The following is a 72,089-nucleotide window of genomic DNA, read 5'->3' on the forward strand; positions in this document are numbered from 1 at the left end:
GTTCTGTCCATCAATAATTGGGTTATTTTTTTCCCCAGGGAGTCAGCTTCACAATACTATGATAAAAGAAGATTATTTTGAGAGGTTGGGCATTTCTCCCTGAAAAGCTTTTAGACCATCCATGTGAATTAGTTTGTCCCAACAATGATGTTTGAGTGTTCAGAGTTGGTCTTGTCAGTTAAAATGTGCTTCCCTGTAAATATGTATTTCAATGGAACTGCTTGTTCACATCAAAGGTACTGAGGTAAATTGTGCAATTGTCACTATTGAAAACGCATTCTATCACCTGCTGTTACCTTTATGCGCAAAGTATAAACACTTGATGCACTTTGAGTTCAGAGAGATTCTACCATGAGATTCTCCTACCAGGTTTCGTGTGTCTCGTGCTGAATAAAGACTTGTTACATCTCCAGTCATAGACTCTGTGTGGCTCATTCAGTCACGACAGTGCATTCTCCCTGTAACTCTGTGGGCTTTATTCGTCTGCTTCCTTTTCTTCTCACATCCCAAATATCTACTGAATTTTTACATTAAGTGTCAACTTTAAATTGCCCCTGGTGTCGCCAGCTGGAATGTGAATCAGTTTGCATTAATGGATGTGCATGAGAAAATAGGTTATGGGGAAATAAGTGTAGGAATGGGATTAATGGAATTGCTTTGAGAGCTGACTATAACTAAATGGGCTAAATAACTTCCTTCTGCCATAAGGAAATACGAGAAACTCCTGTATTTCAGGGATTTCAAGGTCAGTTTGACATTCTAATAACATTATGTATGGATAAATTCATAAATGCAGAATTGATGGGAATTGGGGGGTGTGGTGGATTGGACACATAAGAGATTAGTATGCAAACTTAAAGCACACGGTATTGTGGGTTCAGTATTGATGTGGATAGAGAACTGGCTGGCAGACAGGAAGCAAAGAGTAGGAGTAAACGGGTCCTTTTCAGATTGTTAGGCAGTGACTAGTGGGGTACCGCAAGGCTCAGTGCTGGGACCCCAGCTATTTACAATATATATTAATGATTTGGACGAGGGAATTGAATGCAACATCTTCAAGTTTGCGGATGACACGAAGCTGGGGGGCAGTGTTAGCTGTGAGGAGGATGCTAGGAGGCTGCAACGTGACTTGGATAGGTTAGGTGAGTGGGAAAATGCATGGCAGATGCAGTATAATGCGGATAAATGTGAGGTTATCCACTTTGGTGGCAAGAACAGGAAAGCAGACTATTACCTGAATGGTGGCCGATTAGGAGAAGGGGAGATGCAACGAGACCTGGGTGTCGTGGTACACCAGTCATTGAAAGTAGGCATGCAGGTGCAGCAGGCAGTGAAGAAAGCGAATGGTATGTTGGCATTCATAGCGAGGGAATTTGAGTATAGGAGCAGGGAGGTTCTGGTGCAGTTGTACAGGGCATTGGTGAGACCACACCTGGAGTATTATGTACAGTTTTGGTCTCCTAATCTGAGGAAAGACATTCTTGCCATAGAGGGAGTACAGAGAAGGTTCACCAGATTGATTCCTGGGATGGCAGGACTTTCATATCAAGAAAGACTGGATAGACTCGGCTTGTACTCGCTGGAATTTAGAAGATTGAGGGGGAACGTACAAAATTCTTAAGGGGTTGGACAGGCTAGATGCAGGAAGATTGTTCCCGATGTTGGGGAAGTCCAGAACAAGGGGTCACAGTTTAAGGATAAGGGGGAAGTCTTTTAGGACCGAGATGAGAAAGTTCTTTTTCACACAGAGAGTGGTGAATCTGTGGAATTCTCTGCCACAGAAGGTAGTTGAGGCCAGTTCATTGGCTATATTTAAGAGGGAGTTAGATGTGGCCCTTGTGGCTAAAGGGATCAGGGGGTATGGAGAGAAGGCAGGTACGGGATACTGAGTTGGATGATCAGCCATGATCATATTGAATGGCGGTGCAGGCTCGAAGGGCCGAATGGCCTACTCCTGCACCTATTTTCTATGTTTCTATGTTTCTATATAAAGTACTGAAGTAAATTGGACTGTATTTATGTCCAAATACATAAATACATTTCGTATTTATGTTTGAAACTTTATTTCTTTATCTCTTTAAAAAAAAAGGGACTTGAAGAATTTCTAAACCATAAACCTAGCTGTTCACCAGACATTTTTCAGGTGGTAATTGGCCCAGTAGAGACTTGATTTTGCATGTAGGAAATGTACACATGGGAATTTGCATTCACTTATCCTTTAAACATGCCTAAGACAAACCGTTGGCACTTTGTAGTCATCTGCGTTTTGGGAACATTTGTGGGTTTACCATGGCTTTTTGTACACCACATTTATAGGCTCATATGTTTGTTGGCTTTTTTAGGGTTTTTTGGTTTTACTAAGTTGAAGCTGTCTGTGGTCTTTTTTTTTATCACTACGCTTGGGATTGTGTTGCATTCATTAGTCTTGAGCAGGGTTTCTGCTGCTGGTGTGGTGCTGCAACCTATATTTGAAGCGCAGCTCTGTGGGTGTTAAGCAAGGACTGGAGAGGGCTCAGCTGTAATATCTTCCACAACTGAATAGCTGCTAAACTACACTGTTCTGACTAAACTGTGAAAATTGGCCTCTTGGGTGAAGTACTGCAGTCACCTTTGATATATCATAGTGTGGGAGTTAAAATCTTGGAGGAAAAGTGGCCAGAAAAGATTAGATAAATCTTGTCATACTGATTCCAGCAAGGCAAATGCATTTTTAAACATGGTTTATCTCTCCAGGATGTGGACTGTACTAACAGTCTATCTTGGTTTTAAAGACAAGAATGACTACATAAAGTAGATAAATAATCTCATCAAATTAGTGTTACAATATAATTTAGTCTAATTACTATTTGTGATACTCAGGACCAGCAACACATAATGCAAGAAATATTTTGCAGTTGACGCTGAGTATTTACAGAAATTTGGACTTTGGTTTGTACTCATAAGGTCATGTAATAGTAGCAGAATTAGGCCATTCGGCCCATCATGTCCACTCCGCCATTCAATCATGGCTGATCGATCTCTCCCTCCCAATGCCATTCTCTTGCCTTCTCCCCATAACCCCAAAGAAACCTGTATTAATCAAGAAATACAGGTACTTCCAGCATCTGTAGTTTCTATCTTGTATATAGTTAGAAATATAGACACAGAGAATGGCAGATGCTGTTAAATGCACAAAAGGGCACAAAATGCTATAGTAACAGTGGGTCAGGCAGCATCTCTGGAGAACATGGATAGGCAACAATTCAGGTCGAGACCCTTTTTCAGATTTAGAAATAGCCTGCTTCATCTACTGAGTTAGCTATCTGTTTATTAAGCTGAAAAATTAACAGCATACAATAAACACTTCAAATTAAATGTGAATGATTTGATGTGGAACAACTGGAACAGGAAGAGGATCTGCATGCATTTCCATCCTTTCTCCTATGATTAATGAGCTCTTCCTCCAAGCACAGCAAGACTGTTCACCATATCTCATTTTGACTGCACCTGTACACATTCAGAACATGCCATTGTCTACTGCCTGCCCTCCCACTCTCACACTTGCAATTTCTTCATCTCCTGACGGGCTCCCTCATTAATAGTCAAAGTTCTTAAATGGGGCTCACAATTGCTCACTGCCACAGTGCTTGGAAAAGAAGGTGGCAAGCAACAGAAGAGGGATCTTAAATTGAGAAGCAGTGGGGAATGAGGTTGTCGACATTATGGCACAGCAAAGGTGGGAAAATGGCAACATTGAAGATAGATGAAGAAGAGTCTTTGGCTATTTTCACACAGTCATGTTCTTTGGCCCATTTTTTGACATCATCATGCAGCTATGTACCCTAACCACATTTTTCATAGTTTAGATTAGTTTAGTTTAGTTTAGTTTAGTTTAGTTTAGTTTAGAGATACAGCAGGGAAACAGGCCCACCGAGTCTGCCCTGACCAGCGATCCCTGCACACTTAACCATCCTACACATACTAGGGACAATTTATAATTATACCAAGCCAATTAGCCTACAAACCTGTATGACTTTGGAGTTGGAAGGAAACTGGAGATCCCGGAGAAAACCCATGCAGGTCATGGGGGAACATACAAACTCCATACAGACAAGCACCCACAGTCAGGATCGAACCCGGGCCTCTGGCACTGTAAGGCAGCAACTCGACCGCTGCGCCACCGTGCTGCCCACTGTTTGCGTTCCAATCAAGTCCCTCCTGTCACCTAAGTGCACTACCAGCAATGTAGAGTGACCAGTTCAACTACCAGTAGCACATATTTGATATTCAGTGAACTCAGTACACTCAGCGAAAGTGCAGATGATAACAGGAAGAATGTGTAAATTCCACGCAGCCAACAGCCAAGGGCAGGATTGCACCCAGTTACAGAACATGGGACTTAAAACAGCACAGAACAAGAATAGGCCCCTCGACACACAATATCTGTGGTGAACATGATGCCAAGATCAACTAATCGCATCTGCCTGTGCATGATCCATATCCCTCTATTTCCTGCATATCTGTGCACCTATCTAATAGCTTTTGAAATGCCACTATCATAGATGCTTCTACCACCACACCTGACAACATGTTCCAGGCACCCTCTCCCTTTTTGTAAAGAATTTGCCCCACTCATCTCCTTTAAACTTTGTCCCTCTCACCTTAAAACCATGCCCTCTGATCTTTGGCATTTTCACCTTGGGGAAAAAAGACACTGACTGTCTACCCTATCTATGCCTCTCATAATTTTAAATACTTCTATCAGGTCTCCCCATAACCTTTGGCAGCTTCAATGGACCTATGAGGCAGTGGTACTGTCCACGGCCCCACCATACCTATCCTTCCTTTTCCTACCCTTCCCTTACACACACTCTCCCTCCACACCTCCACACCTTCACTCCCCCCCCCCCACCCCAAATGACTGCCTCAGCTGCAGCAACAAAACTGGGTATTATTCTCCTGCCATGCCATTGTCTTTCTTCACCCTTCCAAATGCTATAGAGGCAATGAACCCTATACAGATAACATTAGAGGAGTCTCCTCAGATTGTTTGATGGGGCACAAACGCGTGGGAGGATATGTAGACACACTGCTGGATAATTCGCATTAGCTTTGTTTCACATGCTCAGCACTTAAATGAGAAATGCTTTCTGTCCATTGGGATTAGCTGATTGTATTGGTCTACCGCAAAGGAAATATATGTCTGTAAAATCGAGGACTATGTTAAATATATGTCTGCAAAAGGAACTGCAGATGCCGGAATCTCGATCAAAACACAAAGTGTGGGAGGAACTCAATGGGTCAAGCAGCGTGTGGAGGGAATGGACAGTTGACGTTTTGGGCGGGGACCCTTCTTTAGGCTGAAAAAGGGTCTTAACATAAAACGTCACCTGTCCATTCTCTCTGCAGATGCTGCAGTCTGAAGAAGTGTCCTGACCCGAAACATCACCTATTCATGTTCTCTAAAGGTGCTGCTTAACCCATTGAGTTACCATACTCCAGCATGTTTGTGTCCTTTTGTGTAAACCAACATTTGCTCGCAGTATCTTGTTTCTACATTTTGCTGCCTTGCTTGCTGAGTTCCCCCAGCATTTTGTGTTTTGTTGTATATCTGTGACTGGCTTGCAGCATTTCTCAAATGCGACACTAAAACCATGCAAGATCTCCAAGTCACTCTCGCTGCATCCCTTCTGATTCGAGAAGCCTGGGATATTGAATGTAAAGTTTAATCAGATCAGGGGTCTTCAACAGTTTGATCTCTCTGAGATCAGGAGAATGTCAGAGCCCCAGGCCAATAACAGCCCTTGAAAAGCTTGATAAGTATTCATTCCAACCTGAACTCTGTGAAAGCCTCTGATATTTTCCATCGGCACTTGGTGTAATCGTAGCTCTGAATGGCTCGATCCTTTAACTTTGAACTATAAGCTTGAATAGCTCTCTGCTCACAATGCTCCATGGAATTCCTTTCATCCTGCACAACATGCAAGATTTAAGCTGCTCAACTATGTTAATAATATTCTATAGCCACATTCTGCTCCCGTGCAATTTAAGCAAAGCAATTGCATTCTTATAGCCATGATTTCTGCATCAGTCATGAAGTACTATTAGCTGACAAAATAAACCAACTTAAAAAAAAGGGTTTGAGGTAGGGTGGGGTGATGGAAATCAAAGCCACCACTGCAGGAGGGAATGAATAGGAATTTGTGCAGTGCAGGCAGATGTGTTTGTCCTCTGGACGAGCAGGAACCAGATGAGGTCAACTATGAACACAGCCAAATGTTTGGGAAGGAACTGCAGATGCTGGTTTACACCAATGGTAGACACAAAATGCTGGAGTAACTCAGCGGGACAGGCAGCATCTCTGGAGAGAATGAATAGGTAACGTTTCAGGTCGACACCCTTGTTCACACTGAGAGTCTGGGAGAGGGAAACTAGAGGTATGAAAAAGTAGCTTTGCTGGTAAATATCAATCAGTTGGACTAAAATGTAGTTAGATTGGTCAGTAAGTTTGAAGACGACATGGAAATTGCTGGAGATGTGGACAATGAAAATGTCTGTCAATCGATATGACAGAACATAGATAATTTGCAGATATGGGTGTAGAGTGTTTTATGCTGAGGATAGAACAATTGGAATGGCTGAGCATGAAGCACGAGCAAAATTGTATTCAATGGAGGAAAACGGAAAAATTGCCCCAGGCTTTTATTAAACACACCTAAGAAGTAGACGCTGTGATGTTGAATTTCTCTCTTTCTGTTTCTGACGGTAGGACATCCTGGGGATAATTTGATGGAAAGCAGTGTCCATGACTCTGTTGGAACAGAATAATAGAAGGGACAGCTAGCTTTTATAAAATGAACTTATGTACTACAACCAGGTTGTTGTAGGATTCCATAACTTCTACTGCATCCAATTCATGCCAGGTTGTTCTTCAGCGACCCACATAGACTGAATGCAAGACTGCTGCTGATGGTAGGTGAAGGCCAAGTATCATTAGCTGATGAGATCTGAAAGTACTTCAGTCTTTTCATTGCACTGAATTGCCGGGCTCCACTTTAGTTTAGACAACAGATATTTATAGTGAAGATAGACACAAAAATGCTGGAGTAACCCAGTGGGACAGGCAGCATCTCTGGATAGAAGGAATAGGTGATGTTTTGGGTCGAGACCCTTCTTCAAGAAGCTGAGTTACTCCAGCATTTTGTGTCTATCTTCGGTTTAAACCAGCATCTGCAGTTCCTTCGTACAATAGATATTTAGTGTCTCCATTTCCTGTTGGTTCCCTGAGTATCCGTCATTATTCTCAGCTGGATGTGTTAAGGATGCAACTTGTTGGCTATTTTTTTGGCATTTAGCAAACATGTGATTTATATTTTCATTATATTACTGTCTCATTCTGAGATGTAAATTGTCCAATTTAATTTTAATCATCCAGCATTTGTGCAGCATGTCATTATCCGTGTTGTGGAATATCTCTTTTTAGATTACACTTATTAAAAAAAGCAATTTTATTTTGTCAAAAACTTTTGCTTGGCTTAAAAAAGTTAATTTTGGTCATAATTTTGCATGGCATGATATACAGGACAACAAATTACAGACAATTAAGCACAAAACAAAATGGCAGATATAGGAAATCTGAAATTCAACAGAAATAAACATCAAGCCCGGCTGCATCAGTGAAGGGAAAAAAAGACATTGCTTCAGGATAATTACCTTTCATCATTCAGGTTCAGGTTCATGATTAAACTGAGATGTTAATTATTTTTGTCTTTCCACAGGTGCTTATTGAGCCAAATATTTTTGGTGTTTTTCTTATTACAGACAATAATAGGGTGCTGTGTTTGTGGAGTTTATATGCTTTCTCTGCAACAACATGGATATCTTCTGGGTGCTGGAGTTCCCTCACACATCCTGAATTGCAATCTACAGCAGCTAATTGACTTGCCAACTGGCAGATCTTAGGATGCCGCAGGCACAGTTATGCAGCATGGGCAGGTGGGTGAGTGCATGTGTTAAGGGTAGACCAATCCTCTTGTATCTGTCAATGTACAAATTCATGACAACATGGAGCTTGGCTTTCAAATGTGTACAAGGGCAGGCATTCTCTGCAATTTGACAAGTGGGTTGTCTCGTTATCAAATACTCAAACAAACTTCTACAGACGTACTGCAGAAAGTATCCTGACCGGTTGCATCAAGGCCCATTATAGCAAATCAAACACACAGGAATACAAGAGGTTGCAAAGAGTGGTGGTCTCAGCCCAGTCCATTGCAGGCACAACCCTTTTCATCACTGGAAGCATTCAAAGCATTCACAGGAGGTACTGCCTCAAGAAGGCGGCATCTATCATCAAAGATCGGCAGCACCCGAGTCATGCCCTCTTCTCATTGCTACCATTGGGCAGGAGGTGTGGAAGCTTGAAGACCCAAGCCAATACTGTGACTTTATGTAAAAAGGGAAATGGGAATAATCCAGGAAATCGTAAGCTGCACATCACTGGGGGAGGGAACCTCCTGGAGAGGTTTCTTCGGATTCTTCATATTTAGAAGAAAGAGTTCATTAGGGATGGTTAGCATAGTTTTGTGGAGGGGGAGTGAGCAGGTCATATCTTACAAACTTGACTGAGCCTTTGCGAAGGTGAAAGGTGTGATTGATATGGGTAGAGCAGTGGGTGTTGGCAGCATGGGCATTTGACTAATTCACAGTAGGGTGATCCATGATTCACAGCGACTTGGGAGTTTGGATTTAGAACTGGTTTACCCCTTGAGGAAAACAAGAACGGAGAAGATTGTTGAAACTGTGAAACAATTTCTTCAGCTCCAGACACTCGAAATTTGAGATGCAACTTGCACAGGATCATGTTCTGATTTTCTTTTTGTTGAATACATTGAATAGTCTTTGTTTCAATCCTTCTTAGATCCCCTCCGTGAACTGTGGCGCAACTGATGGAGCTGCTGCCTCACAGCGCCAGAGACCCGGTTTCGATCCTGACCCTAGGTGCTGCCTGGGTGGGGTTTGCATGTTCTCCCTGTGATCACATGGGTTTGTTCCGGATGCTCTTGTTTCAATAGACAATAGACAACAGGTGCAGGAGTAGGCCATTCAGCCCTTCGAGCCAGCACCACCATTCACTGTGATCATGATTGATCATCCACAATCAGTACCCCGTTCCTGCCTTCTCCCATATCCCTTGACTCCACTATCTTTAAGAGCTCTATCTAACTCTCTCTTGAAAGCATCCAGAGAATTGGCCTCCACTGCCTTCTGAGGCAGAGAATTCCACAGATTCACAACTATCTGGATGAAAAAGTTGTTCCTCATCTCCATTTTAAATGGCCTACCCCTTATTCTTAAACTGTGACCCCTGGTTCTGGACTTCCCCAACATCGGAAAATTGTTTCCTGCGTGTCTAATCCCTTAATAATCTTATATGTTTCACTATGATCCCCTCTCATCCTTCTAAATTCCAGTGTATACAAGCCTAGTCGCTCCAGTCTTTCAACATACGACAGTCCCGCCATTCCGGGAATTAACCTAGTGAACCTACGCTGCAGGCACCCTCAATAACAAGAAATTCCTTCCTCAAATTTGGAGAGCAAAACTGCACACAATACTCCAGATGTGGTCTCACCAGGGCCCTGTACAACTACAGAAGGACCTCTTTGCTCCTATACTCAACTCCTCTTGCTATGAAGGCCAACATGCCATTAACTTTCTTCACTGCCTGCTGTACCTGCATGCTGACTTTCAGTGACTGATGTACAAGGACACCCAGATCTCGTTGTACTTCCCCTTTTGCTAATTTGACACCGTTGAGATAATAATCTGCCTTCCTGCTTGCCACATTTATCCACATTAAACTTCATCTGCCATGCATCTGCCCACTCACCCATCCTGTCCAAGTCACCCTGCATCCTCACAGTATCATCCTCACAATTCACACTGCCACCCAACTTTGTGTCATCTCCAAATTTGCTTATGTTACTTTTAATCTCTTCATCTAAATTATTAATGTATTGTATACTTTATGTTGACCCGTTAATCCCTACTCTTTGTTTACTGTCTGCCAACCAATTTTCTATCCATGTCAGTACCCAATACCATGTGCTCTAATTTTGCCCACTAATCTCCATTATATCGGACCTTATCAAAGGCTTTCTGAAAGTCCAGGTACACTACATCCACTGGCTCTCCTTGTCCATTTTCCTAGTTACATCCTCAAAAAATTCCAGATTAGTCAAGCATGATATTCTCTTTTGTAAATTCATGCTGACTCAGAACGATCCTGTTACTGTTATCCAAATGTGCTGCTATTTCATCTTTTATAATTGACTCCAGCATTTTCCCCACCACCGATGTCAGTTTAACTGGTCTATAATTCCCTGTTTTCTCTCTCCCTCCTTTCTTAAAAAGTGGAATAACATTAGCTACCTTTCAATCCACAGGAACTGATCCTGAATCTATAGAACATTGGAAAATGATCACCAATGCATCTACGATTTCTAGAGCCACTTCCTTAAGTACCCTGGGATGCAGACCATCAGGCCCTGGGGATTTATCAGCCTTCAGTCCCATCAGTATACCCAACACCATTTCCTGCCTAATGTGAATTTCCTTCTGTTCCTCTGTCACCATAGATCCCTAATACATCTGTGAGATTGTTTGTGTCTTCCTTAGTGAAGACAGATCCAAAGTACAGGTTCAACTCGTCTGCCATTTCCTTGTTCCCCATAATAAATTCACCTGTTTCTGTCTTCAAGGGACCCACATTTGTCTTAACTATTTTTTTCCTCTTCACATACCTAGAGATGCTTTTACCATCCTCCTTTATATTCTTGGCTAATTTACCTTCGTACCTCATCTTTTCTCCCCATATTGCCTTTTTTGTTATCTTCTGTTGCTCTTTAAACGTTTCCCAATCCTCTGGCTTCCCACTCATCTTTACTATGTTATACTTCTTCTCTTTTATTTTTATACTGTCCTTGACTTCCCTTGTCAGCCAAGCTCGCCTCTGACTCCCCTTAGAATCTTTCTTCCTCTTTGGAATGAAGTGATCCTGCACCTTCTGAATTATTCCCAGAAATACCTGCCATTGTTGTTCCACCGTCTTCCCTGCTAGGATCTCTTTCCAGTCAACTTTGGCCAGCTCCTCCCTCATGCCTCCATAGTCCCCTTTGCTTAACTTCTGATTTTCCCTTCTCCCTCTCAAATTGTAGATTAAAACTTGTCATATTATGGTCACTAACTCCCAATGGCTCCTTTACCTTGAGTTCCCTCATCAAATCCAATTCATCACACAACACTAAATCCAGAATTGCCTTCTCCCTGGTAGGCTCCAGTGCAAGCTGTTCTAAGAATCCATCTCGGAGGCACTCCACAAACTCCCTTTACCAACCTGATTTTCACAGTCTATCTGCATGTTGAAATCTCCCATACCCACCGTAGCATTACCTTTGCTACATGCCAATTTTAACTCTTGATTCAATTTGCACCCTATATCCAGGATACTGTTTGGGGGCCTGTAGGTAACTCACATTAGTCACCCACCTTCGCTCTTCCTGTATCCTTGGTGTGACAACCTCACTGAAGGTCCTGTCCAGGAAACTCTTGCTTTCCCAGATGGCCCTGAGGTCATCCAGCTGCTTCTCCAGTTCCCCAACATGTTCATTCAGGAGCTGCACCTGGACACAATTTCTGCAGGTGTAGTTTCCTGAAGCACCAATGGTGTCCCTGACTTCCCACATCCTGCAGAAACACACTATACCAACTTGCCTGCCATTTCTTCAGTGGGCAAAACTCACAAATCACTCATTTCGATCAAGTGTAGCCTCCTTGCCTCAGCCTCCTCGCCAAGACTCTCGAGCCAAAGAATCACACTTTACTCACCAAGGCAAGACTCTCAAGCCAAAGACTCACACTTTACTCACCAAGGCACTTCACCTCGATAAGGCCTTGGTCAAAGTCAAAGTCAAAGTCAACTTTATTGTCAATTTCCAGTTAGTTTACACAGACAGAAAATCGAAATACCGTTTCCCACAATCCCGAGGAATAAAGTGCATTAAATTAAGTTAAAATTAAAAAGGCACAGCAAACAACAATCAATATAAAATATAGTCACTTCAATGAAAAAAAGATGAAGATGAATATATTACAATTAAAAATAATGAACAGTAGTGCAAAGCCTGTCCATAGCAGCGTTAAAAAAAGTGTCTGGTGCTGGATGTGCGTGTGTGTGGGGTGTTAAAGTCCAGGTCCAATGGGGGCAGGGGAGAGAGAAGGGAGGGAGGGGAGAGAGTTCAGCATCCTGACAGCCTGGTGGAAAAAACTGTTCTTTAGTCGGGTGGTGCTCGACCTCAGGCTGCGAAACCTTCTCCCTGAAGGCAGGAGGGTGAAGAGGCTGTTGGAGGGGTGGGAGGGGTTACCCACAATGCTCAATGCTTTGTGGGTGAGGCGGGTGGTGTAAAGGACCAGGAGTGTTGGGATTGAGGCGCCAGTGATCCTCTCAGCAGTGTTCACTATGCGCTGCAGGGTCTTGCGGCTGGAGGCTGTGCAGCTTCCGAACCACACAGTGATGCAGCTGCTGAGGATGCTCTCAATGGCGCCTCGGTAAAAAGTGTACATGATGGGTGTGGGGGCTCCCGCTCTCTTCAGTTTGCGGAGGAAGTAGAGGCGCTGCTGGACTTTCTTGGCGATGGACGTGGTGTTGTTGCTCCAGGAGAGATCCTCGGTGATGTTCACCCCAAGGAATTTGGTGCTGCTCACCTGCTCCACAGCAGCACCATTGATGGTCAGTGGGTGGGGGTGTTGGGTGTGCGTTCTCCTGAAGTCAACAACAATCTCCTTTGTTTTCTCCACATTCAGGAAGAGATTGTTGTCTGTGCACCACGCGGCCAGCTGGTTCACCTCCTTCCTGTAGTGGGTCTCGTCGTTGTTGCTGATGAGACCCACCACGGTTGTGTCGTCCGCAAACTTGACGAAGTGGTTGGAGCTGTGGGTGGGTGTGCAGTCGTGGGTCAGCAAGGTGAAGAGCAGGGGGCTTAGCACACATCCTTGTGGGGCCCCCGTACTCAGCGTGATGGTGTCCGATGTGTTGCTGCCGACCCGTACAGACTGGGGTCTGGCAGTGAGGAAGTCCAGCAGCCAGTTGCAGAGAAGGGGGCTGAGGCCCAGATTTGTTAGTTTACAAACCAGCTGCTCCACTACAGCGATACATCTTTACCTGTTACCTAATCAACTACTTTAGGGCAAATTTGTAAATTACTTGAATCTGGGCCTTTGGCGCTCTTTTTAAGTCTTCTTTCCCTCTGACTCACCTACCTCCAGCCAGTACTTGCTCTCACTGCTTCTGGCGGCTGCTTCTCTCCGACCTTCAAGGAAAAAAACATCCCTAAGACGTGTGCATCTGGAGGCTAATTAGCCTCTGAAAATTGCCTCAAGTGTGTTGGGAGTGGATGAGAAAGTGAGACAACATAGAACCAGTGTGAACAGATGGTTGGCATGGACTTAGTGGGCTGAAGAGCCTGTTTCCATGCTTTATCTCTACACTAAAGTAAGCTAAACTAAACTCTTATCAACAACTATATTAATGCTGCACCCTGCACTCCCACAGAGCTCAAAGGTTTCATTAGTTTTGCTGTTAATTTTCACCCTGGTCTCACTTCGACTGTCCATTTCTGACTCTTCCCTTCCCTTTCAAGATCTCTGCATCCATCTCATTAGGTAGCACATCGATTTCCACTGTTATTTTTATTATGCTTCTAAATAAAACAATAATTCAGGAGGCACAAGAAGCAGCAGGAGTAGAAATCTGGAGTGAAATAAGAACAGATGGAGGAACCCTGTAGGAAGGATCTGCAGATGCTGGTTTGCACTGAAGATAGACCCAACATGCCGGAGTAACTCAGCGGGACAGGTAGCATCTCTGGAGAGAAGGAATGGGTGATGACCCTTCTTCAGACTGAGTCAGGGGAGAGGGAAACTAAAGATATGGAAGGGTAAAGTGTGAAAACAACAGGTCAAAGGGAACAGTTCAAGGAAACTGTAGAATGGTTCATTGTTAGTTGAGTGGAAGGTGACAACAGGGCATACAACCAGTAAAATCTAATCAGGAGGACAGTAAAACTAGTTAGAGAACTACGATGGAGGAGGGGGTGGGGACAGAGAGAGGGAAAGCAAAGGTTACTTGAAGTTAGAGATATCAATATTCATACCGTCTGAAGAAGGGTCTCAACCCGAAACGTCACCCATTCCTTCTCTCCAGAGATGCTGCCTGTCCCGCTGAGTTACTCCAGCTTTTTGTGTCTATCTTCAATATTCATACCGCTTTGTTGACTCATTGGGTCAGGCAGAATCATTGGAGGGAAGTGGATTTTAAGCAAGATTCTCCCAACCTTGTGTTCTGCATTTGGTGTTCATGATGGGTACTCCTCTAGATTAGAACAATCGGACACAGATCGGCCAATCTCTTTGCAAAGCATCTGACACTGAGCTTCCAACTTTCTGCCAGTTTAATTCTCCACCTCACTCCCATTCTTTACTATCTGCCTGTGGTCTCGTGCACTGTTACAAAGATGATAAGCCTGAGGAATAGAAATGCATCTTTGATCTTGGCAAGCTGGATTCTACAACTTCAGGTAATTTCAACTGCTACACTTTCATCTGTGATGTTCTATTTCTCTTTCCATTAACTCAGTTTGAGCTGCTGGGCCTATCGCACAGCTTTGCATTTTGCAACTTTTATGTTCTATTATTTGTGTTCTCCAACTGATTTAATTTCACATATTTTGTTAATTTTTTCTCTCTCAATATGCCCCCATTTACCCATCAACCTGGTAACCTTTACAACCTATCCCCACAGCAATCCTACCCCACCCCGTCACAAATATTCCCCATACTCCCACCTATCCTACCTTTACCCTCTCTGCTGCTGAAAATTGTTTTCTCTCCCTCTGTTTCTGTTGAAGGGTCTTCAACCTAAAACATTAACTCTCTTTTTCCACAGGTGCTGCCTGATCTGTTGAATGTTTGTGGCATTTTGTTTGGTTTTATTACAGTAAAGAGAATGGTCTCATGTTAAAAGGACATCGAGCTTCTTTACCTCAGTCTGATTGGCATGAGATCAATTAGACAAAATTTAGTGAATAACAATTGTTCATTCAGAAAAGAGAGAGTGAGAGAAAGAGAAAGAACCCTCATCTTTCAAGATATTGTTCACATTATTAGAAAATCCCAAAATCCATCTTCAGTCTTTTATTGTCACCTGCAGTGGATTTGTGGTGGTATGGCAGAATTGTCATAGAATCATAGAGTCATACAGCATAGAAACTGATCCTTCAGCCCAACCAGTCCACACCAACTATCAACTTATGCCACTTACTCCAACACAACACAAATGTCAGTTTACTCTCCCCATTTTCCTAACCATTCCCCACAGATTCTATCACTCACCTACATTCTTGTGGCCAATAAACCTAGCAACTCGCAAGACCTTGGAACAAGGGAGAAAACCGGAACCCCCAGAGGAACGCCACACTTTCACAGGGAGAACATGCAAACTACATGCATATATGGCACCCTAGCTCAGGACTGAACCAATTGTAGAATGCCAACATGCACCAGTCTACATTTTGTTTAAGATTCTCAAGAAACTGTTTGTCACTTACTGCAAATCATCAAACATTTTACTAAAACTGGTTACACAACATCATAAACATGTATTTTACATATACCTTTGATGTTGCAGACTAATCAAAGGTACTAAACAAAGCTTGCTTTGCCATACAAATTATGTCACTGGGTCACATTAAAGTATACCAGGCCAGATAATCAAAGCCCCAAATATTAAAGAGATCCTTGAGGAATACAAGGAGTACAGGGAGAGAAGGCTTTAGAAAGGAATTATCAGAGTTTAGGCAACTGAAACAATATTTATAGTTGCAGGATGTAAAAATAATTAACAAAGGCAACATTAATTATCAATCTCTCCTACTTAATCTACATCTGGAGTATTGTGTACAGTTTTGGTCTCCTAATTTGAGGAAGGGCATCCTTGTAATTGAGGCAGTGCAGCGTAGGTTCATGAAAATGATCCCTGGGATGGTGGGACTGTCATATGAGGAAAGATTGAAAAGACTAGGCTTGAGTTTAGAAGGATGAGAGGGGATCTTATAGAAACATATAAAATTATAAAAGGACTGGACAAGCTAGAGGCAGGAAAAATGTTCCCAACGTTGGGCGACTCCAGAACCAAGGGCCACGGTCTTAGAATAAAGGGGAGGCCACCTAAAACTAGGTGAGAAGGAACTTTTTCACCCAAAGAGTTGTGAATTTGTGGAATTCTCTGCCACAGAGGGCAGTGGAGGCCAAATCACTGGATGGATTTATGAGAGAGTTAGATAGAGCTTGAGGGGCTAGTGGGATCAAGGGATATGGAGAGAAGGCAGGCAAGGGTTATGGATTATGGATGATCAGCCATGATCACAATGAATGGCAGTGCTGGCTCGAAGGGCCGAATGGCCTCCTCCTGCACCTATTTTCTATGTTTCTATGCTTCTATGTTACTTTAATTTAGTTTAGAGATACAACATGGAAAGAGGCCATTTGGTCCACACAGTCCATATCAACCATCGATCACCCATTCTGACTTTCTCATCCATTCCCTACATACTAGAGGCAATTTTACAGTGACCAATTAACCTACAAACTGCACTTTTTTTGCGATGTGGGAGGAGACTGGAGCACCCGGAAGAAATCCACACAATCGCAGGGCAAACGTGCAAACTCCGCACAGACAGTACCCAAGGTCAGGATCGAACCCGAATCTCTGGGGCTGTGAGGCTGAAGCTTTACCAGTTTCTCTGATCCATTTAAGGTTAGTTTGAACTCAGAAATAATAAATTAACAGCTATAAAATTTCAAATCTGGATAACACGCAGCTCGCAGGGAAACTTCAAGATGTGAGATCCGTGAACATCGTGTTGTAACCTGCAGGCTGAAGATCATTAAATAAAATAGTTGTAAGAGATGCTGTGCTTTTGCTTAATTAGAAAGGATAATCACTCTTTCCTCTGAAATGTGGTGGTACAAGCAAGTGAAGAAACCATCTTCCCATCTTTTCATTAAAATCCTTAAGCCTGCGGGGTTTGGGATGCAGTAATATTTTGGGCATTTGTAGAGAAGAACACACTAAAGCTAGGTACTGATGTCGCAACGACTCTGTGGAGAAAGACTATAGTTGTGTATCCTCCTTACAATCACATATGAGGGACGATGGATGCCTCAATTGAAATGATGCAAATATTGCAAACAGATGTCATGATATTCTAGATACAGTGAACTTAGACTTTAGACTTTAGAGATACAATGTAGAAACAGGGCCTTCAGCCCACCAAGTCCACACCAACTAGCGATCACCCCGTACAGTAGCACTATCCTACACACTAGGGACAATTTACAATTTTAACCTAAGCCAATTAACCTACAAACCTGGATGTCTTTGGAGTGTGGGAGGAAACTGGAGCACTTGGAGAAAACTCACATGGTCACGGGGAGAGCGTACAAACTCCTACAGGCAGCACCAGTAGTCGGGATCGAACCCGGGTCTCTGGTGCTGTAAGGCAGCAACTCTACTGCTGCACCAATTTGACACCCTCCCGCGTGAGTTTTGACAAAGGAATGTTAGGTATTGTAAATGTTATGAATAAAGTCTGTTAATCTGGTACTCTCAGGGCTTTGGGGTACTGGATGGACTGATTGTCCAGATCTTTGGACGTTTTTTTCACTTACTTTCCTTACTACAAACTGCAAATAGACTTAATATGGAGCATCAAGGTAGCGGAGAATATAGTAGATGGTACATTTAGTGAGCTGGTCACTCCACAGGTACAGAATGAGAGAAGATGGGTGACCATTAGAAAGGACAGTAAGGTCAGGCAAATAGTACAGGACAGCCCCTGTGGTCATTCACCTTGCTAATGAGTGCACAGTGTTAGATAATGTTGGGGCAATGGTCTCAATAGACAATAGACAATAGGTGCAGGAGTAGGCCATTCGGCCCTTCGAGCCAGCACCACCATTCAATGTGATCATTGCTGATCATTCTCAATCAGTACCCGTCTCCTCAGGGACGGCAGGAACAACAGTCCATTTCATGGCACCTTGGTTGGAGCTGTTGTACCGAAGCAGAGGGAACAAGATGGAGTATGATAATGGAAGGGAATTCAATCTTTAAGGGGTCAGATAGACACCATTCACGTGCATGGTGCAAGATTAATTTCTCCAGTAAACCTCTGTCAGTTCCTACCCAGCCAACGGTTGAAAGTTGGCTGCAGTTTTGATGGCTCTGCTGCTGAAAATGCTGTGCCATGGTGACCTTCCATTTACCAGTCAGGATTTGGAGCAACCAACCCTGAAAACTGGACTAATTATATAGTAAATGTCAGCTTGTCGCAATTGCTTGTAGTCTCTGTTCTCAATTAAATAGCTGTGGGTTCAAGTATTACTCAAAGTCTTACTTGGAAAAATTCCAGACCAGCATCTAAGGGAGTATAGCAGAGGTGCTCTTTTCAAAACAGGCATGAATCTGTGTTTCCATCTGTTCAGTCAGGTGGATGTAAATGAATTAGCTCCTGTGTCATAGCCAATATTTAAATCTCATTAAGCATAACCAAAGCAGATTTTCTGGTCATTATCACACTGTTTATGGGTATTTGATGATGCCATTTGTTGCTATAGTTCCTGCTCTGCATTAATGTTCATTGACTATAGAGTGTGTCGGGGTGACCTGAGGTCACGTGAGTTTTCTTTTTTATTTAATAACAAAGGGATGACGGCTAAAAAGTAACTTGATTCCAGGTTGCGTAGACTTGCACTATTCCCTAGGACAATGATGGTCTACTATCTAACAGTTTATGAATCTAATTTATAGTTTGTAGCATAACTAACATCATTCCAGAACTTGTGTTTATTGAAGCTCCTTTTTTTTACATTTCCTACTAAATTTTCAGAGAAGAACAATAAACATCTTTAAAGCATGCAATGAACAGCCACGACAAACTAAGAACTTCGTCCCACCCCCACCTCTCTTTTCCAGCTTTCTCCCCCCTACTGCAATCAGACTGAAGAAGGGTTCCAACCCAAAATGTCACCTGCCCATTCCCTCCACAGAAGCTGCCTGACCCGCTGAGTTACACCAGCACTTTGTGTTTTGTTAAGAAAGACAATGTTGTTTTCTATTTCCATTGCAAAATGGATCAGAGGAAACTAAAGCCAGTAACATTAAATAGCATGAATACAAGGTTGTCTATGCTTTACACAATTAAGTGTAATGGTGAATTTGTGATTTTCAGACTGTAGGAAACTATCCTGATGCATGTTGCTTGCATTATTCAGAGAATTACATCTCCTTTGGATATAGATTAACAACCTGGATGTAAGCATCATTCCAAATTCTGCATGGGGTCTAAAATTAAAAACAATAAACAATGTAGAAGATAGGAACAGGTTTTAAGAGGTTGTTGGCAACCTAGTAAATTAAAGACAATAGACAATAGGTGCAGGAGTAGGCCATTCGGCCATTCGAGCCAGCACCACAATTGAACAAATGGTAAATAAAACAATGCACTGTGAGATCACACATTCTGGTGGACGTCAATATGAGTCAAATGGACATAGAAGTCTTCATCCAAATTTCTGTAAGTGACAGGATGAGACGGAAAAGCAATTGCGTGATTCTTGGATTAAAACTGAGTCAGAGGATAAGAAATCACGTGCCTTTAATTGCAACTGCAGCATGTTGTTCTCCACTCCTGGAATTCTGTTCTATCAATGCCATTAATAAAAATGTATTCATTCACGGGATGTGGATGTTGCTGACAAAGATGGCATTTATTGTCCATCTCCCCCTGACCTTGAACCTAGGAGATGGACACAAAAAGCTGGAGTAACTCAGCGGGTCAGACAGCATCTCTGGAGAAAAGGTATAGGTGACGTTTTGGGTTGAGACCCTCTTCAGACTGAAGAACTGAAGAAGGGCCTCGACCCAAAACGTCACCTATTCCTTTTCTCCAGAGATGCTGTCTGACCCGCTGAGTTACTCCAGCATTTTGTGTCTATCTTTGGTTTAAACCAGCATCTGCAGTTCCTTCCTACACATTTTGTTTGAACCAAGGAGGCAGTGAGCAATGCAGCACTAGCTGCCCCAGAAGGACTCCAGCCATACTTTGAGACCTGGTCATCACCCCCTCCAGGCAACAACCTCCGCAGGTAGGCCTGGGTTCAACTGAACAAGCGACAAACTGGTGCTGGTCGCTTCACAGCCAACATGAAAAGATGGGGCATTGCAGACACCGACCTCTGTCCTTGTGGTCAGGTACAGACCAACAAACATGTCCTAAGGGAATGTGCTGTGACCGGACCTCCCTGCCCACTATCCCAACTTGAAAACCCCCAACTAGAAACTTACCTCACCAATTGCCACTTTTGATTGTTGTAGTTGACATACGAAAGAAGTGAGGAGACATCACATTTGACATGAATGACCACACAGCACCTTCCAATGTTTCTCTGCATCGTCCAGTTGGCTAGAACTACACTCGACTGATTCCAACTTTATTTGCCAAGTGGAAGCTGGAGGATCACTTTCAGCAATGTCTTGTAGCATCAAACTATTACCTCTTGCATCCACTGTCCTCAGCTCCTCTCGTTGTGCTCATCTTTAAGCTTCACCTCCTCATTGTCATTCATTGTAATTTCAGCTCCTCTTTATTCTACGACTAAGTTTCGCACTAACCCTGCCCAAACAAACAAGAATTCATTTTCTTTCCTGCTGTCTTGCCATTAATTGTACATTTCCCCTTACATACGACCTACCAAAGTGCAACACCTCACATTTGCTCGGATTAAATGTATTATGCTTCTCTGGAGTTTCCACTCATATTATGGGAAGAGATTAGAGCTCTCTGGTGAAATTCCAGGTGCAAGACTCAGATATGCTAACTGCTGTTACAAAGGCAGTGTAACAGTGTATGAAATAGTCTGCCACACACGATTAAACCTATTAAAGTGCCTCCTCATAACAGCAGTTAACATACTTGACTGTTAACCTTCATCTTGTTGTTCTCTCCTCTCTTTAGCTGCCCTCCACCCCTCATTCTACATTCTGTTCAGCCCTATAAAGCAGCATGTGTAGTTTCCAATTTCTCTTTCTGATTAAGGGCCAACACATTGACATCAATCTGTATATTTTTTTTATTGACCCCACCACAGACCATAATTTCTAAATTATACTGAAAAACTGATTTGAGAAAAATTCTCTTCAGCTTGTGGAGTTAATGAACTTAAAAAGTATCAATCAATACCTGGCTTATTGCAAGCAGTAAATTATGATGTTGCAAGTCTTTGTGCACAGTTTCTTTGGCTCAGTGTACCAATTTCCAACATATAATTGTTAAAAGAGCCTTAACGTGTAGCAATTATAATATAGTTTCTACATTGCAACTGCTTTGTTTTAAGCACCTGTTAGTTTGTCATGCACATCAGCTTCTGTGGTGTAATTGAAGCAGAATTGTTAAAGACTAGAATTGAACCATTTTATCATAGCTGAAACTGAGATTTAAACTAAACTGACAGCTGGATTAAAAAAGAGGAAATCATCTGGGAGCTCAATAACAGTAGAAGTACAAGTTGGGCCCAGCCCAGGATGAAAAAGCCAGATCTTTGCTCAGAATATCAATGATCAAAAGTTTATGCAGTTTTGGGGATAAGACGAATCTCTGCAAACACATGAGTTGTCACTGAAATCAAAAAGTTTGGGATCGAATGGAATTGGAATTAGAATTGGCTCACAGACCAGATCTGTTAATGAGAAGGTTGAAGTTGTTCAAACATCAGCCCATTTTTCCCCATCTGATAGCCTTCATGTTTAAAATCTTTTGCCACTAATGCCCACAGTTCCAAGTCATCTCTGAGACTCTACTGATGTAGTACTTTTTTTTCTGGCTGTTTGAATAAAAATGTGAGTTCAAGTACTGACACAAGGGAAGTCATTTTAACATTGGTGATGTTGTTAAATGGAAAAAAAGTGGTTTAGCTCCCCATTAAATGGATTTTTCAATTGCTTTCTCATTGGCTTCAATAGAAAGGAACATTGAGTTGATCCTTGGCTCCATCTCTAAACAGCATAAATTTTAAATTATTCTTATAGCATAAGAACAAATGGAAAGTCAACTCCATCTATTTAGCAAGCTAACCCAGGAACTTTAAAACTGAAGAGATTCCCCAAAATCCACACCATCTTTCCCTGTTATGTGTTTGTCCCCGAGGGTTAAGTATGTTCTGTTTCAGGATATCACTGACAAAGGGTATAGATTAAACCCTTAACCACAGAATAGTCACATTGTTTAAAGAAAGGGTAAACAAAAATGGATGCTGGATATCTGAAATAAAATCAGAAAATGCAACTAGTAGATCAGGCAAAATCATTTATTTCGGATTTCTAGAACCTGCAGCTGTTTTAATTTTCAACCTGAAATGCTAATTCTGCCTCTGTCTCCACAGTTCCTGTCCAACCCAATTAGTAGCTAATAACCTCTAATTTAAACATCATTCTAGTAAACCGCTTCTGCAAACAGCCAAAGCCTCCACATCCGCCCTGCATTGGAGCGATCAAAACTGCACGCAACACTCCAAATGTGGCCTAAATTAAATCCTATAAAACTGCATCATGATTTCTCTTAAACTCAATGCCCTGACCATTGAAGGCAAGCATACGTTATACCTCTTTACCACTCTATCTACATGCCTTGCCACTTGTAAGCTACGGACTTGTACTCCAAGATTCCTCTGTACGTCAATGCGGTTAAGGATCTTGCCGTACTTTTCCTTTACATTTAACCTCCAGAAGTGCAACACCTCACACTTGCTCGGATTTAACTCAATTTTCCATTCTCAGCTCATTTCTGTCGTTGATCAGTATCTCATTCTATACTTTGACAGCTTTCTTCACAGTCCACAACTTCAGCAATCCTTCTGTTGTCTGCAAACTCCCAACAACTTCTACTTGTGCTCCATAGAAAGCATTTTACCAGGATGCATCACCGCTTGGTTTGGGAACAGCTCCATCCAAGACCGCAAGAAATTGTGGCAAATTGTGGACACAGCCCAGACCATCACACAAAAAAACCTCCCTTCCATAGGCAAAAGGTGTAGAAGTGTGAAAACACACACCTCCAGATTTAGGAACAGTTTCTTCCCAGCTGTTATCAGGCAACCGAATCATCCTTCCATACCCTGAGAGCAGTCCTGAACTACTATCTACCTCATTGGTGACTCTCGGACTAACCTTGATTGGACTTTGATAGCTTTACCTTCCACTAAACATTATTCCCTTATCATGTATCTGTACACTGTAAATGGCTCGATTGTAATCATGTATTGTCTTTCCGCTGACTGGTTAGCATGCAACAAAAAGCTTTTCACTGTACCTCGGTACAAGTGACAATAAACTAAACTGTAACTGTAACTGTAATAAAACCAACCCATCTACATTTTCAGTTTTATCTCATTGTAAAGGTGTCTATCCAACAGTAATATATCATGGTACGATACATAAAACATTAACGTCATAAAGAGTAAAAAAGATGGCACTTTGCATTGGATGCAAAAATGTTCTTAAGATGCAGTGGAACATCAAATAGAGCTATTGCTTTATAACTTCATTGACCCAGGTTTATTCTTGGTTTGTGTGCAGTGTGTTTGAAGTTTGCACATTCCCCTGGTGGCCATGTGAGTTTCTTCCAGGTGCTTGAGTTTCTTCCTGCATCCCAATGGCATGTGGGATGGTAGGTTAATTGGCCACTGTAAATTTTCCAAAGTTTGTTGATGAGTGCTAGAATCGGGAAGGAATTGATAGGAAGGTGGGAGAATCATATGGGATTTGTGAAATAGGATTGGTGTAAATGGGTGCATGATGGTCAATATGGACTAGGTGGGTTAAAGGGCCTGATTTTGTGCTGTGCAAAATGACTTCATATTAGCGGTCAGCAAGCATGAAATTGCTAAGAAAATGTCGAAAGTGCTGCACAGTTACCTGCCACAGATTTCCAGCTACAATCTGGATGCCTCCGAGCACCACTGGATCCATTCGCTCTTGAACATCATTAACCTTAGATATTAACATTTAGATGGAAAGGTCATTCAATTTGACTTGAGAGAGTGAGAATAGAAAAGTCGGGGCCCAAGGAAAGATCTCATGAGCCATGAAACGGGACCACTTTGCCATTGTCAGACTTGAGGAATCATGCCCGCGGGCATATCTGAGTAGCAGCAAATGGAGTTGACATTTAGAGAGAAACGGAGCGATGGCCCAAAAATTAGCTTTGAGAGCTTTTGGAGTTTCACCTAGAATTAAAACATATTATACACATTTGTTCATATCTGCGTCTCCTTAACTCACTTAATGATATTTCTTTTTAGAGTAATAATGGTTGTCATTTGCCTCCTGGCTATCTCCAATTGTGCAGTTCTAAGAGAGAATATGTTATTGGAGTCATATTTTGGGGAAGTTCCTGCTCTATATTCACCTTTCATTACACAGAATTATGTGGAAGAAAAACAAAATTGCTGGAGGAACTCAACGGGTCAGGGAGCAACAGTGGAGGGAAATGGACAGATGATGTTTCGGGCAGGACCCTGCTTCAAGGCTGGAGTAGAGGGAAGATAAATGGTACATAGTGGTGAGAGAAAGGGGTGTGGCAAGAACTGACAAGTGATAGGTGGATACCGGCAGGGAGGGGTTGATTAGCAAATGAGCCAAAAGGGGGAGAGAAGATGGAATAGTCTCAAAGGCTGGAGGTGGTAAGTGGAGAAAATAAAGAGCTGTAGATGGAGACACAAGGAACTGAGCAAGACAAAAAAATGCTGGAGGAACTAAACAGGTCAGTCAGCATCTGAAGAGAGATAGACTAGGTGACAGTTTGAGTTGAGCCGTGACCCTTCTTCAGTGATGGGCTGCATGTGGTGGAACCTGATGAGAAAGGAAGATGAGGAGACATTGTGCACCATTACCGGAGGAGTTATTGAGGTAATGAATTGAAAGCCAATCATTTGTTGTCAAGTATTTTCAGACTCACATTTTTTTTTTGTCAATAATGCAAATCTTCAGGTGTTAGGAAGTGTATATGTCACCACATGGTCCCCAGCTTCTGACTTCACTTTTGTAGCCATTGTATTTCCGCGGATGGTCCAATTATGAATGAATGAATGAATGAATGTGTTTATTGGCCAAGTATGCATGTACAAGGAATGTGCCTTGGTGCTCCGCTCACAAATTACAACACAAACATACAGTTAACAATTAAGAATAAAGCATAACCACATCAAAACAATAAGGATACAACATTACGGTCTAAACATGTGGGTGAAAATAAACCTGAGCAAAAAAGAAACTACAGACTTTGGTTATTGAGTAGAACTATCACTCGTGGGGAAAAAAACTGTTTTTATGTCTGGCTGTGGCTGCTTTGACAGTCCGGAGTCACCTTCCAGAAAACAGTTCTGTTTTCTGAATAGCTTCTCCACCTCTGCAATTTCTATTGTTAAACTGTGCTTATGTTTCATGGTGGACACCAGGTTAATAATAACAGGACCCAGTGATGGGAATCCCATAGAATAGCAGTGGAAAGTGTTTGGACTTTCTTGTTGGATGGTCATTACCCGGCATTAGTCTCTCCATATTGGATATTTTCACATGCCTGAACGTTGTCTATGCTTTGTCTTATACATATACATTCCTGGATTCTGAACAAAATGGTGGAGTAACTCAGCGAGTCAGGCAACATCTCTGGAGGACATGGATAAGTGACATTTAGGGTCAAAGGTCTTCTTCAGACTGCTTACAGCAGGGGGAAAAAAGCTGGAAAAGCAGTAGGGGTGGGACAAAGCCTTGCAAGTATATCGACGGTCCTTGAGAAACTCCAGCAGAAGTAACCTGTGATGGCAATAAATGACCTCTGAAAAAAAAAAAACATTATCCTTTGTGTGAGGTCTGATCCAATCAATGGAGTGTTTTCTCCTCGATGCCCATTGGCAGTTTCACAATAGCCGCCAGTTGCCACACTGCATCCTTGTCATCAAAAGCACTCACTGGTGTCTCACTCCTTTCATCAGTTAAATGTTATTTCCTCCTGGGATTAAATTAAATCCACTGTCAAAGCCAAAAAGTTGCACTATAAGCTAAAGCATGCAATTATCCAAAATCAAATAACCCGGTATAATGGTTGAAATCTTGTTCTTCTCACAGGACGTTGCATTGGAGGCAACTGCTAAACGTTAATATTACTCCAGTATAAAGTTGCATTAGGATCTTGGTTAAAAGCTTGATAAGAATTTGCTAAAACTGTGGGGTGAATCTTCTAACCCAATATTCGGTTACCACTCACTTCTTATTCACTGCCTTTGTATTCATCACTATCCTGAATTCCTGATTAAGACTGGAGACACAAGGAACTGCATTGGGGGAATCTTGAGCTAAACAATTGACCCCCCTACAATCAATCTGAAGAACGGTCTTGACACAAAAACATCACCTATTCAAGATCTCTAGAGATGATGCCTGGGCTTACTTCAGCACTTTGTGTCCTTTTGTGTGTCAACCAAAATCATCTTTCTCAGCCTTGAAAAAGCAACTTTGAATCGAGATAAAAGTTCTGTTACTGCTGTCTGCAAAGACCATTGCCAACTTCCCCAGAACGCCATTTAAAAAATTCAGCTTAAAAGTTGCCGTATCATTAACTATTAAAATTCTGCCTCTTCACATTGAACTAGTGCATTAAAGATCTGTAGCTTGCTTGTCTGGCTTTGCACTTCGATGCTAACAGATAATGACTATGCCTTCTACCAAGGGTGACAACGAAGTATGATCCACAAGAATCCAACCTCGAGCTTGTCAAAATTGGACAGTCAAAAGCAAGGAGCAGACAAACACAATTGTTTGGATGAATTTGAGAAGCAGCGATGCAATTGATGGAAGCAGATGGTAAAGGTCTGACAGGTGACAGCACTGATGTGGTGACAATGTTTTGCAGAATTGAGACGAGGCAAGGCAAAGCAAAAGACTGAAAGCAATAGCTGCACCAGCTACCAATTATCCTAGAAAAGAATACAGTCAAATAAGGACATTTCATCTCATTTAGAAATAATACTTTTTGACAGGTTGCTCACAGGGAACAGACCTCTGGTCTGCTCTTCTGAAAACATGCCACTTGAGGAGAAAAATAGATTTTACGTCATTGGATTTTACTTCCAGTAGATGGCCTCCGCCTGTGCAGCTGCAGCATAAATCCAACTCTAGACTAATGGGTGCGGAATAATGCGAGCATAAGATCATAACAAGAAGGACCGGGAATTCCAATAAGAGTGTAGTATCGGCTGATCTGATCTTGGCCTCAGATTCACTTTGCTCCTCCCTCACCAGAATAGCACAGTGGCGCAGCAGTAGAGTTGCTGCCTTACAGCGCCAGAGACCCGGGTTTGATCCAGACTATGGGTGCTGTCTGTACAGAGTTCGTATGTTCTCCCTGTGACCACTTGGGTTTCATCTGGGTGCTCCAGTTTGCTCCCACATCCCAAAGACACGCAGGTTAGTAGGTTAATTGGCTTCTGTAAATTGTCCCTAGTGTGTAGGATGAATGAATGAATGAATGAATGAATGAATGAATGAATGAATAAGTTTATTGGCCAAGTATGCAAATACAAGGAATGTGCCTTGGTTCTCCACTCACAAATGACAACACAAACATACAGTTAACAATTAAGAATAAAGCATAAACACATCAAAACAATAAGGATACACCAAACATGTGTGTGAAAATAAACCAGAGCAAAAAAAGAGACTACAGACTTTGGTTATTGAGTAGAACTATCACTCGTGGAAAAAAGCTGTTTTGTCAATAATGCCACAAATAATGCAAATCTTCAGGTGTTAGGAAGTGTATAAGTCACCACACGGTCCCCAGCTTCTGACTTCACTTTTGTAGCCATTGTATTTCTGCGAATGGTCCAATTATGAATGAATGAATGAATGAATGAATGAATGAATGAATGAATGAATAAGTTTTATAAGAAAATAACTGCAGATGCTGGTACAAATCGATTTATTCACAAAATGCTGGAGTAACTCAGCAGATCAGGCAGCATCTCGGGAGAGAAGGAATGGGAGAGAAGGAGAGAAGAATTGTTAACATACAGTTAACAATTAAGAATAAAGCATAACCACATCAAAACAATAAGGATACAACATTACGGTCTAAACATGTGGGTGAAAATAAATCTGAGCAAAAAAGAGACTATAGACTTTGGTTATTGAATAGAACTATCACTCGTGGAAAAAAGCTGTTTTTATGTCTGGCTGTGGCTGCTTTGACAGTCCGGAGTCGCCTTCCAGAGGGAAGTGCTTCGAAGAGTTTGTGGCCAGGGTGAGAGGGGTCAGAGATGATCTTGCCCGCTCGTTTCCTGGCCCTTGCAGTGTACAGCTCATCAATGGGGGTAAGGTTGCAGCCAACAACCTTCTCAGCTGTGCGAACGATCGGCTGCAGCCTCCGGAGGTCGTGCTTAGTGGCTGAGCCAAACCAGACCATGATGGAGAAGGTGAGGATGGACTTAATGATAGTAGTATAGAATTGGACCATCATTGCCTGTGGCAGATTGTGTTTGTTCAGTTGCCACAGGAAGTAGATCCTCTGTTGGGCCTTTTAGACTGTGGAGTCGATGGTGGCCCCGCATTTAAGGTCCCTGGAGATGATGGTTCCAAGGAACTTAAATGACTCCACAGATGTGACTATGGTGTTGTTGATGGTGAGTGAGGGGAGGGGAGGGGGATCTCCATGCTATATCTCTAAAACTAAAACTAAAGAAAGAAAACTCATGACTACCTTATTGTAATTTATTCACTTGAATGTATTTAGTAATTCAATGCAGAAGTAATTTTGTTGCCAAGTACATTTAATAATGTGTTTTCTTATCATATTTTAATTATTTAGCAGTCATCGCAGATTAACAGACCGCTCACCTTAACAGGATCATGTTGATGTTCATGCTCCACTCAAGCCTCCTCCTACCCTTTTTCATTTGATCAACATATCTTTCTGCTCTTGTCAACCTCATGTCTTCATCTGGTTTCTTCATTTGGAGAGGCATTCTGATATTGTCAGCTATTTTTAATCAGCCTGAGTAAAGATAATCACTTACAATTAGCAGTTAGTTAGTTTGTTGTTGCACGTTTGTGCATGATGACAGAAAGCAAACTAATCATTTGCCTTCTACTGGTGAGTGGGAATGAAACAGAAATGATGCCCGGGTTGTCTCAAGATGGCCAACTTGTCTCAGGAAGCCTAGTGCCAGCCCAGTGAGATTGGGTTTGGAGCCCTCTAATAAGATCAACAGTTGTAAAGGGAGAGACAGAATGGGAGAGGAAAGCCTAAGATTTGTTATCTAGCCCCAAAACCAGCACAAGAAAAAAAACAAGCCTCATCTGCAGGTATTCCCTGCTGATACAATACAGCTTATGGGGAGAAGGTAGGAGAATGGGGTTGCGAGGGAAAGATAGATCAGCCATGATCTATGGTGGAGTAGACTCCAATGGCAGAGTTGATTTGATGGGCCGAATGGCCTAATTCTTCTCCTTAACTTATAAACATATGAGCTTGCCAAAAAAGCCAAAGGCTTCTCCTCTGTTGACTTCACTTAGATAAATTTAATTCAACTCAAGATAACTTCACTCAAGATAAATTTTGCCTGAGGCATTAGAAAGGAAAATTAAAGTTGCAGATAAAGTTGACAGCCATTTAATTACATTGGGTTGGCCTCATGGAGGTCACTGATACTTCCCAAAAGAGTATGAATTTGTAAAATGTGTTTGCTCACTGCAATCCCACATCAGTTTGTCTCTGATTCACTATTTTTACCATGAAAGGCTGCATCTTGTTAATGCTATACTGATTTGATTCTGGATTGTCCAAGTCTAATCTTAGATTAGATTGTAACATTGTTGTGGTCCATGAGTCCATCTAATGGATTATCGGAAATTGACTTCAGGATTAGAGTATTTTTATCAGGCACCCATAGCGAGGTCATTGGTTCAGATAAGTACATCTGTTTATTGAGCAAGTGAACCAAGAAGCTGGGAAGGGAAGTAAATAATGGCAGTTAAGATGATATCTATGTGCAGTCCACTCATAGCAAATATACTGTATTCCTGATGTCTCCATAAAAGAGCTATTAGCCTACACCAGATAGATAAGGCAATGAGTAACCACGCATTCGATATATACCTGCAAATAAGAAGCTTCTGTGATATTGCTGAAATAGGACCATGGGATGTTCTCACATAGGCTTCCCATAGAGGTTACATTCAGGTACGACATTACTTGTTCATCTTTTCAATGGACAACCTATGAATTTTAGACTCATTCTGCAACTCCCCAATCGGCAGTTTTCTTTATGCTTTCTCAATTCCATAGGACAATATATCAGCCCTAGAGAGATGCAGCATGGAAACAGGCACTTTGGACCATCGAGTCCACGTCGACCATCAATGACACATTTACACTAATATTACACTAACCAAATCCAACTTTATTCTCTCCATGTTGTCATCAACTCTTCCCAAATTCTGCCAATCACCTACACACAAGGGGCAATCAACCAACTTAACATCTTTAGGATGTTGGGTGGAAACGGAAACGCACAGAGGAAACCCACACGGTCACAGGGCTAACATGCAAACTCCACACAGTGCCTGCTGATCCCTCTGCTGACCACTGAGGGCAGTATAGACTGTGTTGTCTTGTGTTCAATTATGTTCAAGCATTTTCACTTGTGTGTCATTGTCATTTGTGTTATCTATCAAGTTCCCTATTTAAGTTCAGATGTTTGCCTTTGCTTACCTTGGGTTTTTGTTAGTACTGAGCTGTGTACTGTTGTTTAATTAGGATTCCAGTGAAAAACCGTTATGAGTTTAAATTTCTCCTGACTCCTGTGTCTTCTCTGTGGTCGGGTCTACTCATCTCTCCATATTGTTGCAGCAGTATTTAATTTTTGTTTACATTTTCTTTTGTTATTTCTTTTTTTTGTTGATTTTTTGGAGTAAACTTCCGGTCTGGGTGGAATACACCCTCAACACTCTCCAGAGTTCCGTCACCAGCCTGTCTCATAGAAACATAGAAAACAGGTGCAGGAGTAGGCCATTCGGCCCTTTAAGCCAGCACCACCATTCAATGTGATCATGGCTGATCATCTAGAATCAGTACCCCATTCCTGCTTTCTCCCCATATCCCTTGATTCCGTTAGCCCTAAGAGCTATATCTAACTCTCTCTTGAAAATATCCAGTGAATTGGCCTCCACTGCCTTCTGTGGCAGAGAATTCCACAGATTCACAACTCACTGGGTGAAAAAGTTTTTCCTCATCTCAGTCCTAAATGGCCTACCCCTTATTCTTAACCTAAATGGCCTACCCCTTATTCTAAAAGTCTCCCTTCAAGTGTCAGCACAGCTTCCAACATCCACTCTTCCCTGAGCAGGAATAGGAAGTGGGGTCCCTTTTGAACAGATTGTCATTGTTGCTGCAGGTGAACATGGCATAAGGCCTGCCCTATCCTCCTGTGTACTGCTTCCTGGTCTCAGTGCCAGTCCAGCCGTCATGCCTCCCCTGCTCTGGCTGGGTCAAGAGGTCTGGCTCTCCACAAAAAAATCTTCCACTTTGTGTTGAGTCCTGCAAATTGATACCCAGGTTGGCCCCATCAAGATCCTAAAAAGGATTAATTTTGTGGTCTATAGCCTCTACTTACCCAGCCAGGTTCATGAGAATTCATCCTACCTTCCGCGTGTCTTGACCAGTGCCTTCTCTCCGGTCACCCTCCTCCACCCCACATGATTGATGGCCAGCCCACCTTCACTGTTTGGTGTCTCATTGATTCTCACCATTTTCGGGGTCACCTTTAGTATCTGGTGGACTGATCCTAAAGAGTGCTCGTGAGTTCCTGATTGGGATATCTCGGATCCTAATCGTATCAAAGAGTTTCACCCTTATGGCCCGGAGAAACCGAGTGGAATGTAAGGTGCTGTTCCTCCTAGGGGGTTTCTCTTGTCACAGATGCCGCCTGACCTGCTGAGGGGTTCCAACATTTTTGTTTTTACTTCAGATTTCAAGCAGCTGCAGCACAAGCTAAGGCCAGAGGTGATTTCAGACAAGGCTAAAATGTTGAAGTTTGTGATATTGCAATACTTCAGTGTTGGCTTCATCAGTGGAGATATGACATACTAGCCAACTTCCGTAGAGCAGTTTACTTTTGCGGTACACCTGTGGACAGCTCCTCACAGAAACTGAGCTATGAGATGCCACAGCCTTAAGTGATGTATTTATGGAAATATCCTTCGAGTACTTAATTTTTGCAGTCAGTGGACATTAATCTCCCCTGCACTGACAAATGAGGGATCGCTCTCTGAAAACATCATATGGCTGTGACTAGAGATTTGCTGGCATTATTTGAAGTAAGGAGTGCCAAGACTTTGCATGTATGCCAGTATCGTTGGAGGAAATGGCCATTCCTATTTAAAATACTGAGTTAGTTCCTCCTTAATCATAGTGCAGCATAAAGGGTTACCTGAGGAACTATTTAATTTTGTAGGAAGGAACTGCAAATGCTGGTTCAAAATTAAGATAGACACAAAAAGCTGGAGTAACTCAGCAGGACAGGCAGCATCTCTGGAGAGAAGGAATGGGGTGGTGTTTTGGGTCGAGACCCTTCTTCAGACTGGTTAGGTTAACTCATCCCTTCCCACCCAAACCACCCCCTCCCCAGGTACCTTCCCCTGCAACTGCAGAAGATGCAACACCTGTCCCTATACCTCCTTCAACTCTGTCCAGGAACCCCCAATCCTTTCAGGTTAGGCAGAGGTTCAGTTGCACCTCCCCCAACCTCATCTACTGTATCCGTTGTTCAAGATGTGGACTCTTATACATCGGCCAGACCAAACGCAGACTGGGTGATTGTTTCGCTGAACACCTTTGCTCAGTCCACCTGAACCTACCTGATCTCCTGGCTGCTAAACACTCTAATTCTCCTTCCCATTCCCACACAGACCTTTCTGTCCCAGGTCTCCTCCATTGTCAGAGTGAGGCTAAATGCAAATTGGAGGAACATCATCTCATATTTCGCTTGGGCAGCTTACAGCCCAGTGGTATGATATTTTGATTTCTCTAACTTCAGGTAACCCCGGCATTCTGTCTCTCTTTATCCCTCCCCCACCCAAGTCACACTAGCTTCTCATTTTCACCCTACAGGCAGCTAACAATGGCCTGTTTCCTTTATCATCGTTAGAGCTATGCATATCTTTCATTCATTGTTCTTTATCTCTCTACTTCATCGTCTATATCTCTCGTTTCCCTTATCCCTAACTAATCTGACAAAGGATCTCGACCTGAAATGTTACCTATTCCTTCTCTCCAGAGATGCTGCCTGGCCCGCTGAGTTACTCCAGCTTTTTGTGTCTATCTTCGAACTATTAATTTTGTTGAGTAAAGGTTTTGGATGCCTCTAATGAAAAAGAAAATTGCCTGATGGCTTAAATTATTGCATCGTATGGGAGGCGCATTCCCAATCTCGTTGTACCCCTGGGTACAATGACAATAAAGATATATTGTATTGTATTGTATTGTATTGTATCGGTTGGTCTTATCAGATCATTGATCTTTTATGCAGCTGAAATGAAGCTTTGAAAGTGACATTTAGCACTTATTGCCAGGGAACCAGGAGAGTTTCTTTATAAATACCTCCTCTGCAGAAACAGAATCCCTCATTTTAATATCCTTGTGAAGACGGTTTGGAGCTTGGTGTCACCAAAGCCAGCTTCCCTTCTGATGGTAACATGCATTGTCCTTATGTTTGATGTTTAAAGGGGCTTTCAATGGAATTTCAGAGCCTCTGAGAAAATAACTCTCAATAAAAGTTTGTTAAACTGAATCTGCAGAAACTCTGAAGTTGGTTTTGAATTGATTACTGTAATTTTTTTCTTGTCAAAATCAATGATTTTTCCAGGAAATGTCTGCATGGAATTGCTAATGCTTCCACTTATAATTGTCAGGAGCTCCCAAAAAACTGTAAACCATCCCATACATTCTAGACAGATCTTCGCCAGTCTAAGCAATGTTGTCTTTTAACCCTTTTTATTAAAGGGGCTTGTTCACTGCCATTTAATTAACCAAAATATTAGGATCATTCGTTTAGTTTAGAGATACAGCGTGGAAACATCCTTCAGCCCACCGAGTTCATGCCGAAAATAGATCACCTGTACACTAGTTCTATCCTACACACTAGGGACAATTTACAATTTGTAGCATTACTGGATTCTTTCTGCTTTTCAGATATAGACTTTGAGTCATCAGAAGGTGCCCAGAAGCTCCCAATGTTCTAGACAATAGGTGCAGGAGGAGGCCATTCGGCCCTTCGAGCCAGCACCGCCATTCAATGTGATCATGGCTGATCATTCTCTGTCTGTACACCATCCCAGTAATGCTGCTTAGACTTCTGATCAACTTCATTCCAGCTATTTACAAAGTTTCTTTACTTTATATTATTTAGTTATACCCTTGCGTGTGGATACTTTCTTGACCTCCAGTCTTTGTCCTACTTTCCATTTTGTTTTGCATGACCCTGGGGTTATCCCAAACATATGTTCTGAAAGACTTCTTCTTTTTATTGAAAACCATTTGACATGGGAACTGTGATTGGTTGTAAAGGGTGGCACTGCGGTGCAACTGATGGAGCTGCTGCTGCCTCAGAGACTCGGGTATGATCCTGACCTCGGGTGCTGTCTGTGTGGAATTTGCACATTCTCCCTGTGATCGTGGGTTTCCTCCGGGTTCTTCAGTTTCATCCTAAAGGTTGTAGGTTAATTGACCTCCTTAACATTGTCACTAATGTGTAATGAGTAGATGAGAAAGTGGGACAATGCAGAGCTGGTGTGAATGGGTGATCGATCGTTGGCTTGGACCTGTATCCGTGCTGTATCTCTAAACTAAAAATTAAGACTGCAGTCAGAAATTAGTTATATTTTTTAAATATTAATTCCTCCTAGAAACCCTTGAACTAGAAATGAATGCATTGTTAGCATTTTCGCAAAGTAAAATGACTATCATCAGGGTGCAGACTATCTAGGTTGGTAGATACTGTTTATAATACACCAGTATGTACACTCGGCAAACAAATTCAGACTGTATCAATGCCAAAAAAGAAGTCCGTCACTAAAGATAATGTAGGCATGGCCAAGGTTATGATAGATTTTTGCTTAAAATAATTAGGCTTGTTTATCTGCCTGGGCAGACCAGTTACAGAGCCAGATAATTGTTTGGGAGGGAATCTGAATAGTGCGCATGGAAGCTAAAAGTGATCTTGGTGTGAATTATGTCAAATCTTTCCCAATGTCTTGTTGTCACATTCATCCTTCATGGCAGTGAGCTGCTGAAATGAAGGATGCGAGATTGAGAAAGATCTGCCGTTACAAAATGTTCTGCTTGAGGAAGATAATGTGCTTAAGCCGACAGTGCAGATGATGGGTTCGGGAGGGCAGCTACAATAACAGAACAAGGACATCTGCGAACACATCAATAACAGAAGAACTCTGGTTGGCAGAATGAAGGCAAGGGGTGCTGCAGGCAGCTATCTGGAGATCCCATTCTCCACAACACAGGCTGCTTATATCATCTTCCCTCAGCCAAAATATAGTTATTGTTATCAGTGACCAAAGGAGAGGAGGGAAAAAATGGGGTGAAAGATAAGCAGATTGAATTAAATGGTCTCAAATAACATGTAATGATAGCCCAATGGTTATCCATCAACATAATTCATTTTACTATTGTCACACATTAGTCAGCTTGCTGTGACTGCTAATCAGCTAAACCTTTTGTAATGTTCTTGTTACACTAAAACCCGGCATTTATTTTATTTTTGTGTATTCTAGATGCTTTCCAATCTGCCCACCTGCTTCCTGTGTCTTAAGATACTTGTGGCTCAATTCTGCATTTAATTCTCACTTGCAATGCACAAGCGATAACCAAAGGACTCAATGGGACAAAATGAGCTTTGCATCAATGGTTAACAGCTTCAGATTTACAATGTTGAGCAAGTGTTAGCACAGCACAGAATACAGAGCAAGAGTGTGGTTGACTCAGCCCAGTCCATTATGGGCACAGGCCTCCACCATCAAAAGCTGGAACCAGGTGGGGAGGTGATGTTGAGCAGATGGGACCAGGTGGGTGGGAGGGAGAGGAGTAATGAACAAAGAGTAAAAATAAAACTAGGTGGACAGGTGTGTGAATGTGGGAGAAGACAGCGAGGATGTGGGTTACCAGAAACTGGGAAAATCCAATGTTCCCACCATTGGGTTGTAAATTAGCCGAGCGGAATATGAGGTGTTGCTCTTCCAATATGTGTTTGACCTCTACAGCAATGGGGAAGGCCAAGGACAGACAGGTTAGTGTGGGCGATCAGATGAAAGTTAAAATGACAGCCAATTGGAAACTCGAGAAGGCAGATTCCCAGGACAGAGAGTCGCGCCCTGCTAAACGGTCAACGAGTCTATGCTTGGTTTCATCAACGATGAGGTTGGTACATCGCAAACCACCGAATGTAATAGACCAGGTGCAGGTGAACCTGTTACATCTTTTGCCTCCACAGATGCTGCTTGATCCACTGAGTCCTTCTAGCGTTCTGTTCTTGTTCTGGATTCCAGCATCAATTCTATTTATAATCCAGACACTTGTTGAAGATTTGTTGCAAATGGACTTGCCTGCTGCAAGATGTTTTCAAGTCAAGTGGAGTTTTATGCACAATTAGGGTACAATGGAAATCTTGCTTCCAGGCACGCTGCACATGCATTCTGCATGATAGTGAAAAGCAACAGACAACAGAAAAGCGAGACTCTATTGCAAAACACAAAGAAAAACAAGTTCATTGTAGTGGAAGATGTGGTTCGCAGTGTTCCGTTGCCAAGGTACGATAATAAAATATGTGATAATAAAACAGAAATCTTCAAATTGTGAGACATGATTTGTAAGACAATTTATCTTATCGGCTTCCTCTCAGTTTGGGGGGAGGGATTGGGGGAAGTTGTGGACGCTGGCAGTTCTATCTCTGATCTCTTCATTTCCTGGACTGCAGATTATTTTCCTTGAGTGTCTGGACCTTCTCCCATTCTTAGCTGTTGCCTCGTCATATTGCGTTAATCGATGAACAGGACCCTGGGCAGAATCCACCTGACTCCCCCACCCTGGGCACCTATCTGGGTTTCATGCCATCCTCCCCTGAGCTCTCCCTCTCCCCACTTGCCCTGAGCAGCTGTCAGACCTCCAAATGAGTAAGAAGGGAGAAAGAGAGTGGGGAAAGAAGAAAGAAGGGAAATGATAGAGAGGGCAAAGATCCTCATGACTGGGATTCCATGCCTTGTATTCTACACACTCCTCCATTTGCCGGCACCAGCAGGCCCTCGCTCCGACTCACCCTGACCTGCAATGGACCCCAACCTTACTTTACTCTCTTCTGGCTCCATGCCTTCAATAAATGTTTCCTCGCTTAAGTGGACTCCACCCAGGATTACAAGCTACAAGCTTGCCCGCTGCAGTCCAGTCCCTCCATTGAGTCTCCTTCACATTCGTTGTGCTCCCAAATGCTGGAGGTTTCACGACTGCCACGAGGCAGAGACCTCCCGTGCCAGTGCCGCCAGGAGGTGAAGAGCTAGTGTTCACCACCTCTGTGACCTTCGTCACTCCGAGACGGGGGGGGGGGGGTCACTGAAGCTGCCCGGCCACTCTCGGGCCAGGCCTACCAACCTTCCCCGCCATCCTACTCACGCCAATACCACCGCCATCCCACACAGCTTCCTTGGCCGCTACCTGGCCAGGCCAGGCCAGGCCTACCAACTTTCACTGGCACCCTGACCCATTTTCCACACACCTGCTGTATTGAGTCAGAGAGTCATAGAGTGATACAGTGTGGAAACAGGTCCTTCGGCCCAACTTGCCCACACCGGCCAAACTGTCCCAGCTACACTAGTCCCACCTGCCTGCGCTTGGTCCATATCGCTCCAAACCTGTCCCATCCATGTACCTGTCTAACTGTTTCTTAAACATTGAGATAGTCCCAGCCTCAAATACCTCCTCTGGTAGGTTTCCATACGTATATATAAATAGATACCAGCTGTATTTTTCTGCTTAGATTCCAGCATAAATGGTTTACTGCACACAAACTACATTGGGGAGTTCCGACAAAGTGTCTTCAACATGAAATGTTAAATCGTTTTGTTTCCACAGTTGCTACTTGACCTGCTGAGTGTTTCCACCATTTTCTGCTTTTATTACTTTGAGGAGGATCTGCCTGAACCTGAGAGACGGGGCAGTCCTTGGCCATTTTATCGTTGAAGATTGGCTCATTTTATCTGGTCTTGTCAAAGCTCCTTCACATTGGATTCATTTTATTTATGTGCAATCAGATTCTCTATGCTGACAACCGAAGACAAATTACTATTCAAACATAGAAATGGAGGACAAACAGAAAGTATTTGTTTCAAAATCCTGACAAGATGGTCCCCTTGGAAACCGTTAGCCCTTCACGTTTTCTCCATGAGTCATTGAGTTGTGGGTCAGCGCACATGTGTTGAAACGTACAGGTATATGTTCTAACAGGTGCTTGTTATAAAACCATGCTTGGCAGCCTTGCATGCACCTGAGACCTTAACACTTACTCAACTTGCTAAGACAAGCTCAGTAAGTAAGGGCAGCACGGTAGCGCAGCGGTAGAGTTGCTGCTTTACAGCGAATGCAGCGCCGGAGACTCAGGTTCGATCCTGACTACGGGTGCTGCACTGTAAGGAGTTTGTACGTTCTCCCCGTGACCTGCGTGGGTTTTCTCCGAGATCTTCGGTTTCCTCCCACACTCCAAAGACTTACAGGTATGTAGGTTAATTGGCTGGGTAAAAATGTTATAAAAAAAATTGTCCCTAGTGGGTGTAGGATAGTGTTAATGTACGGGGATCGCTGGGCGGCACGGACTTGGTGGGCCGAAAAGGCCTGTTTCCGGCTGTATATATATGATATGATGATATGATAAGTGTCAGGGTCTCGGGTGCATGTCGGGCTGTCGAGCATATTGTTGCTCGTGACTATTTTTGTCCTAGTTGATTGGCAGCCTTGCATGCAATCAAGTCCAGGGCAGAAGCAAACGATATCACTCAGGATAGACACAAAAAGCTGAAGTAACTCAGCGGGTCGGACAGCACCTCTGGAGAAAAAGAATAGGTGACGTTTCAGGTCGAGACCCTCAGACTGAAAAAGGATCTCAACCACGAAAGTCACCTATTCCTTTTCTCCAGTGATGCTGTCTGGCCCGCTGATACTCCAGCTTTTTGTGTCTATCTTTGGTTGAAACCAGCATCTGCAGTTCCTTCCTCCACACCTAGATATAACTCGGGGGTCTGAAACCTGACATTTTGTTACTCAAGGTCATAGGTTATATACTCAAGGTTTTAATTGCTCAGACTTATTGTTGAACTTTAGCAACTTTAACTGAATTTTCCAATCAAACTGAGGCATTCTGAGCTTTTTGCTTCCCAAAATCGGAAAGGCAGAAGCTTTAAATCTTCCCAGTATGGCTCTTTTTTTGTGCCGAGTGAAGCCTTGGACTGCATCCAAGAAAAGGAGAGGTGCAGCCAATTGCACCTGCTCCACTCAGTGATTCAGACACACTTTCATGAAACTCTGCAAAGGTGGCTTTCCCTGCTCTCGGCATTGAATGTCATTCTCACCAGACATGTGGGAGATGGTGATAAATAAAGCGAATGGAGTACCGAATTGTACTGCAACACCAAGTGGGAAATAAATCAGATGTTTTAAAACTGTAAAATGGGCAGGTCTGGTTTTGCAAAGAAAGATTGGGGAAATATGAGTTGTTTAGCCTTGAGAGAGAAAAATGAGAGAGGACCTTACTGAAAATTATAAGAAAGTGTGGTAAATCAATAAGATAAGTCACTTGTTGTCTGGAAATTTGACCTCGTACACAGCGGATATTTTCGACCCCCTTGATTAAATTTCAATGGAAGAACAAATATTAAGGAAAATCAAGGAGTTGCATGAAGCCTACAATATTCCTCTTGGGTCCTCCAGGCATATGAAATGCCACCTCATTGGGACCAAAGTATGTGCTGCAGCATCCATGGACCATTTTTGGTGCAATCATTTATTAGAGAGCATGGTGGTTTTGTGACTGCTTTCAGTGCTAACTGAAGAGGACCTTAATTACTGTTTTAACAGAATGCCAGCCCTTTCAGTCCATGCCAAGTCCCAGCAGAGTAATTCCTTCTCCTATACCCTGCTACTTAGAACATAAAGCATAAAACAGAACGGTACAGCACAGGAACAGGCACATTGGCCCACAAATTGAGCTTTAAACATGATGCCAGGATAAACTAATCTCATTTGCATACCCCTCCATTCCCTGTACCATGTGCCTATCTAAAAGCCTGCTAACTGCCACTATCATATCTGCCTCCACCACTATTCCTGGCAGCACTTTCCAGGCACCCACCACCCTCTATTTAAAAAATCCCCATCCTCTTCACATTTTCATTAACTTTACCCCTCTCGTCTTAAAACTATGCCCTCTAGTCTTTGGCATAATGCACGGGAACAGGCCCTTTGGCCCAACTCGTCCATACTAGTATGGGCCAAGTATAGATGTTGGGAGGTCATGTTGCAGTTGTATAAGATGTTGGTGAGACCACATTTAGTGTATTGTGTTCAGTTCTGGGCACCATGTTATAGGAAAGATGTTGTCAAGCTGGAAAGGGAACAGAGAAGATTTACAAGGATGTTGCCAGGACTAGAGGGTCTGAGCTCTAGGCTGGGATTCTATTCCCTGAAGTGCAGGAGGATGAGAGGTGATCTTATAGAGGTATATAAAATCATGACAGGAATAGATCGGGTAGATGCACAGTCTCTTGCTCAGAGTAGGTGAATCGAGGACCAAAGGACATAAATGAAGGGGAAAAGATTGAATAGGTATCTGAGGGGTAACTTTTACACACAAAGGGTGGTGGATGTATGGCACAAGCTGCCAAAGGAGGTAGTTGAGGATGGGAATATCCCATCGTTTAAGAAACAGAAAGGTACATGGATAGGACAGGTTTGGAGGGATATGGACCAAACGCAAGCAGGTGGGACTAGTGTATCTGGGACATGTTGGCTGGTGTGGGCAAGTTGTGCCGAAGGCCTTGTTTCCACATTGTATCGCTCTGACCCTATGAAGCTATGACTCTACTAACCAAAATGCCCAAGATAACCAAACTGGTCCCATTTGCCTGAGCCTGACCCATATCCCTCTTTCCACACTGTATCACTCTATGACCCAATGAAGCTATGACTCTACTAACCAAGATGCCCAAGATAACCAAACTAACCAAGATGCCCAAGATAACCATTTGCCTGAGCCTGACCCATATATACCTCTTTCATATCCATGTACCTGTCCAAATGGCTTTTAAATGTTGTAATTGTACCTTAGCGACTTCTCCTGGCAAATTTGTTCCTGATACCCATTGCCAATGTTGCATGAAAAGGTTGCCACTCGGCTTCCTATTAAATCTTTCTCCTCGCACCTTAAACCTATACCCTCTTGGTCTTGATTCCCCTACTCTAGGGGAAAAAAGACTCAGTGCAAGGACAGCAGCAGGTGGATGACTACAGTTTCAACTTCAACATTGAGGTGCTGGTAAATGGCTCTGTGGAGTCACATATTTACAGTGGGAGCACATCGCAACTGAGAACACTTCCATACATTCAAGTGTCTTTGTTTGGAATCCAGACCCGCAAAACCTTTTTTTTAAACACTGCATTGAGAAAGGGTTCTCTGCCAATAGTGGTGTGTATTCACACAACTATCCTTGTTCTAGATTGAAGACCGGTTCTCCTCTGCTGCTCCCCATGACTCCTGAAGGAAGTCACTGAACTAATGATTTCTATTAATGTCCAAAAACACCCCTTTGGCTCTTTTGCTGCTTAACCCAAAGGAGTAATATCAGGAAATATTCGGGATATGGGAGGAAACCTAAACATCTGGTGGGGACCCACACAATCATGGTGAGAACATGCAAACTCCACACAGACAACACTCAAGATCAGGATCAAACCCAGGTTCCTGGTGCTGTGGTGAAAATGCCACCACCTGACAAGTTGTGGACTGCAGGATCTGGTACTGAAATCACAATTCCATAGTTTGGAACCCTTGCCACTTCCTCATCAGCTTTTTAAATTAAATATGATGTTATTTAAATTTGGGGTTGCTTTTACTTTCTCCATGACCAAAATGCAATGGTTTCTAGGTAATACCCCTAATATTTTCACATTAGATTGATGAACATTAGAATATGAGGTCACAGCATGAGTAGGCTAATGACATTTTGAAGCAACTCTGCCATTCAATGTGAACTCCGTGAACTGCAGATGCTGAAATCATGAGCAAAACACAGAGTGCTGGAGGAACACAGCAGGTCAGGAATGGACTGGAGAGAATGGACTGCTTCTGAACAAGGGTCCTAACCCGAAACGTCACCTATCCATTCCCTCCAATAGTTGCCGAAGAAGGGTCTCGACCTGAAATGTCACCTATTCCTTTTCTCCAGAGATGCTGCCTGACCTGCTGAGTTACTCCAGCTTTTAATGTCTACCCTTCATGGATGCTGCCTGACCCACTGAGGCACTTGGTCTTTTGCTGCCATTCAATATATTTGACTAATATCCTACTGTAATGCAACCCCGTGTGGAAGAAGGAAATGCAGATGCTGGTTTAAACCAAAGATAGACACAAAATGCTGGAGTAACTCAGCAGGCCCGACAGCATCTCTGGAGAGAAGGAATGGGTGACGTTTCGGATCGAGAAGAATGGTCTCGATATGAATTGACATCCATTCCTTCTCTCCAGAGATGCTGCCTGTCCCGCTGAGTTACTTCACCATTCTGTGTCTATCTTCAATGCAACCTCCTTGCTCTATGCTTCATATCTATTGATTGCTTTAACATCCAAAACATCCAGCAGGCTGTCTTGCCACAAAAAAAAGGTAAGATTGCTTATTAAAACACACCACTGCGATGTAAGAATATTAATCAACACGCTACAATGAATCTCAGCTGCAAACAGGTAGGTGATGAATCTAATAAATTAATCATCTACTTCTAGGTGGTGCACAATAGGAATTTACATTTCTATCATGTGTAAGAAGGTGTTGATGGTATTCAATATGAATCATTCTCCTCCTGTGTCGCTGAACTACCCATGCGATATGAACAACAGCTCAACAGGGAAACAAAATTAATAAAATGATAATTTATTTTGTGATTTAATTGCAAATTGTTAATACTAAATCAGGAATAACCAAAGTTACATTATTTAGTTTAGTTTAGTTTTGAGATACAGGTTCTAGTTTCGGAGATCCTAGTCTCGGAAACAGGCCCTTCAGCCCACCGAGTCCGCACCGACCAGCGATCTCTGCACATCAACGCAATCCTACACACACAAGGGACAATTTACATTTCTACCAAGCCAATTCATCTACAAACTTGTACATCTTCGGAGTGTGTGAGGAAACTGAATATCTCGGAGAAAACCCACGCGATCACGGGGAGAACGTACAAACTCCATACAGACAACACCCATAGTATGGATCGAACCCGCATCTCTTGCGCTGAAAGCGCAGTAAGGCAGCAACTCTACCGCTGTGCCACTGTGCCGCTTATAAATTTAAAAGAATACTTCTGCTTCAAAATGGCCCGGTTGTTTAGCACACAACATAAGCTTTTCACTGTACGTCGGTGCACGTGACAATAAACTAAACTAAACTAAACTAAACCAAACTGAGAGCAGAGTCACTTTAACATTCTTGCTCTGCAAAGAATGAGTCATAGCAAAGGATATAAACTTATTCGAAATGAAGCATAACAAACTGCTGAAAATTTCAAACATAGAATTTTCATTAATTATGCATCTTATAATCAGATTATAAATTTGCACTTGATGATCATTAATCATGTTTTTGGCACCTGAAGGCTTGCAGTACCTGAGCCATCTTTGTTCCGTAGCATAAGAGTCTGCTGTTAATTCAACAATCTGTCAGGTATCACAGTTTTTCTCAGGCTTTTGTGACAGCATGGCATGTGAGCTCGCAAGTCACTGGACTGATTTACCTTTGTCATAACTTTTTTATTTCTATTTTCTTTGATGAAAATTTTAAAAAACCTGCAAGGATGAAAAATGGGCTGCTGACTCCCATTCATTCACTTGTTATTGGTATTGGACAAACTTAATATCTACACCACAGTAACTTTATATCACAGCTTAAACTTATTGATTCAATGGTGGCTCAATGTCCACAACAAGAATGGTTTCCAGTACAAAAATTGATCACTGAAATTGACAGTGGATATGGCGTTGACTCAGAGGAGCAGTAGGAATTCCTTGCATTTCCCTGAAGAATACACACATAAAATGTTATACTTTGTGTCTTATGAAAACGTTCACTGTTATTCAAGGCAAATTGTTGCTTGAACTAGTATTATAAGTTTATAAATTATAGTAGCAGGATTAAGCCATTTGGCCCATCAAGTCTACTCCGCCATTCAGTCATGGCTGATCTACTTTTCCCTCTTAGCCTCATTCTCTGATTCCCCATTGAGTGGTTTGCTTGGTTTCCTTAGCTGTTTGTTATTAGTGTACATCGGTCTTGTGTTTCGGCGGTGGCTGTTGTTTTGTTTTTGTGCTAATATTTTTTTTGACTTGGGAATTAAAAAATGCTGACGGATTTGTATACCTAGCCTTCCGTGAATAATCTGCACAGCAGACACAATGCATAAGAGTGGTCCCAGGCTCAGATATGGAGCTTTGTTGTTGGGCCTGTGAGCCAATGCATCCACCTGCAGCCTCTAGCTTGGAGTACAGAATGAAACATTAATACAAGACAAGCAATTGGATCAAAGGGATGATAAATGGATGCTTTGTACTTGTCCAGCAGCTAGCTATCAATGCAAGTTGCATCACTCAAAGCGTTCTCTGATTGAACAGCCAAAAGAATCATGGCAAGTGCTGAAACTGTTGACAAATGCATAAATAATGATACAACATTCATCACATTCTGTCTTAACATCCACTAAATTGAAACAATTTGTTTTTTTCCAGGACATTACTGTTCAGTTTAAGTCCAAACATCTACATCGAGAGGATCTCAAGGCATTGTCAGCATAAGTGGTAAGAACAAAGTGTAACCTGATACTTACTTGATGTTATTCTTGATGGGGGTGAACATCACCGAGGATCTCTCCTGGAGCAACAACACCACGTCCATCGCCAAGAAAGCCCAGCAGCGCCTCTACTTCCTCCGCAAACTGAAGAGAGCGGGAGCCCCCACACCCATCATGTACACTTTTTACCGAGGCGCCATTGAGAGCATCCTCAGCAGCTGCATCACTGTGTGGTTCGGAAGCTGCACAGCCTCCAGCCGTAAGACCCTGCAGCGCATAGTGAACACTGCTGAGAGGATCACTGGCGCCTCACTCCCAACACTCCTGGTCCTTTACACCACCCGCCTCACCCGCAAAGCATTGAGCATTGTGGGTAACCCCTCCCACCCCTCCAACAGCCTCTTCACCCTCCTGCCTTCAGGGAGAAGGTTTCGCAGCCTGAGGTCGAGCACCACCCGACTAAAGAACAGTTTTTTCCACCAGGCTGTCAGGATGCTGAACTCTCTCCCCTCCCTCCCTCCTCTCTCCCCTGCCCCCATTGGACCTGGACTTTAACACCCCACACACACGCACATCCAGAACCAGACATTTTTTTTAACGCTGCTATGGACAGGCTTTGCACTACTGTTCATTATTTTTTTATTGTAATAAATTCATCTTCATCTTTTTTTCATTGAAGTGACTATATTTTATATTGATTGTTGTTTGCTGTGCCTTTTTAATTTTAACTTAATTTAATGCACTTTATTCCTCGGGATTGTGGGAAACGGTATTTCGATTTTCTGTCTGTGTAAACTAACTGGAAATTGACAATAAAGTTGACTTTGACTTTGAGAATACATTCTGTGACTTCAGTCATTCTGTTTCTCAGTCATTCAAAACTGTCATTGCTTCGTACCAATCTGGTCAAATATTAAGCAAAAACATCAGTGCTGAAGGATCTCAGAAGGAAGGCCAGGCAGCAACTCTGGAAGGAATGGTCATGGTTTCAGGTGGAGTAGGTGGAGGGGAAGCTGGGAAAGGAGGGCAGGGGTTTGGGGAAAAACCTGACAAGAGATAGGTGGAGGGAGGAAATGCAGATGCTGCTTATACACCGAAGACAGACACAAAATGCTGGAGTAACTTAGCGGCATCTCTGGAGAGAAAGAACGGGTGACGTTTCGAGTCGAAACCCCTTCTTCAGAATATAGGTGAGGATGGGTGATTGGCAAATGGGTAGAGTAGTTGACAAAGGCTAGAGATGAATTAGAGGCAAAAAGGTGTTGGATAAGTAAATGAGAGTGAAATGCAAAGCTGGGGGGAGGGATATGGGTGGAAGGGGACAGAGGTGAGGGGAGGGAGGATGACTAAAAGTGAAATATAGGATTCAGTGATGGGAGGTGAACACACAGGAGAGGGGGAAAAGGAGCAGGGTGTCTCGGGTGGTGGGATCTGGTGGGAGAAATGTGTGCACAGTTGGGTGGGGGGTGGGGTTGGTGGGCTGGAGAAAGAGAGGGAGGGTATTACTTTAAATTGGAGAATTCACTGTTCAAGAGGTTGGGCTTTCCAGCGTCTACAGTTTCTTGTGTGATCAATGCCTGACTTACTTGCCCATGCCTGAAAATTGTTCACGTCCTGTTATTTGTGTGCATTATCTGAGGTGTTGCAACTGGAATGGGATACTGAACAATAACCAACAAGCTGAGGACTCTACCTCTAATATAATGATGGAAGGTGGTTCATCGATGAAGCAGCCTGGAATGGTTCACCTCAGGGACCCTTGCTACATTGACCAGCACCAGGTATAGCAGACCTCCAAAAACTGTAACCACCTCCCTTTTTACAAAGTACGACTCCAGGCAGTGGAGAGTTTCCCATTGACTTCAGTCTGTGTTGAATCTCCCTAATGTCGCGCTGGTCAAATGCTGCCATTATTTATATCCTTTCAGTTCTTTGGTTCCTGTTTGGGCTAAGGCAGTAACGGGATTTGGATACATTGTTTGATAGAGGTAAACAAAGTTAAAAGTGGCGTAGATAGGATAGACGGACAGAACATTTTTCCCTGGGTGAAAATATGAAAGACAAGAGGACGTAGCTTTAAGGTGAGAGGGGAGAAATTTTAAGGGGATTTGCAGAGCATGTTCTCCACACAGAAGTGGTGGGTGCCTGGAATGCACTGTCAGTGGTGAAAGAGGTCGCAGATATAATAGTGACATTTAGGCACATGGATATGCAGGGAATGGAGGGACATGGATCATGTGCAGGAAGATGTGATTAGTTTATCTTGGCATCGCATTTGGCACAGACATTGTGGACCAAAGAGCTTGTTCCTGTGCTGTTCTACGTCCTAGCAGAACTATGGTAAAAACAATTGTTGATATTAACTGCTGTTGAAAGCATTGTCAACATCACCTTCTGTTAGTGTGCTGATAATTGAGAACATTTGTACTGAGCTAGCAATTAGTTGGTTTAGATTATCGTTATTTTTGTGCATAGACACACAGTTTTTCATTTGGATGTGTATTTTGCAGCTGTACTGACTGTTAGCTGCTGATGCTCACCTACAGTGAAAATACAGACGTTTGCTCTCTGAGTATTCAAAGAGTAAGGATAGATTTGGAGGGATGTTGCTTTGCTTAACCTGCTGGTTTATATAGTGTCATAGAGTGATACAGTGTGGAAACAGTCCCTTCAGCCCAACTTGCCCATACCGACCAACATGTCCCATCTACACTAGTCCCATCTGCCAGTGTTTGACCCATATCCCTCTAACCCTGTCCTAACTATGTACATATCTAACTGCTTCTTAAACATTGTGATAGCCCCTGCCTCAACTGCCTCCTCCGGCAGCTCGTTCCATACACCCATCACCCTTTGTGTGAGAAAGTTACCCCTCAGATCTATCTGATCTTTTCCTCTCATGATTTAATACACCTTTATAAGATCACTCCTCATCCTCTTGTGCTCCAGGGAATAGAGTTTCAGTCTGCTCAATCTCTCCCTATAGCTCAGACCCTCTAGTCCTGGCAACATCCTTGTAAATCTCTGCATACTTTCCAACTTAACATCTTTCCCATAACATAATACCCAGAACTGAATACAATAAATGAGGCCTCACCAACATATTATATAACTGCAACATGACCTCCCTACTTCTGTACTCAATACTCTGACTGATGAAGGCCAATGTGCCAAAAGCCTTTTTGACCACATTTGAAGAGTTTGTGGAATCAGTATTGATGGTAACTGTCCTGCACTTTGAACTGCCTGCTGTAGGCAGTCTGTGTGTCAGAAATATATAAGTAAATAAGGATCACCTGCTCCCCAGGCCAAACGCAGGCAGGTGGGACTAGTGTAGATGGGGAATGTAGGTCAGCGTGGGCAAGTTGGGCCAAAAGGCCCGTTTCCACAAGGTATGACTATGACCTAAAATCCGGCACAAAGCTGCTCATGAGGCATTGGGCTGCAGTAATCCCTGTTTACTTGTATATTTCTGACACACCAACTGCCTACAGCAACCAGTTCAAAGTGCTGGACAGATACTATCAATACTGATTCTGCAAACTCTTTAAGTAAACGAGCAGAATAAGCAAAGCAACATTGGTGTCCTCTCCCAGGCCATATCCCAAATTATAATCAGGCTGCTTCCAATGGGTAGGCCACACTGTTTTCCTGCCAGAAATCAGATCTCTGCAACAGGCATTCTGTTCCAAGGTCTGTTGTGGTAAGAAATTCCTAGCTAGGGTTTGGAAATGACTGAACAATATTCTCAAAGTCTCTGAATTACTCGTCTTTGCTTATTTCCACAATACACAGTCATTTCTTGATATCAAGTGATATGCTGTGCAGTTGATCTGTGTTGGTTATTTAGCTCTTTATGCCCTGGTATAACTCGGACGTATCTCTGATATGCCATCTCCAAGGTTTGGAAGATTCTTTGTTGAGAACTGGGGACGACACAGTGGCACAGCTGGTAGAGCTGCTACCTCACAGTGCTGGAGACTCCGATTCAATCCTGACCTTGGGTACTGCCTGTGTGGAATATGCTCATTCCTCCCGTGACCGTGTAGATTTCGCATGTTGGTTTGTAGGTCAATTGGCCTCTGTAGATTGCCGCTGGTGTGTAGGGAGTGAATGCAAAAGTGGGATAACATAGATCTATGACCCCAGGGGCCACAGTTTAAGAATAATGGGTAGGCCATTTAGAACGGAGATGAGGAAAAACTTTTTCAGTCAGAGAGTTGTAAATCTGTGGAATTCTCTGTCTCAGAAGGCAGTGGAGGCCAATTCTCTGAATGCATTCAAGAGAGAGCTAGATAGAGCTCTTAAGGGTAGCAGAGTCAGGGGGTATGGGGAGAAGGCAGGAACGGGGTACTGATTGAGAATGATCAGCCATGATCACATTGAATGGCGGTGCTGGCTCGAAGGGCCGAATGGCCTACTCCTGCACCTATTGCCTATTGTCTATCTAGTATGGACAGGTAATGGTTGGTTGGCGTGGAGTCGGCGGGGTGAAGGGCCTGTTTTTATGCTGTATCTCTAAACTAAATTAAATTAAACTAAACATAATGTACCAACCTGAGACAAGTCTAAGGATCTAGACAAGCCATGCAGAACATCATCTTTGTATTTAAGCCAATTTGAGATGTAAAAAAAACTTTCCATTAGCATTTCTTTAATGCACCTTTCTGCTGACTTATAACTGGGGACCATCAGACCAATTCTATTGCTCATGCAACAATGGAGTCATAGAGGGATAGAGCACAGAAGTAGGCCCTGTGGCGCGTCGGGTCTGCACTGCCTGTCAACCACCTATTTTACACTAATCCTACATTAATCCCATTTTTTACTCCACGTTCTCTTCACACTGCACCTCCACAATCAGAACAATTTAGAGAGGCCAATTAACCTAACGGTGAGCACATCTTTGGGATATGGAGGAAACAAGAGCACCCAAATGAAACTGGTGCAATCTCCATAAAGGGCGCACCTGAGGTCAGGATTGAACCCGGATCTCTGGCATTGTGAGGCAGCAGTTTTAAGAGTTGTGCTACTGTGCTTGCAAGTTTACAGATTTTGCAAGTATGAAGTAGTGGACATAAAATTTAACAATTTTGGTTTGTCTTTTACAGCGGTAAAGTTGCAGCCTTACAGCGCCAGAGACCCAGGTTCGATCCTGACTGTGGGTGCTGTCTGTATGGAGTTTGTACATTCTCCCTGTGACCACGTGGGTTTTCCCCAGGTGTTCTGGTTGGCTCTGACATGCCAAAGATTATACAGGTTTGTAGATTAATTGGCTTCTGTAAATTGCCCCAAGTATTTTAGTTTTTAGTTTAGAGATACAGCACAGAAACAGGCTCTTCGGCCCACTGAGTCTGTGCCGCCAGCGATCCCTGTACACTAGCACCATCCTACACACTAGAAACTATTTACAATCTTTACTGAAGCCAATTAACCTACAAACCTGTACATCTTTGGAATGTGGGAGGAAACCGGAGAACCGGGAGAAAACCCACACGGTCACGGGGAGAACATACATACTCGGTACAGACAGCACCTGTGGTCAGGATCAAACCGGGTCTCTGGCACTCTAAGGCAACAACTCTATCGCTGCACCACCGTGCTGTCCTATGTAGGTCAGTACTAGTGAATGGGTGATTGCAGGGCGGCACATTCTCGGTGGGCCGATGGGCTTGCTCCACGGTGTACCTAAAAAACAACTGAAAGCATTGCTGTTGATGGTCTAATTTTGAAAACAGTATTTATCATTGCGAGTAACTGTATGATGTATCCTTTCACTGTTGCCTTTCATGACTGATGAGACAATTTTTCAGAATCTTCCTCAGAGCTCAGATCTTTGATATTACAGATCACCTTACGAATGATTTCTCCTTCAGGGTTTAAATATCCCTTTTATGTTTTGGTGACAGGAATTTTTGTTGCCTCCAGATAGAAAGCTAGATTGGCTCTTGTGATTCAAAGAAAGGCTCTGAAAATGGTCCAGTTTTTTTCATTCAGATATTGAGCTGCTACTATGCATGCGATACGTCCTCTCCTTTCACCATACATTGAACTTCCACAGAAAATAAATAAATTAACATGCTGGGTGTGGAGGGCGGGGGATGTGGTGTAAACGGTAAAGTCAGTAACAGAATGAAGGTGCAAGATGTGTAGGAAGGAACTGCAGATGCAGGTTTAAACCGAAGATAGACAAAGGCTGAGAGGGGACATGATCGAGGTGTACAAGATCATGAGGGGCACAGATAAGGTAGATGGCGGGGGGATGTGAGAAATAACTTTTTCACCCAGAGGGTGGTTGGAGTCTAGAACTCACTGCCTGGGGTGGTGGTGGAGGCGGGAACACTCACAACGTTTAAGAGGCATTTGGATGGGCACTTGAAATGCTACAACATTCAGGGCTACGGTCCAAATGCGGGAAAATGGGATTAAAATTAGACTATGGTTGGTAACGGGCGGCGCGGACACGATGGGCCGAAGGGCCTCTTTCTGTGCTGTAGGACTCTATGACTACAAAGTGCTGGAGAAACTCAGAGAGTCAGGCAGCATCTCTGGAGTAAGAAACAGATGACGTTTCAGGTCAGACCACTTCTTCTGACTGAAGTCTGAAGCCCTTCTTGAGTCTGAAGTACTGGAAACATGAAAAGCAAGAAAAACTCCAGTGAAAAGCATTTGTTCCAGTCAAAGAAAAGACAGGCTTTCTCCACCCTCACCACAATCAGTCTGAAGAAGGGTCCCAAACGGAAACATCATTTATTGATGTACTCCAGAGATGCTGCCTCACCAATTGCGTTACTCTAGTACTTTGTGTCTATAAGAATAATTTGATGTTCTAGTCAGTTGATCGAATTTTGCAGGTTTTGCTGGAACAGCTTTCCAGGTGGAACACTCCAAAGACGTACAGGTTTGTAGGTAAATTGGCTTGGCAAATGTGAAAATTGTCCCTCGTGTGTGTAGGAGAGTGGTAAAATGCAGGGAGTGATGGTCGGCATGGACCCGGTGGGTTGAAGGGCCTGTTTCCGTGCTGTATCTCTAAACTAAACTAAACTAAACATTCAAATGTTTGTATTTACACACACTGCTGCCCTGGAGGTTGCACGGAGATTCCCTACCATGTTTCAGCGTGTGGTTATAACCTCTCTGTTATGTCTCAGCGCAAATTCCAGACCTTTACAGTTTCTGCAAAACAAATTTGTTCTTCGTCACATAACTCTCTTTTTTGAAATGCTAGTCCAATAAAGAAATATAATGGTGATTACTGCATGCCATTAAGTGAACAGAGTGCCTGATGAAACTTACAATTCCTGAGAGAGATGTCTTGCTGAATTACTTCAGAAAATATATGATTGCTCGGTGGCTTCAACGTGTATTTTTATTATTTTCCATCAACCCTCCTCAATCGTGTCCCTGGTCTTTTACATCCAGACTGAAACCTCTCCATATTCCAGATAAAATGTATCACTTTTTTTTCCTGAATCCTTGTCTTAAAGTTATTTGATTTAAACCTCACTCCTCTCTTTTCTCATTTCTTCATAGGTATTCAAATCAATATTGTGACACAACAGCAATTATGCATTTTTTACATAATCCATTCTAAGTAGCTTGGTTTCACTCAGCCATGGCATATGATTTACCTGGGGCTTCTGAAAATTGCATGCACTATTGACACACATGAGTTATCATTTAATTAGCCATTCAATGTTTTCTGATCCCCAGGATATGAACATTTTTATTGTTTTGCTAATTTACTCAAGAATTTGTTTATCACACGACCCACTGCAACCATGGGCTAATCAAAACCTTATAATGAAAGGCTGGTGATTTTTTTTAAATATCAGTGTTGTGTTATTTATATTCTGGTTGACTCTTCTCTATCTTCATGTCAAGGCTGAAGAAAGGATGGAGGAAAAGAGTCTCCGATATATGCAAAAGCTGTGGATGCAGGAAATCTAATATACAGATTGTAAATGCAACACACTTGAGGTTAGGGGACTGTTGAAAAAGAGACAGTTATTCTTTCAGGTTGATGTCATCAGGAGTCTTGGATTTTTATACTTTCTGTCGTATGCCTCGCTAAGGTCCAAAGAGTAGCTAAGAGTAATATATAAAAGAGCAATTCCCAACTAAATGGAAAATAGATTGCTCCATATGACATTGATATAGGACATTAATCTCACTGCAAAACCAACGAGACAAGAAGGTTAGAACCAGAACCAGGCAATATGAACACCTGAAATGGAAGAGCCACTGACATCATTGTCCAGTTTACTGTAAACCCCATTTCCACATGGTGAGGCAGGGGATCACAGTAGAACAGCAACTGATGAGATATTGTGAAAATGCGACCTTTACCATTGTCTGCCCAGTCTTCGGGGACCAGCTGATGTGGGGCTCGAGTCCCGATTGATGCTGGACTCTAATCCTTGGGTCCCATTTGATGTTGGACTCTATTCTTTGTGTCTCATTTGATGTTGGACTCTAATCCTTGCGTCACAGTTGATTAATGACAGACTCCAGTCCTTGGGTCCGAGCTAATGTTGAGCTCTAGTCCCCATGGATGTCATATGGCCAAGCTGCAGTCCCTTGGTCTGCGGTCATCAAAGTCAGGTCCAAGGGTCATAGTTAATGAACAATTAACCAATAAGGCTTTGCAGGAAGAAATAACATACCTGAAAGGAAGAGTTGATGGTGGGTTGCAGATGAAATGTAGATACAAAGAACTGCAAATGCTGGTTAATACACAAAGCGACCAAAGTGCAGGAGTGACTCACAGGTCAGGCAACATGGGAGAACATGAATAGGTGACGTTTCGGATTGACCTGAAAAGTCACTGACCCATGTTCTCCAGTGATGCTGCCTGATCTGCTGAATTACTCCAGCACTTCGTGTCTGTTTGCAGAAGGAACTTGCTTTGGTAGGAAGTCAACATTTTCAATTGGGCGGATGTTTCTACTGGTTGTAAAGTATTCTGTGAGTCGGAACATATTGGTGGGATGAAGCTGGAGGGAGCAGGGACGCAGAGAATAAAAGGTAAAGGCTATTTGCTCTCCAAAGTAAACTTGAAGTAATGGATCATTTTGCCAGCAAATACTTGAATGTGATAACAGTTCGGCATTACATGTTATGCCAGATCTTCATAAAATGTTTCAACTCTGTGTCCCTTGGGTTGGAGGGCAACAAAGGTTTGGGCCATAGAATTAATTAGGCTGGTGGGGGGTGTGTGATGAGTATTTCGCTGAGAAGTAAATGAGAAACTGAGACGATAGTCAAGCAAATTGGTGACCAGTCTTGTGGTAAACATAGAACCAAATATTAGATTGCTTCCTAGTTTAAGATAGCATTGCAATAACGATTTGCAGAAAATTTGAAATTAATTATAGAATAATCAGTTATGATTAAGCAAGCTTTTCAAATAGTTTTCTTGCTTCGCTGGCATTTCTCTGCAGGTTTGATGACCAACATAATGTGAATGTTCCACAGACAAGAAGTCATGTGTTGCATTTGTTGAATACACCACTGAGCATCATTAACCTAATCACTAAATCAGCATCAACTTATTACAGTCGTAATAAGCGTACCAGGACTTCATGATGAGGGAGTGCCCTTCAATCAGAGCTCAAATGCAAAGCTAAATGATAACAACTGAGAGATTTATGTGAGGAGGCAACTGACTGAGTAGATTATCAAACAGAATTGTTTTGCTGATTATTATAATATGAATTTTAAATTCATTTAATATTATATTTGCATAAATTAACTTTGGATCTTACATTTTCAAATTGATAATATATCTATAAAATAAGTAAGACATATTACTATGTTATAAAACATAAATACAATATAATCTGACCAGTTTGTTTATTGTGGAAGAATTACGCTCAAGTTAAATTGAGATTAAAAATGAAGGCAGACTATTTTAGAGGAAATAACAGATTTTTTTTGTGCAGATGGCAGACTAACACAACTAGTTGAGCTGTTGTTCCCACTGCCCACCAACACAGATTCATGCCTAATGTTGAGTGTTGTCTGTGTGGAGTTTGCCCATTCTCCCTGCGACAGTGTGAGTTTCTTCCTACACCCTAAAGACGTGCGTGTTGGTCGTTTAATTGACAATGCTACAATGCAGACGTGCGTGTTGGTCGTTTAATTGACAATGCTACAATGCAGACGTGCGTGTTGGTCGTTTAATTGACAAAACGCTGACCAGCTCAAAGACACTTCTAGTGCCTGAATCAGTCTGTGAGATCTTGCATTGCTCAACAGAATAAGAATCAGAATTTGTAGTGATCTCCTACACAACATTTGCCATCATGAGGGGTCATTTGTAACCACCAGCCGTACTGTGAGTAGCAGAAGAACAGGAACAGGAGGACGCAAGAAGGAAACGAGGAGATAGTTGAAGAAACCTTCTACATGGGAGAATTGATTGAGTGTGATATTTGCAACCCCAAATCGATATTCCCTAAAGCTCTGCACCTTTTATATTATCACCACCCATCACAGAGCACTTGGCCACAATGGAAAAATAGAAACTAAAAACACTAAAGATTAAATTCAGATATGAATTCATGCTATGTTGTGCACAAAGTCAGCTAATCACCATTGTACATTCCCTTGGTAGCTGAGCTGCTGCATCCAGGAGTTGTGCTGTCTTCTATATCCAATACATATTTTACTTTGCTGAGAACTGCTCCATTTTGCTTGCTGACAATTGAAATATTTCTAGGCTATTCAGTCTTGGTGCCATATTTGACTGTGGCTTTGGTAGACCACATTGCCTTGCCTCGTGAGCCACCCTCCAAAGGAAGGTACCTTCACTGGGGATTGTCAGCTAGAATTGAGAAGATCAGTAATTAGTATCAGGTGCAGATACTCCTTGGACTACTGGGGAGGGGGGGGGGATGGGGGGGGGGGGGATGGGGGGGGGGGATGGGGGGGGACGGGACAGAGGGTGAATCATAGAATGATGAACAGAAAGACAGGGATTGAAAAACGAGAAAGGATGAGGAAGATGACTGAGATCAGGACAGAATATTAGAGTGTAGAAAATGGCAGCAGGAGAAGGCCACTCAGCTTCAAAGTGCCCCATTGTTTAAATATGGTCTTGTCTGATCTATCCCAAGCATTGTCTCCTCTTCTGTGCCAGTTCTTCATAGACCTCAATTGCATGATCTTTGAAAGTATATTACTTTCTCTTTAAATACCTTTATGATCTCGGCTCCCCAATCCTTTGGAGTAGCATTCCAGAGAATCTGCACCTTCTGGTAATATTCCTTCACACACTTCAGGCACAATTACCACATTTAAGAGACACTCATATGCATGCTTAAAGAGGAAAGGCACAGAAGGATACAATCCTAATGCACGTAAATGGTGTTAGTGTAGAAGGCCAGAAAAGATTGGCATGGATGCGTTGGGTCAAAGGGCTCAGTTCTGAATATTATGTCTCGTTGAATCTGTGACTCCATGACCAGTTTTAAATGATTGGTCTCAATTATGTAACCGCATCACCTCGTTTGAGATTCTCTCACAAGTGAAAACATCTTGACATCACTCTGCCATGTTCCTTTTGGATGTTTTAATAGGATTACTCATTCTCTTAATTTACAAAGAAAATGTATCGAATTTAGAAGAATGAGAGTGACCTCATTGAAACATACTGAATTGTGAAAGGCTTGGATAGGAGTGGATGTGGAGAGGATGCTTCCACTAGTGGGAGAGTCTAGGACTAGATGTTATAGCCTCAGAATTAAAGGATGTTCCTTTAGGAAGGAGATAAGGAGGAATTTCTATGATCAGAGGGTGGTTAATCTGTGGACTTTGTTGCCACGGAAGGCTGTGGAGGCCAAGTCAATGGATATTTTTAAGGCAGAGATTGATAGATTTTTGATTAGTAAGGGTGTCAGGGGTTATGGAGAGCAGGCAGGAGAATGGGGTTAGGAGGGAGAGATAGATCAGCCATGCAGGTGTGGAGCTGAAAGTTCAGAGAAACCAATCATGACATTACCTGGTGGGTCGGGGAAACAATCCCTGCCTTACACAACCCACAAATGGGGCTGGAAAAGCAAATGCCTGTTGGATCTTGCAACACCCATCTCCCTTTAACAGAAGTGAGTGCTGAAGTCAATACTGCAAATCAAAGGCAGAATTTTGGCCATTGAATATTATTATTACTAACCTCACAACTAATCAATTTCAAACCAAACTAGGTTAAGCTGGAATCTGGCACACTTATGTCAGAATGGATCGAGTTTTTAGTTTGTGGGACAATATTTGGCAAAAACATTAACGCTCCCATCATAAAATGGGAGCAAGTTATCTTCACTACTGTCTGCTGCCCTTCATTCCCATTCTCTTCTGCTTCACTTTGGTCAAATCTTTCAGAAGATCACAGAGAACATAACAGTATTCAAGGCTTGTGATAACAAGTTGCTAATCTGTTTTTTTTTTTAGTCAAAATTTATTTTAGGAATCAACGCAATGTGAGTTAACTCAATCTACCTGATTGATAATTCGTCCACTTCCCTTGTGTGAATGACATAGAAATTGCCAGGGGGATGTGAATACAATTTTTTGTAATTCACCTGTTAAATTATATTATTATAGGGCTTCAAAATGCTGAATTGCAAAAATAACTTTGAACCAGATTTTACTGTCGTGGATTCCATTGTACATTAGATTATACTTATAATAGACACAAAATGCTGGAGTAACACAGCGAGACAGGCAGCATCTCTGGATAGAAGGAATGGGTGACTTTCGGGTCGAGGCCCTTCTTCACATTGAAGAAGTGTCACAACCCAAAACGACACCTATTCCTTCTATCCAGAGATGCTGCCTGTCCCGCTGAGTTACTCCAGCATTTTGTGTCTATCGTCGGTGTAAACCAGCATCTGCAGTTCCTTCCTACAGATTACTCTTATATGTTTGAATTGTATGTTATTTTGCGTGGATGGTTGTTAATAATGGTATGGCTGGTCCTGAATGAACAGGGCATTTATCCATGAATCTTCTTGAGCAATCAGATTGAATGATTGTGAGAAGACTAGCAGAAGGACTGGGAATTTAAATTAATGTGGATGAATAGTTTGCTAAATCCAGGAAGCAACACAAGAAGGGAAAGAAATGAGAGGGAGAATTCAGAGTGCATAAAAAAAGAAAGAGGACATTCATAATACGGATGTCCGAGAAAAAAAAAAAAAAGAGAGAGAGAGAGAGAGAGAGAGAGAGAGAGAGAGAGAGAGAGAGAGAGAGAGAGAGAGAGAGAGAGAGAGAGAGAGAGAGAGAGAGAGAGAGAGAGAGAGAGAGAGAGAGAGAGAGAGAGAGAGAGAGAGAGAGAGAGAGAGAGAGAGAGAGAGAGAGAGAGAGAGAGAGAGAGAGAGAGAGAGAGAGAAAGAGAAAAATGAAGTTAAGAAAACAAAGGTGTGTAATATTTAAAGTCTTCATTAAATTTGAAGGAATTAGAATCTATGCAATAATATTTTTTATAAAATGATAGTAATGTATACAATCATTTGTTACACAAGGTCTGATATGAGAAATTGTTAAACCCAGAGAACCGAATTTGTGAATTCAATTCAAAAGATTGAATTCACATCATGCTTTACCAAAGGGACAAGAGGGGATGCTGCAGACTATTTTCCACAGAGGCTTGGCTTAAAATGAACTCTCCAGACTTGGCCCTGCAGCCCAAAGGTTTCTCAAACCTGATGGTATGTTCAGGAAAAGGGAAAGGTGGCAGAGTCTGCCTCATGGTCATCCATTTTCATGGTGCTTGGATGTGTCCGTATTGACCATCTCCTGCTATCCTCACCTGGAACATCTCGCAATGAGGTGCCGTCCCTTCTACATCCCAAAGGAGTTTACCTCCATTGTCATGATGGCAATTTACATTCTGCCCCAGCTGTCAGATAGATTTGAGGAACTATACGCCATGCTCAAAAAACACCAGACAGCATTTCCGTTGTCATCTCCATCAAGTACATTGGCACTTTTGCGGTCTGTTTTACTTACAAAAGCATAATTTATTGTATTTTTATTTGTGGTGTTCTCACATTTAATATATCTGTAAAACTGCAGAAAGTAAGAATTTCATTGTTTGGATTCATAAATGGTTCATTTGACAAATGAACACTCTGGAACCCTGTTGATCTGCTTTTGGATGGGCACATGGAAATGCTGAGAATGGGGGGATTATGGATCATGTGCATCCTGCGTTCTCCCCATATCCCTTGATTCCATTAGCCCTAAGAGCTACTGTATATCCAACTCTCTCTTGAAAACATTCAGTGAATTGGCCTCCACTGCTTTCTGTGGCAGAGAATTCAACAGATTCACAACTCTCTGGGTGAAAAAGTTTATTCTCATCTGAGTCTTAAATGGCCTACCCCTTATTCTTAAACTGTGACCCCCTGGTTCTGGACATCCCCAACATCGGGAACATTGTTCCTGCATCTAGCCTGTCCAATCCCTTAAGAATTTTATATGTTTTGAAAAGATCCCCTCTCATGCTCCTAAATTCCAGTGAATATAAGCCTAGTCTATCCATTCTTTCATCATATGTCAGTCCCGTCATCCCGGGAATTAACCTGGTGAACCTACGCAATTTATTGATCGGTTTGGAAAATCAGTGGCATCATGTTCGGCACAGACATTGTAGGCCAAAGGCTCTGTCTCTGTACTGTACCTTTCTATGTTATATGTTCTAACACCATGAAGAAAGAATACAATGGCCTTTTGTCTTGGCAGTTTTGTGTGGTAGCAAGAGATTCAATTATAACTTAGAAAAATAATTTGAATAAACATTTGTTGGGAAAATGTATGGGTTGTTACGAAATGAGCAGGAGAGCAAAACTAAGTTAATAGCTTTACCAAGGGTCCAACAAATGTTCAATGTGTTGAATGGTATTCTATTCTGGATCATTCAATGACCTTATTACTGCTGAAATGTTCCAAATCTAACCAAACAATGCCAGCGCACATAAACTGGGCAAGTTAATGTCAAACTGCAAAGGAGAAGAAATATTGCCTTTGTTTCTTAAAATAATGGTTACAATTGCTAAGGTAACCAAAAGAAGTTTGGAGGAAATCTTACCCCTTGTGTAGAATACACTTTCCTTAAGATTTATTCGTCAAGGTAATTTTTTCTTTGTAGTCTATCCAGGGCATGCTTGGATCTGGCTAACTGTTTTATAAAACTGTGCATCATACAAATTATAACACCATCTGCTTTGTTTTGTTTAGATTCTGGAATGCAGTGAAAATGGTTCTTCTTCTTCTGTCGTACGTCATTTAGACCTGCAGCTCCGTTGAGGCGAGCCAGGCCAATATGTCATCGTCCAGGTCAATCAGACCTCGTTCACCATTTGGTGGCCAGTATTTGGGGCAACTGGTGACTATGTGCTCCACTGGGTGATTTCCTTTTGCTAGAATTTCCTGCATTTATGTGTCTGTCAGTTGTATCTTGCAGCCGTCTGATGGTGCAGTAAAACTGAGGAACAATTATGAACTACAAGCGCCAAATCAGCCTTATTCTCACCACTTTATCACTGGGGGGGGGCAACCAGAGAACAGGAAAGTTGCAAGAGCCGTAAGCACCATTTCAAAATGGCGCTAGTGGAAGGTAAAGGGGGAAATCAGTGGCTGTGAATGATCTGTGAGTTCACATCCAGCACTCCTGGGAAACAGAAACATAGAAAATAGGTGCAAGAGTGGGCTTTTCAGCCCTTCGAGTCAGCATTGCCTTTCAATATTATTATGGCTGATCATCCAAAATCAGTACCCCGTTCCTGCTTTCTCCCCATATCCCTTGATTCCCTTAACTAAATCTAGCTCTCTCTTGAAAACATCCAGTGAATTGGTCTCCACTGCATTCTGTGGCAGAGAATTCCACAGATTCACAACTCTCTGGGTGAGAAGGTTTTTCCTCATCTCAGTCCTCAATGGCCTACCCCTTATTCTTATTCTTATTGGACTCCCCCAACATTGGGAACACTTTTCAGCATCTAGCCTGTCCAATCCCTTAATAATTTTATATGTTTCCTTAAGACCCCCTCTTATAGAAACATATAAACGTATAGAAAGCACCCTGAGGTTCCAGTCAGTTCAGGGACACGGGACTTGGCGACCTTGGCAGATGGAAGCGGAGGGGTGGCTGTGGAGGATGACTGTTGGCATGGTTGCAGTGACCACAGGTCATGGTGTTGGAACGGTAAGACGAGGCAACCACTGGAGGCCCTACAGCAGTCAGCTGAGCAAGCCCATTGAGTGCAGCCTGCAGCAGCTGTATGGGGTGGCGACAGCCAAGAAAGGATCAGGCCAACCCCTAATCATTCATCCAGAGCTTCCAGAACACCGGGCCTTAGTGAGAAAATAAGAAATGCATATCTCCGTACACCAAGGTCAGACTTTTCCGAGATTTGAGACTTGAAAATTGTAAGATGGCGCCATAACGTGACGACACTGCATGCTGTCCCAGAAGAGGATCTACATTTACCGACTACAATCGGCCTACTCTTTTACTTGTGTATGAATGTGGTCACTATATGATTTGACTAGTTAGCATGTAGAACTAAAACCTTTCACAGCATCTCAGTACACATGACAATAATAAACTAAAAAGCAAAAAGAACAGCAATATTTTTCATCCATCCAGAAATAACTTTTGTAATTATAGAATGCCTTTGGGACAGCACAATGGCACAGCTAGTAGAGGCAGTCTCACAGCTCCAAACAGACCTAGGTTTGATCGTGACACCTGGTGCTACCTGCGTGAAGTTTGCATGTTCTTCCTGTGACCCCAGTGATTTCCTCTGGATACTCCGGTTTCAATAGACAATAGGTGCAGGAGTAGGCCATTTGGCCCTTCGAGCCAGCACCACCATTCAATGTGATCATGGCTGATCATTCTCAATCAGTACCCCGTTCATGCCTTCTCCGCTATCCTTAAGAGCTCTATCTAGCTCTCTCTTGAATGCATTCAGAGAAATGGCCTCCACTGCCTTCTGAGGCAGTGAATTCCATAGATTTACAACTCTCTGACTGAAAAGGTTTTTCCTGATCTCCATTCTAAATGGCCTACCCCTTATTCTTATACTGTGGCCCCTGGTTCTGGACTCCCCCAACATTGGGAACATGTTTCCTGCCTCTAACGTGTCCAACCCCTTAATAATCTTATATGTTTCGATAAGATCCCCCCTCATCCTAAATTCCAGTGTACACAAGCCTACAAGTATACATTATTCCTCCCACATCCCAGAGACGTGCAGGTCAGTAGATTAAATTGGCCACTCTAAGTTATCTCTGGTGTATGAATGAGTGATTGAATATGGCGGAGCGGATGGGAATTTGGTGAAAATAAAATGAGATGAATGCGGGTTAAATTGAAGTATGGTGTGGACTGAAGGGCCTGTCTCCCTGCTGTATTCATAAGACATAAGACCTAGGAGCAGAAGTAGGCCATTCGGCCCATTGAGTCTACTCCGCCATTTGATCATGGCTAATCTATTTTTCCCTCTCAACCTCTTTCTCCCTGTAACCTTTGATACCCTTACTAAACAAGAAGCTATCAATCTCCGGTCAAAAAACAGCCAGTGACTTGGCCTCCCACTGTCGTCTATTTGGGATGAATTCCACTAGTTCACCATCCTCTGGCTGAAGAAATTCCTCCTCGTCTCCTTTCTACAGATACGTCCTTTTATTCAGAGGCTGTGCTCTCCAGTTTTCTGGTCCTGGACTACTGGAAACATCCTCTCCATATTTACTCAATCTTGGCCTGCGTGTCTCTATCGCTATCTTATCACGTCTTTGAAAAACACTTTGAGAAGCACTTTTGTGGGCAATGAATCAGTTTGAAGCACAACATAGTGTGTTTTATGATGCAATAATGAGAAATGCTTATTGGATTCTATTTTCATTTATTTAGATAATTGCACAACATTGCATTATAACCTTCCTACTAACAGTATTTATCACTTGAATTTGTTTATATTTTCATCATTTTATTGCAATTCCTGTCTTGCTTCTGCTCATTCTTTTTCATTACTTGTTATTTTCAAAACAGCCAACCATTCTTCAATTAATTTCTATTCCTGTTCCTCGATGCAAAATAAATTAGTTTAAGGTGAAAGCAGGGATGAGCAGCCGATACCCAGGCTTGACATAAATGAGGAGAAAATAGAATTAAGAACTTCAGCCTTCTGCTCAAACTGGACAAAATAAACACATATTTAATAAGACACTAGGTACTGCAGATGCTGGAATCTTAAGCAAAGAAATAAAGTGCTGGAGTAACTCAGCAAATTAGGCAGCATCTCTGGAGTACGTGGATACTTAATTAAGCAGATTTGATATGTGCACACACATGAGGTTCAAAGGGGAGTAAACGTGGACTACAGGAGACCGCGGTGGCTGTGCCTATTGCAAACAGGTGCACCTTCTTGGGAGCTGTCGGGGCAGAAGACGCTTCTAGTCCAAGCGGCGGACAGGTCGGTGGCTCTAATCCAGGCAAGGAGACCCGACCGGGGAGACCGAAGTCAGAAAGAGCCATAGTAGTGGGTGACTCCATTGTCCGAGGTACGGACAGTAGATTCTGTGGCCGCAGGCGGGACTTGAGGATGGTCTGTTGCCTCCCTGGTGCCATGTTTCAAGACATCACGGACAGGCTTCAGAACATCCTAGCGAAGGAAGGCGATTAACCGGAAGTAGTTGTGCACGTGGGCACGAACGACGTCGGGAGGAAGAGGAAGGAGGTGCTGCAACGTGAGTTTAGAGAGTTGGGAAGAAGTCTGAGAAGTAGGACGTCGAGGGTGGTTATCTCTGGACTGCTTCCTGAACCTCGTGCTGGTGAGGGCAGGAACAGAGAGATCGGGGATATGAATCTATGGCTGTGGGATTGGTGCAGGGAGCAGGGATTTAGATTTCTAGTCCACTGGGATCTCTTCTGGGGTAGGGGTGACTTGTACAAAAGGGACGGGTTGCACCTTAACAGCAGGGGGACCAACATTCTGGCAGGGAGGTTTGCTAATGTTCCACGTGTGGGATTAAACTAAGTAGTGGGGGGAGGGTTTGACAAATTGGGAATATGAAGATGGAGTTAAAGGGGAAGCGAATACAGGAGAAATTGCAAAGGACTCTAGAATGAATGGGAAGGATAGCTCTAGATAGGATAAGAGAGTAAGGTCAGGGCCAATGGTGACCGGCGTGAGAGGGGAGGTGAATACCAAAGTTAAAGTGTTGTATTTAAATGCGTGAAGTATAAAAAATAAAGTGGATGAGCTTGAAGCTCAGTTAGACATTGGCAAGTATGAGGGTGTGGGAATTACAGAAACATGTAAGTTGCAGGGTGACCTGGACAGTCTGTGTGAGTGGGCGGATGCATGGCAGATGCAGTTTAATGTGGATAAGTGCGAGGTTATCCACTTTGGTGGTTAGAATAGGAAGGCAGATTATTATCTGAATGGTGTCAAATTAGGAAAAGGGGACGCACAACGAGATCTGGGTGTTCTAGTGCATCAGTCACTGAAAGGAAGCATAAGAAAATAACTGCAGATGCTGGTACAAATCGATTTATTCACAAAATGCCGGAGAAACTCAGCAGGTCGGGCAGCATCTCGGGAGAGAAGGAATGGGTGACGTTTCGGGTCGAGACCCTTCTTCAGACTGATGTCAGGGGGGCGGGACAAAGGAAGGATATAGGTGGAGACAGGAAGATAGAGGGAGATCTGGGAAGGAGGAGGGGAAGGGAGGGACAGAGGAGCTATCTGAAGTTGGAGAAGTCGACGTTCATACCACCGGGCTGCAAACTGCCCAGGCGAAATATGAGGTGCTGCTCCTCCAATTTCCGGCGGGCCTCGCTATGGCACTGGAGGAGGCCCATGACAGAAAGGTCAGACTGGGAATGGGAGGGGGAGTTAAAGTGCTCGGCCACCGGGAGATCAGTTTTGTTAATGCGGACCGAGCGCAAGTGTTCAGCGAAGCGATCGCCGAGCCTGCGCTTGGTTTCGCCGATATAAATAAGTTGACATCTAGAGCAGCGGATGCAATAGATGAGGTTGGAGGAGGTGCAGGTGAACCTTTGTCTCACCTGGAAAGACTGTTTGGGTCCTTGGATGGAGTTGAGGGGGGAGGTAAAGGGACAGGTGTTGCATCTCGTGCGGTTGCAGGGGAAAGTGCCCGGGATTGGGGTGGTTTGGGTAGGAAGGGACGAGTGGACCAGGGAGTTACGGAGGGAACGGTCTCTGCGGAACGCAGAGAGGGGAGGGGATGGGAAGATATGGCCAGTGGTGGGGTCCCGTTGTAGGTGACGGAAATGTTGGTGGATGATATATTGGATCCGCTGGCTGGTGGGGTGGAAGGTGAGAACGAGGGGGATTCTGTCCTTGTTGCGAGTGGGGGGAGAGGGAGCAAGAGCGGAGCTGCGGGATGTAGAAGAGACCCTAGTGAGAGCCTCATCTATAATGGAGGAGGGGAAGCCCCGTTTTCTGAAGAACGAGGACATCTCGGACTGAAAGGAAGCATGCAGGTACAGCAGGCAGTGAAGAAAGCCAATGGAATGTTGGCCTTCATAACAAGAGGAGTTGAGTATAGGAGCAAAGAGGTCCTTCTACAGTTGTACAGGGCTCTATTGAGACCGCACCTGGAGTACTGTGTGCAGTTTTGGTCTCCAAATTCCACATTCTCATCACTCTTTAAGTAAAGAAGGTCCTTCCATTTCCCCTGTTGCATTTATCACAGACAATCTTATAACTTTAGCCCATGGTTTGTAAATGTTCTTGCTTCTGAGCCTCCTAAAGCATTTAAAACAAAAAAGGAAATGACAACAGAAAACACTGGATATGAACGTATTGCAGCGATTTGTGAGCAGAACAAGTGATTTACAACTAAAGAGCCTTTACAACACTTCTCGGGCTAAATGAATAAATCAAGGAAAACATTCAGTGTTTGCTTGTTGTGCAACTACTTAAACAATTAGCCACTTGTTCCCTGTCATGAAATATAAAACACGATAATACAAAATACATTTTTTTTGGCATTTTCTGTTAGCAGCATTACAAAGGTGGGGATTGATGAACCGCAAAGTTGATTTATGATCATGGTAGGTATAGAATGCCTACGGCTTGCCATAATTCAATAGAAAAAGGGTTCAATCAATTTAAAGGTCAATCCTCATTAACTCTTGCAAATGCCTTGTGCATTTTGAGCAGACTGAGAAACATGACATAATTTAGATCGCATTGGGTAATGAAGAGATTATCAGTAAACAGAAAAACGGACTGAAAATGTTTTAGACTTTAGGCTTTAAGGATTCAGCGTGGAAACAGGCCCTTCGGACCACTAGGTCCGCACCGATCAGCAATCACCCCAAACGCTAACATTAACCTACACACTAGGGACAATTTACAATTTTACCGAATCCAATTAACCTACAAACCTGTATAAGCAGGAACTGCAGATGCTGATTTAAACCGTAAAGAGACACAAAAAGCTGGAGAGGCAGGCAGCATCTCTGGAGAGAAGGAATGGGTGACGTCTCGTGTCGAGACCCTTCAGACTGGGGGGTTAGGGATAAGAGAAACGAGAAATATAGACGGTGATGTGGAGAGATAAAGAACAATGAATGAAAGATATGCAAAATGTAACGATGATAAAGGAAACAAGACATTGTTGTCTGTGTGTAAGGGTGAAAATGAGAAGCTAGTATGGCTTGGACGGGGAGGGATAGAGAGAGAGGGAATGCCGGGGCTACCTAAAGTGAGAGAAATCAATATTCATACCACTGGGCTGTAAGCTACCCAAGCAAAATATGAGTTGCTGTTCCTCCAATTTGCGTTTAGCTTCACTCTGGAGGAAACTTAGGACAGAAAGTTCTGTATAGGAATGGGAAGGAGAATTAAAGTGTCCAACAACCGGGAGATCAGGCAGGTTCAGGTGGGTTGAGCAAAAGGTGTTCTGCAAAACGATCGCCCAGTCTGCATTTGGACTCGCCCATGTACACGAGTCCACATCTTGAACAACGGATACAGGAGATGAGTTTGGAGGAGGTGTAACTGAACCTCTGTCAAACCTGAAAGGACTGTCGGGGTCCCTGGACAGAGTCGAGGGAAGAGGTATAACGACAGGTGTTGCATCTTCTGCGGTTGCAGGAAAAGGTACCTGGGAAGGGGGTGGTTTGGGTGGGAAGGGATGAGTTAACATAGAAACATAGAAAATAGGTGCAGGAGTAGGCCATTCGGCCCTTTGAGCCTGCACCGCCATTCAATATGATCATGGCTGATCATCCAGCTCAGTAACCTGTACCTGCCTTCTCTCCATACCCCCTGATCCCTTTAGCCACAAGGGCCACATCTAACTCCCTCTTAAATATAGCCAATGAACTGGCCTCAACTACCTTCTGTGGCAGAGAATTCCACAGACTCACCACTCTCTGTGTGAAGAAATGTCTTCTCATCTCGGTCCTAAAAGACTTCCCCCTTATCCTTAAGCTGTGACCCCTGTTTCTGGACTTCCCCAACATCGGGAACAATCTTCCCGCATCTAGCCTCTCCAACCGCTTAAGAATTTTATATGTTTCAATAAGATCCCCCTTCAGTCTTCTAAATTCCAGCGAGTATAAGCCTAGTCTATCCAGTCTTTCTTCATATGAAAGTCCTGCCATCCCAGGGATCAATCTTGTGAACCTTCTCTGTACTCCCTCTAAGGCTAGAATGTCTTTCCTCAGATTAGGAGACCAAAACTGTACACAATACTCCAGGTGCGGTCTCACCAAGGCCCTGTACAACTGCAGCAGAACCTCTGTAAGGGGTTTCTGCGCCGAGCTTTCGCCCGACCTAAGGTCCCCGTGCCTTGCTCTGATCCCTTGACCAGGCCGCGCACAGTGGTTCCCCGTGAGTGGTTCGACCCACTCACCCCCTACGGTTCTAGACACTGGACTTAGATGCAGGAGCGTTGATAGTGCAGAAAAAAACTCAACAAGACCAGATTTGAAGACCAGGGTTTAAATGGAAAAGGCTTTTATTGAACGCTTGGGACTATTGTCCATGAATACTTATACAGTTCTATAAGACATATCTATAAGACACATAGCGAATTACATGAATACTTTTGACTATGAATCATAAAACACACACAGTTCTACAAGACATATACATGAATACCTTTTACTCTGAATTCTAAAACGCACAGTTCTACAAGACATATACACGACTGTAAGATGGGGAACGTACGAAACATCGCAAAATTGACCAACACATATTCCTTTACACACCCACGTTTATTCAAACCACCCTCCCCTCTACACTGAACTATGTCCAGGATATGCAGGATCGGAGTACATGCTCACCATGGGGCTATTACTGGGGTTACTGGCTGTTCGTGCTGCTTCTCCGCTGCTTTCCGTGAGGGTCGTGCTTGTCCCCTGAGTTTCTTCCTTCCGTTTCTTGCGTTCCTTGCAGGTTTTCTTGCAGTATTTCTTCTCGAGTTGCGTGCCGGTTCCTCTCTCTTGCACTTCGCTTCGTCTTGCCTGTCTTTTCTTCCTCCTGCATCCGTTTGACTTCTTTCTTGCATGAGTTTCTAACCCAAAAGTCGTGGCCAGTTATACTATTCTGACCCGTCCTATCTCCCGCCAGATCTTTGGGATCTCTTTGTTTAAAAGATATGTATGAGTTTTCTCTCTGATCTGCGCTTATGTCCGGGGGTACCGGGGATGGCCAGACGGTGTTAATTGGTATTTCGTTGCGAGGTGATGGGTTTAACTGGTTTCCCATCACCTACCAGGTAGTTTTCTATGGGCTATTGTGCCCCCTTAACGAGATTAACTGTGTAGGTCGGCTTGGGGCATTGTGAGTATGCTGATGTCAGCGCCCCAGTGCCTGGACTTCGACCTGGTTTCGCAGGTTTCTGCATGGCCAATACCCATCCATTGTTCTGGCCGTGGCTTTGCAGAAACCTAGAGACTGGGCTGTAAGGTTTTTACTTTTGTGGCTGGTCACGAGGTCCTGCAGCCATCTTAGGACCCACAGATTGTGACATCCCTTGGTAAACTGACCGCAGCCTTTCTCCGCTATCAGCCCCAGTCTCCCGTTTAAAATGTCCAAACTGCAGCTCTTTGGTTTGGTGTTGATTGCAGAATGAGGGAAAACTTCTCAAATCTTACAGTACCTCCCTGCTCCTATTCTCAAATCCTCTTGCTATGAATGCTAACATACCATTCGCTTTCTTCACTGCCTGCTGCACCTGCATGCCTACTTTCAATGACTGGTGCACCATGACACCCAGGTCACGTTGCATCTCCCCTTTTCCTAATTGGCCACCATTTAGGTAATACTCTGCTTTCCTGTTCTTGCCACCAAAGTGGATAACCTCACATTTATCCACATTATATTGCATCTGCCATGCATTTGGCCACTCTCCTAATCTATCCAAGTCACTCTGCAGCCTCCTAGCATCCTCCTCGCAGCTAACACTGCCACCCAGCTTCATGTCATCCACAAACTTAGAGATGTTGCATTCAATTCCCTCGTCCAAATCATTAATATATATTGTAAATAACTGGGGTCCCAGCACTGAGCCTTGCGGTACCCCACTAATCACTGCCTGTCATTCCGAAAAGGACCTGTTTATTCCTACTCTTTGCTTCCTGTCCGCCAACCAATTCTCTATCCACCTCAACACTGAACCCCCAATACCGTGTGCTTTAAGTTTCTACCCCAATCTCCTATGTGGGACCTTGTCGAAGGCCTTCTGAAAGTCCAGATATAACACATCGACTGGTTCTCCCTTATCCACTCTACTAGTTACATCCTCCAAAAATTCTATAAGATTCGAGGGAGCTGCGGAGGGAACGGTCTCTGCGGAAGGCGGAAAATTAATGTTCCACTCTCCCATCATAGATGAGGCCCTCACTCGTGTCTCCTTGGTACACACAGCTCCACCTTTGCTCCCCCTCCCCCTAGTCGCAACAGAGACTGAGCCCCCCTAGTCCTTACCTTCCATCCCATCAGCCGTCGCATACAACACATAATCCTCCAAATTTCTGCCACCTCCAACAGGATCACACCACTAGCCACATTTTTCCATCTCCACCCCTTTCTGCCTTCCGCAGAGACTGTTCCCTCCGCAACTCCCCGTATTTGATTCGGGTTCCCATGAAATTCAGGTAGAGAATTAAATCCAGTGAAATTGAATAGGAAGATTGAGGAAGGAAGGAGGAAGGGAACAAGAAGCACAAGGAAAACAAGATGCACAGGAATTCAAGAAGCTACAGAGAGTAGTGGAATCAGCCCAGTTCATCATGGCCCCTGGCCTACCCACCATCAACAGCATCTACATGGGGCATTGCCTCAAGAAGGTGGCATCTATCATTAAGGGACACCACTATCTGGCCCATGCCCTCTTCTCGCTGCTACCATCGGGCAGGAGGTACAGAAGCATAAATTCGCACACCACCAGATCCAGGAACAACTAATTTTCCACAACCACCAGGCTCTTGAAATATCCTGTACAACCCTAATCCTACCTCTGCAATGAAACATTATAGACTGCCTCTTGCACTACCATGGAGTTGTTTTCTAATTGGCCTGCACTAACGTCCTGTTTTTGAATAGAATCTGTCGTCTACTGTTTTGCAGAATGTATGTACAATTTTATGTATAAATTTATGTTTGTGTGTGTTGGCTACATCTATGTGCTTGTGATATTGCTGCAAACAAGATTTTAATTGTAGCTGTATTTCACTGTACTTGCGCATTTGACTATAAACTCAACTTAGCTCGACTTAGAGTCATATTGTCACTGAGTCATAGAACACCTTTGGTCCAACTCGTCAAGATGACCAAGATGCCTCATCTATGCTAGTCCCAGTTGCCACAATCGTCCCATATCTCTCTGAACCTTTCCTATCAATGTACCTGTCCAAATGTTTTTTAAATATTCCAGCATCTGCAGTCTCCTCTCTGTTAATGGAAAGCACGTTTGGCTGCTCAAAGATGACTTGCTGAAACTATTACAATAAAGAGTACTTCAAAAAGCATTTTCACAAAATTTAATAACTCCTACCACAGTAAATAGCACAGAGTGATTTGTTTATGTAATTATTCAAAGGATGTTTTGTGTAGAACCTGGAAAAGGAAATGACTAGCTGAGCTGTATGCATCATCGAACCCTTTTAGAATTAAACTAGAAAAAGGGTTATATTTTTGCTAATGTGTTTCAAGCTTCATGGACACTGAGTTTGAGTAAAACAAATGTAGTACTGATATTGAAAATAGTTAACTACAGCTCTGTAAATTACAGGCCACTTATCTGATCACCATGGTAGAAAATTGCCTGTGGGCATTCAATGGGGTGGTAGAAATGCATATTTAGTGAGCACATTGGCTTATGAACTCTTGGAAAAAGAGCAGTTCTGGACAATTGTAATGTTCTGTGTTGATTTGGCATGCTGCTTTGCAGGTTGATGGCAAATGTGTTAGCCATACATGCAGTTATACATTTGTGACCTTCTTGGTATAGTGCTGGGTTGCAAATATACATCCAGAAGGATCCCAATTATAATCACTGAAGAGGGCCTTGGGAACAACTGTATGTTTCCCATGGTTTTTGACCACTTCAAAGAATAAGTTCATAAGTCACTGGAGCAGGATTAGGCCATTCGGCCGTCGAGTCTACTCCACCATTCAATCATGGCTGATCTATCTTCCCCTCTCAACCCCATTCTCCTGCCTTCTCCCCATAACTTTTGACCCCCTTACTAATCAATAATCTGTCAATCTCCATTTTAAAAATACCCAT

This window comes from Rhinoraja longicauda, chromosome 5 (assembly GCF_053455715.1).
Source record: "Rhinoraja longicauda isolate Sanriku21f chromosome 5, sRhiLon1.1, whole genome shotgun sequence".
Classification (NCBI taxonomy): domain Eukaryota; kingdom Metazoa; phylum Chordata; class Chondrichthyes; order Rajiformes; family Arhynchobatidae; genus Rhinoraja; species Rhinoraja longicauda.